At 44.5% G+C, this 72,089-nt stretch overlaps 1 protein-coding gene across 1 annotated transcript; it reads left to right on the forward strand.

Annotated features, from left to right (window-relative positions):
* Nucleotides 1-24,636: 24,636 nt before the first annotated feature.
* On the forward strand, nt 24,637-43,485 carry LOC125507071 (GDSL esterase/lipase At5g45910-like). Its single transcript, XM_048671760.1, has 6 exons — nt 24,637-25,197; nt 41,977-42,220; nt 42,334-42,546; nt 42,632-42,780; nt 42,894-43,170; nt 43,259-43,485. Exons 1-6 carry the CDS (start codon nt 24,637-24,639, stop codon nt 43,483-43,485), a joined length of 1,671 nt encoding a protein of 556 aa, XP_048527717.1.
* Nucleotides 43,486-72,089: the final 28,604 nt, after the last annotated feature.

The following is a 72,089-nucleotide window of genomic DNA, read 5'->3' on the forward strand; positions in this document are numbered from 1 at the left end:
TCTTGAATACCAAGCATATTATTATTAAGCAAATTACCATGCTATTAAGAGACACTCAAAATAATTTAAGTGAAGCATGAGAGATCAATAGTTTCTTTAAAACAAATCCACTACCGTGCTCTAAAAGATCTAAGTGAAGCACATAGAGCAAAACTACTTAGCTCAAAAGATATAAGTGAAGCACATAGAGCAAAACTACTTAGCTCAAAAGATATAAGTGAAGCACATAGAGCAAAATTACTTAGCTCAAAAGATATAAGTGAAGCACATAGAGTATTCTATCAAATTTTAATTCATGTATGGCTCTCTCAAAAGGTGTGTACAAAAAGGATGATTGTGGCATACTAAGACACAAAGACACAAATAATACAAGACGCTCCAAGCAAAACACATATCATGTTGGTGAATAAAAATATAGCTCCAAGTAAATTACCGATGGAAGTGGAAAAAAGAGGAGATGCCTTCCGGGGCATCCCCAAGCTTTGACTTTTTGGTGTCCTTGGATTATCTTGGGGGTGCCATGGGCATCCCCAAGCTTATGCTCTTGCTACGCCTTGTTCCATGATCCATCAAAAGAATTCACCGAAAACTTGAAAACTTCACAACACAAAACTCAAAATAGAAAACTCGTGAGCTCCGTTAGCGAAAGAAAACAAAAGACCACTTCAAGGTACTGTAATGAACTCATTATTTATTTATATTGGTGTTAAACCTACTGTATTCCAACTTCTCTATGGATTATAAACTATTTTACTAGCCATAGATTCATCAAAATAAGCAAACAACACACGAAAAACAGAATCTGTCAAAAACAGAACAGTCTGTAGTAATCTGTATCTAGCGCAAGATGTGGAACTCCAAAAATTCTAAAATAAATTGCTGGACGTGAGGAATTTATCTATTAATCATATGCAAAAATAATTAACTAAATAGCACTTTTCAAATAAAAATGACAGTAGTTCTCGTGAGCGCTAAAGTTTCTGTTTTTTACAGCAAGTTCAACAAGACTTTCCCCAAGTCTTCCCAACGGTTCTACTTGGCACAAACACTAATTAAACACAAAAAAACACAACCAAAACAGAGGCTAAATAATTTATTTATTACTAAAAAGGATCAAGAAGCAAGGAATAAAAATAAAATTGGGTTGCCTCCCAACAAGCGCTATCGTTTAACGCCCCTAGCTAGGCGTAAAAGCAAGGATAGATCTAGGTATTGCCATCTTTGGTAGGCAATCCATAAGTGGCTCTCATGGTAGTTTCATATGGTAATTTTATTTTCTTTCTATGAAAGTGTTCCATGCCCTTTTTTAATGGAAATTGAAATCTAATATTCCCTTTCTTCATATCAATAATCGCACCAACCGTTCTAAGGAAAGGTCTACCAAGAATAATAGGGCAAGAAGGATTGCAATCTATATCAAGAACAATGAAATATACGGGCACATAATTCCTATTTGCAACAATAAGAACATCATTAATCCTTCCCATAGGTTTCTTAATAGTGGAATCCGCAAGATGCAAGTTTAGAGAGCAATCATCAAAATTACGGAAATCTAGTAAATCACACAAAGTCTTGGGAATAGTAAAGACACTAGCACCCAAATCACACAAAGCATAAAACTCTTGATATTTAATTTTAATTTTAATAGTTGGTTCCCACTCATCATAGAGTTTTCTAGGGATAGAAACTTTCAACTCAAGTTTTTCTTCATAAGATTGCATTAAGGCATCAACAATATGTTTGGTGAAGGCTTTATTTTGACTATAAGCATGTGGAGAATTTAGCACGGACTGCAACAAGGAAATACAATCAATTAAAGAGCAACTTTCATAATTAAATTCCTTGAAATCCAATATAGTGGGTTTAGCAACATCTAGATTTTTATTTCTTTCAATCCCACTTTCATCAATTTCATCATTAAGATCTAAATACTCCGAATTTTTAGAACGCCTTCTAGGTAAAGGAAGATCATATTCAGTTTCATCAAGATTCATATTGAAAAATAAAGATTTAATAGGGGACACATCAATAACTTTTAGATCTTCATCTTGATTTTCATAGGTATTGGAAGAACACGCTTTAATAAAGGCATCTTTGGAGGCACGCATCCTAGCGGTTCTTTCCTTGCACTCATCAATGGAAATTCTCATGGCTTTGAGAGACTCATTGATATCATGCTTAGGAGGAATAGATCTAAGCTTTAAAGAATCAACCTCAAGACAAATTCTATCAACGTTTCTAGACAAATCATCAACTTTAAGCAATTTATCCTCAAGCAAAGCATTAAAATTCTTTTGTGAATTCATAAACTCTTTAACACTATTCTCAAATTCAGAGGGCATCTTATTATAATTTCCATAAGAGTTGTTGTAGGAATTCCCATAATTATTAGAAGGATTACTATGATATGGCCTAGGATTAAAATTCCCTCTATAAGCGTTGTTACCAAAATTATTCCTACCAACAAAATTCACATCCATAGATTCATTGTTATTCTCAATCAAAGTAGACAAAGGCATATCATTAGGATCAGAAGAAATACTCTTAGTGCAAATAATTTCATAAGTTCATCCATCTTTCCACTCAACACATTAATTTCTTCTATCGCATGCACTTTTTTATTAGAAGATCTTTCAGTATGCCATTGAGAATAATTAACCATAATATTATCTAGGAGTTTAGTAGCATCTCCTAAAGTGATTTCCATAAAAGTGCCTCCCGCGGCCGAATCTAAAAGATTTCTAGAAGCAAAATTCAATCCGGCATAAAATTTTTGTATAATCATCCACAAATTCAAACCATGAGTAGGGCAATTACATATCATTAATTTCATTCTCTCCCAAGCTTGTGCAACATGTTCATGATCAAGTTGTTTAAAGTTCATAATATCGTTTCTAAGAGAGATGATCTTAGCAGGAGGAAAATACTTAGAGATAAAAGCATCTTTGCACTTGTTCCATGAATCAATACTATTCTTAGGCAAAGACGAAAACCAAGCTTTAGCACGATCTCTAAGCGAAAAAGGAAATAGCTTCAATTTAATGACATCATTATTGACATCTTTTTTCTTTTGCATATCACATAAATCAACAAAGCTATTCAAATGACTAGCGGCATCTTCACTAGGAAGGCCGGTGAATTGATCTTTCATAACAAGATTCAACAAAGCAGTATTAATTTCACAAGATTCAGCATCAGTAAGAGGAGCAATCGGAGTGCTAAGGAAATCATTATTGTTGGTATTGGTGAAGTCACACAATTTAGTAGTATCTTGAGCCATCGCGACAAGCAAGCAATCTAACACACGAGCAAACAAAAGCAAACGGGCAAAAAGAGGCAAATAGAGAGGGAGGATAGGGAGAGAGCGAATAAAACGGCAAGGGTGAATTGGGGGGAGAGGAAAACGAGAGGCAAATGGCAAATAATGTAATGCGAGAGATAGGGATTGTGATGGGTACTTGCTATGTTGACTTTTTGCGTAGACTCCCCGGCAACGGCGCCAGAAATCCTTCTTGCTACGTGTTGAGCTTGCGTTGGTTTTCCCCAAAGAGGAAGGGATGATGCAGCAGAGTAGCGTAAGTATTTCCCTCAGTTTTTGAGAACCAAGGTATCAATCCAGTAGGAGCCCACGCTCAAGTCCCTCGTACCTGCACAAAGCGATAGCTACTCGCAACCAACGCGATTAGGGGTTGTCAAGCCCTTCACGGTCACTTACGAGAGTGAGATCTGATAGATATAATATTTTTGGTATTTTTGGTATAAAGATGCAAAGTAAAAAGTAAAGGCAAAGTAAAAAAGCAAAGCAAGATTAAAGTGATGGAGATTGATATGATGAGAATAGACCCTAAGGCCATAGGTTTCACTAGTGGCTTCTCTCAAGAGCATAAGTATTCTACGGTGGGTGAACAAATTACTGTTGAGCAATTGACAGAATTGAGCATAGTTATGAGAATATCTAGGCATCACGTCCGTGACAACCCCTTTATCGCGTTGGTTGCAAGGTTCTTGATTGTTTGTGTAGGTACTAGGTGACTTGTGTGTTGTCTCCTACTGGATTGATACCTTGGTTCTCAAAAACTGAGGGAAATACTTATGCTACTTTGCTGCATCACCCTTTCCTCTTCAAGGAAAAACCAACGCATTCTCAAGAGGTAGCAAGAAGGATTTCTGGCACCGTTGCCGGGGAGATCTACGCCAAGTCAAGACATACCAAGTACCCATCATAAACTCTTCTCCCTCGCATTACATTATTTTCCATTCGCCTCTCGTTTTCCTCTCCCCCATTTCTAAAATGATTTTTGAAAACTTTTGCCTTTTCTTTGTCCTTCTTCCGTTCGTCTCTTTTCGCTTGCCTCTTGTGTGCTTGTGTGTTGGACTGATTATTTGTCACGATGGCTCAAGATAACACTAAATTGTGTGACTTTTCCAATACCAACAACAATGATATTATTAGCACTCCGATTGCTCCTACTACCAATGCTGAATCTTGTGAAATTAATACCGCCTTGTTGAATCTTGTTACGAAAGATCAATTTTCTGGCCTTCCTAGTGAAGATGCCGCTACCCATCTAAACAACTTTGTTTATTTGTGTGATATGCAAAAGAAGAAAGATGTGGATAATGATATTGTTAAATTGAAGCTATTTCCGTTTTCGCTTCGAGGTCGTGCTAAAACTTGGTTCTCTTCTTTGCCTAAAAATAGTATTGATTAATAAGTGCAAAGATGCTTTTATCTCTAAGTATTTTCCTCCCGCTAAGATCATCTCTCTTAGGAACGATATTATGAATTTTAAGCAACTTGATCATGAGCATGTTGCACAAGCTTGGGAGATCATGAAATTAATGATTTGTAATTGCCCTACGCATGGTTTGAATTTGTGGATGATTATACATTTTTTTATGCCGGATTGAATTTTGCTTTTAGAAATCTTTTAGATTTGGCCGCGGGAGGCACTTTTATGGAAATCACTTTAGGAGAAGCTACTAAACTCCTAGACAATATTATGGTTAATTATTCTCAATGGCACACCGAAAGATCTACTAGTAAAAAAGGTCATGCGATTGAAGAGATTAATGTTTTGAGTGGAAAGATGGATGAACTTATGAAATTGTTTGCTAATAAAAGTGTTTCTTCCAATCCTAATGATATGCCTTTGTCTACTTTGATTGAGAATAATAATGAATCTATGGATGTGAATTTTTTTGGTAGGAACAATTTTGATAACAACGCGTATACAGGAAATTTTAATTCTAGGTCGTTTCCTAGTAATTCCTCTAATAATTATGATAATTCCTACAACAACTCTTATGGAAATTTTAATAAGATGCCCTCTGATTTTTAGATTAGTGTTAAAGAATTTATGAGTTCGCAAAAGGATTTCAATGCTTTGGTTGAAGAAAAATTGCTTAAGATTGATGAGTTGGCTAGGAACGTGGATACAATTTCTCTTGATGTTGATTCTTTGAAACTTAGATCAATTACACCTAAGCATGACATCAATGAGTCTCTCAAAGCCATGAGAATTTCCATTAATGAATGCAAAGAAAGAACCGCTAGGATGCGTGCTAAAAAAGATTGCTTTGTGAAAGCGTGCTCTTCTAGATAATAATGATGAAGATATAAAAGTGATTGATGTGACTCCTATTAAATCTTTGTTTTCCAATAGGAATCTTGATAAAGATGGGACTATATATGAGTCAACTTCAGTTAAAAGGCGTCCCAATGATTTGGACTTTTTAGATCTTGATGCAAAAATTAATAAAAGTGGGATTGAAGAGGTCAAAACTTTACATAGCAATGAACCCACTATTTTGCATTTCAAGGAATTTAATTATGATAATTGCTCTTTCATAGATTTTATTTCCTTGTTCCAATCCGTGTTAAATTCTCCTCATGCTTATAATCAAAATAAAGCTTTTACTAAACATATTGTTGATGCTTTAATGCAATCCCATGAAGAAAAACTTGAACTAGAAGTTTCTATCCCTAGAAAACTTTATGATGAGTGGGAACCTACTATTAAAATTAAGATTAAAGATTATGAATGTTATGCTTTATGTGATTTGGGTGCTAGTGTTTCCACGATTTCAAAAACTTTGTGTGATGTGTTAGGTTTCCGTGAATTTGATGGTTGTTCTTTAAATTTGCATCTTGCGGATTCCACCATTCAGAAACCTATGGGAAGGGTTAATGATGTTCTTATTGTTGCAAATAGGAATTATGTGCCCGTAGATTTCATTGTTCTTGATATAGATTGCAATCCTACATGTCCTATTATTCTTGGTAGACCTTTCCTTAGAACAATTGGTGCAATTATTGACATGAAAGAAGGAAATATTAGATTCCAATTTCCTTAAGGAAAGGCATGGAACACTTTCCTAGGAAGAAAATTAAATTGCCTTATGAATCTATTATGAGGGCCACCTTATGGATTGCATACCAAAGATGACAATACATAGATCTATTCTTGTTTTTATGCGTAGCTAGGGGCGTTAAACGATAGCGCTTGTTGGGAGGCAACCCAATTTTATTTTTGTTCTTTACTGTTTGTTCCTATTTAGTAATAAATAATTCATCTAGCCTTTGTTATTATTGTGTTTTTATGTTTTAATTAGTGTTTGTGCCAAGTAAAGCCTTTAGGATCTTCTTGGGTGATTGTTGTTTGATCTTGCTGATAAAAACAGAAAGTATGCACTCATAAAAATAATTTTAGCTTTTTACCAGAGAGCGATAAAATTCCAATTCCAACAGCAGTTAGATCAATATAAAAATTATCCTGTTCTTCCTAATTTTTCAGAATTTTTGGAGTTACAAAAGTATTCAAAACCTCCAGATTTCTACAGACTGTTCTGTTTTTGACATATTCTGTTTGTCGCGTGTTGTTTTCTTATTTTGATGCATCTATGGCTAGTATCGGGGGGTATGAACCATAGAGAAGTTGGAATATAGTAGGTTTAACACCAATATAAATAAATAATCAGTTCATTATAGTACCTTAAAGTGGTGGTCTATTTTCTTATACTAACGGAGCTCATGAGATTTTCTGTTGAAGTTTTGTGTTGTGAAGTTTTCAAGTTTTTGGGTAAAGATTTAATGGATTTTGGAATAAGGAGTGGCAAGAGCCTAAGCTTGGGGACGCCCAAGGCACCCCAAGGTAAAATTCAAGGACAACGAAAATCCTAAGCTTGGGGATGCCCCGGAAGGCATCCCCTCTTTCGTCTTCGTCTATCGGTAACTTTACTTGAGGCTATATTTTTATTCACCACAGGATATGTGTTTTGCTTGGAGCATCTTGTATGATTTGAGTCTTTGCTTTTTAGTTGACCAAAATCATCCTTGATGTACACACCTTTCGGGAGAGACACACATGAATCAGAATTTATTAGAATACTCTATGTGCTTCACTTATATCTTTTGAGCTAGATAATTTTGCTCTAGTTTCACTTATATCTTTTTAGAGCACGGTGGTGGTTTTATTTTATAGAAATTATTGATCTCTCATGCTTCTTATATTATTTTGAGAGTCTTTTAGAACAGCATGGTAATTTTGCTTTGGCTATAAACTATTAGTCCTAATATGATACGGCATCCATAGATGGGTATAATAAAAGCTTTCATTATAATGTGCATTGAATACTATGAGAAGTTTGATTCCTTATGATTGTTTTGAGATATGAAGATGGTGATATTAGTAGTCATGCTAGTTGAGTAGTTGTGAATTTGAGAGATAATGTTAAAGTTTGTGATTCCCGTAGCATGCACGTATGGTGAACCGTTATGTGATGAAGTCGGAGCATGATTCTATTTTTTGATTGTCTTCCTTATGAGTGGCGGTCGGGGATGGAGCGATGGTATTTTCCAACCAACTATATCCCCCTAGGAGCATGCGCGTGTAATACTTCGTTTCGATAACTAATTGATTTTTGCAATAAGTATGTGAGTTCTTTATGACTAATGTTGAGTCCATGGATTATATGCACTCTCACCCTTCCACCGTTTCTAGCCTCTCTAGTACCGCGCAACTTTCACCGATACCATAAACCCACCATTTACCTTCCTCAAAACAGCCACCATAGCTACCTATTATGGAATTTCGATAACCATTCCGAGATATATTGCCATGCAACTTTCCACCGTTCCGTTTATTATGAGACGCTCCATCATTGTCATATTGCTTTGCATGATCATGTATCTGACATCGTATTTGTGGAAAAGCCACCATTCATAATTTTTCATACATGTCACTCTTGATTCATTGCACATACCAGTACACCGCCGGAGGCATTCACATAGAGTCATATTTTCTTCTAAGTATCGAATTGTAATTCTTGAGTTGTAAGTAAATAAAAGTGTGATGATCATCATTATTAGAGCATTGTCCCATGTGAGGAAAGGATGATGGAGACTATGATTCCCCCATAAGTCGGGATGAGACTCCAGATGAAACAAAAAGAGAAGAGAAAAAAAGAGGCCATAAAAAAGAGAAAGGCCCAAATAAAAAATGAGAGAAAAAGAGAGAAGGGGCAATGCTATTATCCTTTTCCCATACTTGTGCTTCAAAGTAGCAACATGATCTTCATGATAGAGAGTCTCCTCTTTTGTCACTTTCATATAATAGTGGGAACTTTTCATTATAGAACTTGGCTTGTATATTCCAATGATGGGCTACCTCAAAATGCCCTAGGTCTTCGTGAGCAAGCGAGTTGGATGCACACCCACTTAGTTTGTTTTTGAGCTTTCATGCACTTATAGCTCCGTTCCACGAGAATTTGTCGCGCCAAAGTATCTATGAGCACGAGGATATATCATAGTGTTTTTTCATAGAATCAAAGGAAGAATGACTTTGGTAGTATTTGATATGCCACGTACAAAGAAAAGCTTTCTCCACGTTCGGTGACCATAGTTCATGCATGTGAACTTGAGACTGATGCATCCATGCGTTACATGCTAATTAGCTTTCTCAATCACGAATATATTATTTAAATATTCCGGCCAGCCCTCTAACCTGCCTGACACGGTGTTTAAAGTGTGTTGACAACTCGGTTGCTTATATTTTGAAGCCACATGCATGCGTCTTGCTTGGGCCCGTCTAATAGCCAGAAAAATACATGATAAATCGAGTACATCTGGTTGGTAGCAATTGGATAAGCATGCACCTTAAGCTCACGGTTTGGATGGATTATCATCACCTCTACGTATCTTGAGAGCGACGCATTCATCTAATAGAAAACTGGCGGCGGCCTACGCTGCACCACCGCATCATCCAACCCTAGCTCCTTGCCTATATAAAGGTAGAACTCCACACACATGAGGACGAGGCACGGAAGCACACACGTGTAGAGGCCGCCGCCCTTCACATCCAAGCATGATCAGAGAGAGGAAGGACTCACGCACGCACACATCAATCTCGCAGAAACACAGTACCTGACGCCAGGCGAGACGACGCGGTGTGCACGGAGAGGAGGCTGGCGTTCATAAATCTACACCGACATGTACAGAGAGGAGGTCGGTGTTCATCCATCAACACACAAGGGACCTCAGCGGCATCGACATGAACACCAAGTTCACTTTTCTGGATGGTGAGATGATCGTCTAACTTTTCTCTTATCTCTCTCCTTCAGGTCCAGGATGCATGCACCATACCGAGGGTACTGCCGATCACCGGAGATGACGCTCGTGTGATCCCATCGCCGCCGCCGGAGACGACTTCACCGGAACAGAAAACTGCAACGGCACCGTTGGAGTTTGTCTACGTGAAGTCTTTCTCTTTTAGGTGTTATATATTCTTGGCTGGAGATGAGTTGGGAGCAGCTGGAGCTCGCTAAAGACGCAGCCCAATCGCCAACCCTGGTGCTCTATGCTACGTCTTGAGCTTGCGTTGGTTTTCCCCGAAGAGGAAGGGATGATGCAGCAGAGTAGCGTAAGTATTTCCCTCAGTTTTTGAGAACCAATGTATCAATACAGTAGGAGCCCACGCTCAAGTCCCTCGTACCTGCACAAAGCGATAGCTACTCGCAACCAACGCGATTAGGGGTTGTCAAGCCCTTTGCGGTCACTTACGAGAGTGAGATCTGATAGATATAATATTTTTGGTATAAAGATGCAAAGTAAAAAGTAAAAGCAAAGTAAAAAAGAAAAGCAAGATTAAAGTGATGGAGATTGATATGATGAGAATAGACCCGGGGGGGCATAGGTTTCACCAGTGGCTTCTCTCAAGAGCATAAGTATTCTACGGTGGGTGAACAAATTACTGTTGAGCAATTGACAGAATTGAGCATAGTTATGAGAATATCTAGGCATGATCATGTATATAGGCATCACGTCCGTGACAAGTAGATCGAAACGATTCTGCATCTACTACTATTACTCCACTCATCGACCGCTATCCAGCATGCATCTAGAGTATTAAGTTAAAAACAGAGTAACGCCTTAAGCAAGACGACATGATGTAGAGAGATAAATTCATGCAATATGAAATAAACCCCATCTTCTTATCCTCGATGGCAACGATACAATACGTGCCTTGCTGCCCCTTCTTTCACTGGGTAAGGACATCACAAGATCGAACCCAAAGCTAAGCACTTCTCCCATGGCAAGAACTACCAATCTAGTTGGCCAAACCAAATGGATAATTCGAAGAGACTTGCAAAGATAACCAATCATACATAAAAGAATTCAGAGAGGATTCAAATATTATTCATAGATAGACTTGATCATAAACCCACAATTCACCGGTCTCAACAAACACACCGCAAAAAGGAGATTACATCGAATAGATCTCCACAAGAGAGGGGGGAACTTTGTATTGAGATTCAAAGAGAGAGAAGAAGCCATTTAGCTACTAACTATGGACCCGAAGGTCTGAGGTAAACTACTCACACTTCATCGGAGGGGCTATGATGATGTAGAAGCCCTCCGTGATGACGGCCCTCTTCCGACGGAGCTCCGGAACAGGCCCCAAGATGGGATCTCGTGGATACAGAAAGTTGCGGCGGTGGAATTAGGTTTTTGGCTCCTTTTCTGATTGTTTGGGGGTATGTGTGTATATATAGGAGGAAGAAGTACGCCGGAGGAGCAACGAGGGGGCCATGAGGCAGGGGGCGCGCCCTAGGGGGGCTCCCCCCACCCTTGTGACCGCCTTTTTTGTTCCTTGGAGCAGGGTCCAAGTCTCCTAGATCACGTTCGGTGAGAAAATCACGTTCCCGAAGATTTTATTCCGTTTGGACTCCGTTTGATATTCCGTTTCTTCGAAACACTGAAATAGGCAAAAAAACAGCAATTCTGGGCTGGGCCTCCAGTTAATAGGTTAGTCCCAAAAATAATATAAAAGTGGAAAATAAAGCCCAATATAGTCCAAAACAGTAGATGATATAGCATGGAGCAATAAAAAATTATAGATACATTGGAGACGTATCACTCTACCATGGCAGTCTACATGTCATCGGTGAACAGGTCACGGCGCACAGGTCACAACGAACAAGCCACCGGCGCACAGGTCCATGGCATTCCAATCGTAGTGCACAGGTTTGGTGTCTTGCTTCCCGGATGAGACGGCAGGGCGGAGCCGGAGCTCGTTCATGACGCGGCCCGGGACTCGCTTCCCCCTTCATGGGGTACAGATCTTTGGTCAAACCAAAGTTTGCAGCGACATAGTACAAGACCGGTCCCTCCTTCGAGAGGTGCACCTACCGTGCCGAACAGGTCCTTGGCGTATAGGTCCACGACGTCGCTGACTTACGGGTCACCCTTTGGCGTAGCACCAGTCCAAGGCAATGCGGCCTCTACAACGCCACCTTTCCACGGCCTCGTGAGGCGGCCCCCTTTGCCTTGGCGGACCGTCGAATACTCGGCGTCTAGCCGAGACGTGGTGCCAACCACCTCGGCCACGCCCATGTGAGCGTGCATTAGTTTTTACACTGACGCCGATCTCTCCAAACCATTACTCCCGCAAGGTGTAGCCCCTTGCACGCCCCGATGAAGTAACCGACCGTCGAGAAATCTAAGCCGAGCGCGACCTATGCTACCCGAACACCAACTACTCCAACACCGTCAAGACCGATGAGGCACGACGGCGAGGGTGGGAGCGGCCATCGCTAAGGACATGCTACATGCGGCGCGTGTACCGACGAGGACACGGGCTCTGTCGCTGCCCACACGCACATCACCAGCTTCATGCATGGAGGACGCGAAGCGAAGATGATGAAGATGACCACATAGCTCAATCGGCGGTATCCCGCAGAGCAACCTGCGGGAGTAATTAACCGGGAGCCTTTCGAGGCCCCGGGAACCAGGAGACCGCAATCGCCACAGTCAGGCTGGCCGCGCTAGTAGGCCACGGAGTGCATTTGTTTTCTTTACAGGATCTGGTAATTTTGTTTCTCCAATGAGATTAATGAAATACGTGTTTCCGTATCTTTTTCTTTGTGTACTACGGTACACTGGCACGCCCGCATATTTACATTTCCCTTTCCCGGTGTAAGAGAGAAATACGCTCCACTTCCCTTCTCGCAGAGTCCTTAGAGATTTTTCTCATGTCAAACAAATTGGCATGCCTAGTGGGACCTGGTTCTCCTCCCATCTTTGCTTCATTGTGGTCGTCGGAATCGTCTTTGCCCGTCTCCCAATCCTCATAGCATCCTACATGACAAGGCATCGGCGAGGACTTCCGTTGATCGAGATCCCTTTTCCTATATGTGGACTCTCGCATGGAGGCAACTCGGAGCCATTGGTGCTTGAGTTTGGATCAATGCCATCCATGAGCGTCATCGAGCTCGTTGACAAGGTCTACATGCACGAAGCTCAAGATCGTGCGAACTTCCAAACTATGCAATCAAAGAAGGCGCAAAGGTGGGAGGCCGCCAAGGCAAAGAAGGAGCATCGCAAGCTAATTCTCGAGGCACGTGTCATGTTGAAGGAGTCAACAAGGGCGGATATAAAAGGAGATGTGGAGGCGGCTCAACGCCTTCGCACTAAGGCCGCCAACAGGCAGGCAAGAGCGGCGTCACATCACGCCCCTACACCATTTCCGCACTCGGAGCCTTCACGAACAGCACCCCGACGCACCGAGGTCGAGCTGCTTGAAGGTTTGGAGGCCATCGCCCAGAACTTGCGGAAACTCATGGCGAACGCACATTTGTCGGAAAGCCCGCACCCTCTTCGAAACTACAGTAGCAAGTATCGCAAGGTATAGTGACTCCACCAGCAGATTACCTCACGCCTTTCTCAGAGCATGGTGCCGAAGGAGGATTGGTCCCTCGGAGCAAGGGACTTGGCGGACAAGGTGTTCACTTACCAGAGCACCCAGGCCCCTCCGTACGACTTGTTCCTTGATGACTGGGCGTACGAGCCAACCAAGATCAAGCGGCTGGTGAGTTAGGCCATTATGAAGGAGTTCTGGAAGTGGCGTTCACACAAGGAGCCTATTCTATCGGGCCGTACAGTCTCCATCAACCTTGAAGATACTCGACGGGGGGCATGGGCGCCATGCCTCCACACTTCAGCGGTCGACGGACGATCTCTCACCAACGACAATAGGTTTTCTGTCCTTCGCCATGAAGCACCAGCGCCACGTGACGAAGACCTGTAGCGAGAATTTCGCCAACTCCAAGAGCAGATGAACAAAATCCAGAGGCGGCTACTTGATCCAACGGCACCAAGCACATCACCAACACAAGGTGTAGGTGGGACCGGGCGTCAAGCCCAGAGTCATCGCCCTCAACATGAGCGCCACACGTTGGCACCTCGACGACCACCGTCACCAACCCGACACTTTCAACAACGGAGGCATCCCAACATGCCCCCATGTTGGAACCGGTGGTCAAGACACCAAGAGGAAGAAAGGAACACACGACCCATTCAACAGCGACCACGGGACCCTCCGCGACCAACGCTTCCACCACGGCCATCTTCTCCTCCCAGGCGGGGAGATTGTCCACAACTACATGCACTGATGGACAGGACTTCCTCATATGTGCGACGACCTGCACAACCACTTCTCCCCACGCCACCAGTGCCACTAAGGGCTGGCGGCATTCCGACGGATAACCAACGCAAGCGCGAGAGGCGCTGGAGAAACCGCCAAGTTCTATATAATAAACTCGAGGACTTAGTCCTTCGACACACCCAAGTATGTCTACGACCCGATGGCGCGGTCATTCAAGAAAATGACAGAATCAGGTTCCGCATCTCCCTCGACTTAGAGCGACACGAGCGGTATAACTACCTGCTCAGTCGTTTGGCGCCGAAACCGCGCAAGTCCTCCACAAGCAACGCATAGCAAAGGAGCAAGGAGATGCCTTCTTCATCCCTTCCCCCCAAAAATGGAGAATAGGTGAATGCGGCCATGACACCACCCCCATTGGAGGACCCGAAGACACCGCTCCCGTCGGCCACGCCGATGAACGACATTGAAGTAACCAAGCCTACGACCTCCATGAACAATGAAGCGGTTCCTGAGGCTACATCCAAGGCCGCTCTCCAACCAGACGCAACAGTTCCCATGAATCCTCCTCTTGTCCCCTCTGATAGCAGGTTGGACCAAGATGGGGAGGCTAACAAGCTTCATCATGAGGCAGACAAAGCAAATGAACCAGGTGAGAAGAACCTTGCTCTGTGCGGCACGCTAGGAGTGCAACCTAGTCAAGAGTCAAGCAATGGATGGCAGTGACCAATAGGAGGTGCTACACACGATGAAGACTGAGCCCAAGATGGTTCGCTTGCTGGAGAAGGCCGGGATCACTCTTTGTCAAAACAATAGGATGCCTCCACCGCCGGCTTTATGTGAGGAATGGTGGAGACAAGCGGAAGCCCTCGTCAAGCAAAAAGGAAAGGCCCAACCAAAGTTTGGGCTTGGCTACACCGATCTCGACGCCCCTAGCGATGAAGGGAAGCTTGACCCCACGCCAACACCACAAGAACCAGAAGACGAAGGGCGGTCGATGCTAGAAGGAGACTTCTACAACACCAGCATGCCTTTCGGGTTGAAGAATGCTGGTGCAACATACCAGCATGCCATGACATGTGTCCTTGGCGATCTGACTCTCCCTGCAATGAAATGCTACACCTATGATGTCTCTACAGATGAAGGGGAGGAGCCCGACGGAGGAGCACGAGTCAACTGCCATGCCATGTCGGTCTCGTCGAGTGATGACTTCGACACTTCGCCCATCGTTCCTCATCAACAACACCCTGTCAACAGCGAGCCAAGTGCTGATGAGGAGTTCATCTCCACACCAGCACCCCAAGAACTCGAAGATGGGGGGCAGCCGACCATCGACGAGCTTGTCCAGGTCAACCTCGGGACTGAAGACGATCCACACCCCACTTTTTTTAGCGCCACACTAACGAAAGAGGAGCGGGAAGAGTACCGAAGCTTCTTGATGGAGTACCGAGATTGCTTCTCCTGGAACTACAAGGAGATGCCGGGGTTGGACCCTCATGTCACCACCCACAAGCTGGCGATTGACCCACAATTTCGTCCTGTCAAGTAGCAACCGTGACGCTTGTGTCCGGAACTCAAAGGTAATGTCATCACTGAGGTAGACAAACTAATCGCTGCAGGTTTCATCAAATAGGTCAAGTATCCACGATGGCTCGCCAACATCGTCCTGGTGGAGAAGAAGAATGGGTAGATATGAATTTGCCAGGACTTCCGTGACTTGAATCGAGCCTGCCCCAAAGATGACTTTCCCTTGCCGATCCCGGAGATAGTCGTCGACTCCACCACAGGACACGACGCACTATCCTTCATGGATGGTTCATCAGGCTACAACCGGATCCAGATGACGCCATCAACACCACTTTTAGGACCACGAAGGGCAACTTCTACTACATCGTCATGCTGTTCGGATTGAAGAATGCCGGCGCAATGTACCAGCGTGCCATGACATGCATTCTTGGTGATTTAATCCATCATCCGAGGGAGTGCTACATCGACGACATGGCGGTCAAGACCAAAGAACGCGAGCATCATCTAGATATCTTCGAGTGGTCTTTGAGCGGCTAAGACAACACCAACTCAAGATGAACCCGTTGAAGTGTGCCTTTGGTGTTCAGTCGGGCCTCTTCCTCGGCTTTGTCGTTCGTCATCGAGGCATAGAGATCGAGCCTAAGAAGATCAAGGCCATCATCTACATGCCACCACCCCAAGATCTCAAGGAGTTGAGGTCATTGCAGGGGAAGCTAGCGTACATCCGATGCTTCATCTCCAACCTCTCCGGACGCATCCAACCCTTCTCGAGCCTCATGAAGAAAGGAGCTCCGTTCGTGTGGGATGAGGGATACCAACGTGGCTTTGATGATATCAAAAGGTACCTCCTTAATCCACCTGTCTTGGCAGCTCCTGTAAAGGGGCGCCCACTCATTCTATACATTGCAGCACAGCCTACTTCGGTAGGTGCTTTGTTCGCCCAAAACTATGACGAAGGGAAGGAAGTGGCCTACTACTACTTGAGCCGCACCATGGTTGGGGCCGAGCGAAATTACTCTGCAATAGAGAAATTATGCCTGGCCCTAATCTTCACGTTGAAGAAGTTGAGGCACTACACAATGAAGCACCAAATCCAGCTCGTCGCAAGAGTGGACCCCGCAAGGTACGTGCTAAGTCAGCCCGCACTCATGGGGCGACTGGGAAAATGGGCGCTTCTCATGATGGAGTTCGATATCACCTTTGTCCCTCAGAAGGCGATCAAAGGGCAAGCCCTGGCGGAATTCCTCGTGGCACACCCAGTGCCAGATGATTCTCCTCTCATCACCAACCTTCCTGACAAGGAGGTCTTCACCGTCGACCTCAACACATCGTGGGAGCTCTACTTCGACGGCGCCTCCCGCATTGACGCTGATGCTGACGGAGCCCCAAGACGAAGGGCAGGTGCAGGTTTGGTGTTCAAGACGCCGCAAGGAGGGGTGATGTATCACTCATTTTCCCTCCTCAAAGAGGAATGCTCAAATCATGAAGTAGAGTATGAGGCGCTCATCTTTGGCCTTCTCTTGGCACTTTCCATGGAAGTCCGTTCCTTTCGGGCCTTTGGTGACTCCGAGCTCATTGTTCGTCAGGTCAACGACATCTATGAAGTCCGCAAGCCTGAACCGGTGTCGTACTACACTGTGGCCTGGAACCTCATGGAAAATTTTCAACATGTGGAAGTGCTCCATGTCCCGTGAAGCAAAAATGCACGTGCTGATGCCTTGGCAAAACTAGCGGCAGCATTGGTGCTCCCGGATAATAAAACCATGCAGGTAAATGTTGAAGAAAGGTGGCTCCTCCCAGTTGTTCTAGAGCTTATCCCGGCGGAGTACAAAGTCAACTCCATCATGACGAACGCCATGGAGGAAGACGAGTGGCTGCAACCCTTCCTCAACTACTTCAAGCATGGCAGTCTCCCCGACGACCCCGTCGCGAGACGCCAACTACAAGGACGACTTCCCTTTTATCTTTACGAAGCAAGTGTCCTTATATACAAGCGGTCTCATAGACAGGAGGTCCTACTTCGGTGCATCAGTCGAGGTGAAGCCGAGAAGATCCTCTAGGAGATGCACCATGGAGTCTGCGGCGGGCACCAAGGAGGAGCAAAGATGTATCATAGCATACGTCTTGCAGGATACTATTGGCCCGGCGTCATGGAGGACTGCCTTCGAGTCGCCAGGTCATGCCACAACTGTTAAGTACTTGGCGACTTCAAGCACCAGCCGCCGGTCCCGCTTCATCCTACAGTTCCCTCTTGGCCATTTGATGCTTGGGGAATCGACGTCATCGGCCTCATTGACCCTTCATCATCCAGGGGCATCGTTTCATCCTCGTCGTGATGGACTACTTCTCCAAATGGGTGGAAGCCGTTCCACTACGGGAGGTGAAAAGCGACAACGTCGTCAAGTTCCTAGAGCAAAATATCATATATCCCTTTGGGATTCCACACCGCATCACCTCTGACAATGCCAAGGCATTCAAGTCCAACAAGATGTACACGTTCATGGAGAAGTACAAGATCAAGTGGAACTACTCCACCGGCTACTACCCTCAAGCCAACGGGGCGATCGAAGCCTTCAACAAGACGCTCAGCAAGATACTCAAGAAGACGGTGACAAAAACACAAGAGAGACTGGCATGATCGTCTCTTCGAGTCCTTATGGGCGTACCGCATTACAGTCCGTACCCCGACACAGGCTACTCCATTCTCTCTCATTTATGGGAGTGAAGCCGTACTGTAACTGGAACTCCAACTACCCTCTTTACGGGTGTCTCTCCAGGAAGGACTCAACCAAGATGAACAGGTACAACTTCGTTTCCAGGAGCTCGACGCCCTTGAAGAGGAGCGACTTCATGCCCTGCAAAACCTGGAGCTCTACCGCCAGAACATGGTGAGAGCCTATGACAAGTTCGTCAAGCAGCGCGTATTCTGGAAGGGCGGGTTGGTCCTCGTGCTCCGTCGACCCATTGTCATCACGCACAAGACGAAGGGGAAGTTCGAGCCAAAATGGGAAGGACCATATGTCGTCGAGAAAGTCTATGACAGGGGTGCATACTAGCTGGTTGATTCCCAGGGAGCCCGGCCTATGCCTCCAATCAACAGAAGGTTCCTTAAAAAATATTTTCTTAAAATGTTGCCTTTTTTACGTTGGGGAGACCCTTTTCAGTGGGTTATCGGATCCATGATGCACTCTTCATTACATGTTGTGGATATTTTCTTGGTCTCCTTAGTTTTAATGGACTCAGTCCAACAACAACAAAAACTAGCTTTCACCTACCACGTCATTCTGTTGATTGAAGTTTTGGCTACCCTAGGACTTGTCAGAGGGTGGCACAATGTGTCAAGTTGCAGGCAGAGCGGCTCCTACACCCACAATGCACGACAAGTATCAGGCATATGCTTCCAGAGGCTGTGGAGATGATTACTTGGGCACTTCTGAGTGCTGAGACTCCGTGTCCTTCATGTTTCCTGTCATGCTTCGTGTTCATAGAGGCTCGCATCCTAGGGGAGGCTATAGGAAAAGATCATGGTGCTACCTGGCCCAATGCAGGTTGGTTCGGTGCATAGCCACATGACAACCTTGGGGTACGCCACCAAAAGCTCCAGATAAAATGCCAGAGGGTTTTCTTAGTCCACAGAGGTGAACACGTGCCTTCCAAGTTCTTAAGGTGGGTCTTCGAAAAGTCATGGAAGAAGAATCCTCAAGAAGTGCAAGCAAAATCCACAAAAGTGCAAGCAAGTTCACAAAGTCTATGGCCAATCAATCAATCCGCACACAAAAAAATCCTAAATCTCCAAGAAGCAATCAAAAAATCACCAAGAGTCCAAGAAGTAGTCAAGTTGTCCCAAGCAGTACGGGACTCACTAGAACGAAGGCGGAAGGTAGATGTTCACCACCCCTCAATAAGGCATGAAGAAAAATCGCCAAGCTGTTCTCCCAAAACCATCTACCCTGAACCTACCATACCCAAGTCTCTGGGTTCATGAGGCATGCGTAGTGGGCATGGTGGGCTGTGGGGCCCCTCCGCATGATGATGGGCTAGAATATGAATTTCTGTTGCCTCTCGGAAGCATCCCGAAACATGGCGTCTTCATACACATACACCGAGGCTTATGCAGTTGTTGAGTTGTAATCTTCATGGTATTTCGACGACTCTCGATGACAAGTCCTTTGGTAGCCTTCTCGGATGTCACACCTATAGCTGGTGTATAACGGGAAAGCCAACATTAAAAAAAACAACCAAACCTCCCTTTTTCTCTTGGTTCGCTTTGTTTTGTTGGGTGTTTCTAGTTGTTGCACTCCCCCAACGTCTTTTGCAGCCAATGAAGAGGTACTTCTCGGTGTTGCCGATGACAACCTAACGTCGAGTACTCTACACCAACCAACATCGCAGGGCGTCCGGGGCAACCAACCCGTACGCCATGAACGTCGACGATATCCCGACTTCAAACCTCTACACCGACCTACACCATGTTCGCATGGTGGCAGAAATACCCATGCGTGCATGGCGGCGCCGATGACATCCCGACGACCAATCACCTACACCAACATGAACGGTGAGCACCGGAAGGCGACACTTGCATGCTCCTAAGGGTGGTGCCGATGTCACTCCGGTACCCCGTCTCCAACAACAATGAAGCTTGGGGGCAACATCACCCCTTGATCATCCATAAGGCCGATGGCGTCCCGGCATACCATCAGAATTGCCCCGCCATGCCATGGCAACACACTATCCAAGGTGTAAGTGAGTTGTCGATGGCCTACCGACGCCTCACCTACATCATCACTGGAAGATCACGGGAGTAGTGCAATGCGCCAGTGCGGCTAGCATGAATCTGTGAAACCCTTCGATCTAGTCGGCTGACACCGCAACAGCTAGGCGGTCGCGACTAGGTCGATAAAACTTCTCCAAAATGTGGCATGGTGTTGCACTGTAGAATGGAGGTAAGCTGAGATCGCTTCGTTGATAGGCGCCATAGCAGCTACATGGCCCAACAAGTTGTCTCAGAAAACGGAAGGATCTACCCGCGTTATCTTTAAATAAAAAAACACCAAGGCTGCAAGTAAATTGCGCCCAGCGGTCGAACATTTTTAGCAAGTCAAGTTTGATCGCTTCGCGCTCGAACTCAACTTGGCGAGGGGGCATTTGTTCGACGAGAATTTGTGGCGCCAAAGTATCTATGAGCACGAGTATATATCATAGTGTTTTTTCATAGAATCAAAGGAAGAATGACTTTGGTAGTATTTGATATGCACACGTACAAATAAAAACTTTCTCCACGTTCGGTGGCCATAGTTCATGCATGTGAACTTGAGCCTGATGCATGCATGCGTTGCATGCTAATTAGCTTTCTCAATCACAAATATATTATTTAAATATTCCATCCAGCCCTCTAATCTGCCTGACACGTTGTTTAAAGTGTGTTGACAACTCGGTTGCTTATCTTTTGAAGCCACATGCATGCGTCTTGCTTGGGCCTGTCTAACAGCCAGCAAAATACATGATAAATCGAGTACGTCTGGTTGGTAGCAATTGGATAAGAATGCACCTTAAGCTCACGGTTTGAATGGATTATCATCACCTCCGTGTATCTTGCGAGCGATGCGTTCATCTAACAGAAAACTGGCGGCGGCCTACGCTGCACCACCGCATCATCCAGCCCTAGCTCCTTGCCTATATAAAGGCAGAACTCCACGACATGAGGACGAGGCACGGAGGCACGCACGCGTAGACGCCACCGCCCTTCACATCCATGCACGATCAGAGAGGAAGGACTCACGCATGCACACATCAATCACACAGAAAACACAGTACCTGACACCACGTGAGACGATGCCGGTGTGCACGGAGAGGAGGCCGGCGTTCATAAATCTACACCGGCGTGCACGGAGAGGAGGCCGGCGTTCATCCATCTACACACAAGGGACCTCCGCGTCATCGACATGAACATCAAGTTCACTTTTCCGGATGGTGAGATGATCGTCTAACTTTTCTCTTGTCTCTCTCCTTCACATGCAGCATGCATGCACCACGCCGAGGATACGTGTCGGTCACCTGAGATGATGCTCGTGTGATCCCATCGCCGCCTCCGGAGACGACTTCACCGGAACAGAAAACTACATTGGTACCGTCGGATTTAGTCTACACGAAGTCTTTCTCTTTTAGGTGTTATATTCTTGGCTGAAGATGACTTGGGAGCAGCCGGAGCTCCAAAGACGCAGCCCAACCGCTAGCCCCAGTGCTCTATCATGGCAGTCTACATGTCACCAGGGAACAGGTCACGACGCACAGGTCACAACGAACGGGCCCACCGGTGCACAGGTCCATGGCGTTCCGATCACGATGCACAGGTTTGGTGTCTTGCTTCCCGGATGAGACGGCGGGGCGGAGCCGGAGCTCGGTGATGACGTGGCCCGGGACTCGCTTCCCCCTTCATTGCGTACAGATCTTTTGTCAAACCAAAGTTTGCAGCGACACAGTACAAGATCGGTCCCTCCTTCGAGAGGTGCACCTATCGTGGCGAACAGGTCCTTGGCGTACAGGTCCATGGTGTCGCCGGCGTACAGGTCACCATCTGGCATAGCAGCAGTCCAAGGCGACGCGGACTCTACAATGGCACCTTTCCACGGCCTTGTAAGGCGTCCCCCTTTGTCTTGGTAGACCGCCGAATACTCGGCGTCTAGCCGAGACGAGGTGCCAACCACCTCGGCCACGCCCATCTAAGCGCGTGTTCGTTTTTACACTAACAGCAATCTCCCCAAACCATTACTCCCGCAAGGTGTAGGCCCTTGCGCACCCCGATGAAGTAACCGGCCGTCGAGAAATCTAAGCCAAGTGTGACCCATGCTACCCCAACACCAACTACTCCAACACCATCAAGACCGACGAGGCACGACAGCGAGGGCGGGTGCGGCCATCGCTAAGGCCACGCTACATGCAGCGCGTGTATCGACAAGGACACGGGCTGTGCCGCCGCCCACACACACATCACCATCATCATGCATGGAGGACGCGAAGCAAAGACGACGAAGACGACCACATAGCTCAATCGGAGGTATGCCGCGGAGCAACCGCAGGAGTAATTAATCGGGAACCTTCCGAGGCCCCGGGAACCAGGAGACCGCACTCGCCACAGTCAGGCTGGCCGTGCTAGTAGGCCACAGAGCGCATTTGTTTTCTTTACGGGATCTCATAATTTTGTTTCTCCAATGAGATTAATGAAATACTCGTTTGCCGTATTGTTTTCTTTGTGTACTACGGTACACTGGCATGCCTGCATATTTACATTTCCCTTTCCCGGCGCAAGAGAGAAATACACTCCCCTTCCCTTCTCGCGGAGTCCTTAGAGATTTTTCTCGTGTCAAACAAGCTCTAGTGCATCCGTTGCATAGCAACCCTACTCACTCACATTGATATCTATTGATGGGCATCACCATAGCCCGTTGATGCGCCTAGTTGATGTGAGACTATCTTCTCCTTTTTGTCATATCCACAACCACCATTCTATTCCACCTTTACTGCTATGTCCATGGCTCACGCTCATGTATTGTGTGAAGATTAAAAAAGTTTGAGAACATCAAAAGTATGAAAATTTTGCTTGGCTTGTCATCAGGGTTGTGCATGATTTAAATATTTTCAGTGATGGAGATAAGCATAGCCAGACTATATGATTTTATAGGGATAGCTTTCTTTGGCCATGTTATTTTGAGAAGACATGATTGCTTTATTAGTATGCTTGAGGTATTATTATTTTTATGTCAATATAAACTTTTATTTTGAACCTTTCGGATCTGAACATTCATGCCACAATAAAGAAAAATTACATCGATAATTATGTAGATAGCATTCCACATCAAAAATTATGTTTTTATTATTTACCTACTCGAGGACGAGGAGGAATTAAGCTTGGGATGCTTGATACGTCTTCAACATATCTATAATTTTTTATTGTTCCATGCTATTATATTATCTGTTTTGTATGTTTAATGGGCTTTAATATACTCTTTTATATTATTTTGGGACTAACCTTTTAACCGAAGGCCCAGTGCCAGTTTCTGTTTTTTTGCCTATTTTAGAGTTTCGGAGAAAAGGAATACCAAACGGAATCCAAACGGAATGAAACCTTCGCGTGATCTTTTTTGGACCGAAAGCAAACCAGAAGACTTGGAGTTGATGTCTCGAACACCACGAGGCGGCCACGAGGCAGGAGGGCACACCCCCCACCCTCGTGGGCCCCTTGTTGCTCCACCAACGTACTTCTTCCACCTATATATACTCTTATACCCTAGATCGATCGCAGAGAGCCACAAAACCACTTTTCCACTACCGCAACCTTCTGTACCCGTGAGATCCCATCTTGGGGCCTTTCCGGTGATCTGCCGGAGGGGCAATCGATCATGGAGGGCTTCTACATCAACACCATAGCCTCTCTAATGAAGCGTGAGTAGTTTACCACAGACCTCTAGGTCCATAGTTATTAGCTAGATGGCTTCTTCTCTCTCTTTGATTCTCAATACAAAGTTCTCCTTAATGTTCTTGGAGATCTATTCAATGTAATACTCTTTTGCGGTGTGTTTGCCGAGATCCAATGAATTGTGAGTTTATGAACAATATTATCTATGAATATTATTTGGTTCTTCTCTGAATTCTTATATGCATGATTTGATGTCTTTGCAAATCTCTTCGAATTATCGCTTTAGTTTGGCCTACTAGATTGATCTTTCTTGCAATGGGAGAAGTGCTTAGCTTTGGGTTCAATTTTGCGGTGTCCTTTCCCAGTGACAGTAGGGGCAGCAAGGCACGTATTGTATTGTTGCCATCGAGGATAAAAAGATGGGGTTTATATCATATTGCTTGAGTTTATCCCTCTACATCATGTCATCTTGTTTAAAGCGTTACTCTGTTCTTATGAACTTAATACTCCCTCCATTTTTGTGTACAAGGCCACTATCAAAAATACATATTGCATCTATACAAGGCCACCAACACAAAACGAGGCAAGAATTAATGATCCTTCCTCATATAAGCAAACCAGTTTAATGCGTGCATGCATGCTGTGATAATGACACTAGCTACTTTCTGCTAGACGTTCGCTCATCTCCTATTCATTGCTTGCATCCGCTCTTCTCCTTCTTCCTTCCTCGTCCATTCCATCTTCTTCTCTTCTCCTATGGCTAGTGGAGGCAGTGGCAGCGGAGGCTGGGCTACAAGTGGCGATGGCAGCAAGTCACACGCAGGCTGCCGCTCGGTTTCAAGCAGCAGCGGGCACTGGGCTGCAGGCCACGGCGGCTCTGTTTCAAGCGGCGGAGGACAGGAAGCTGCAGGCGACGGCGGCTACATTTCAAGCGGGGTCGACGGCTGGGCTGCAAGCGGCAGTCGCAGCTTTGTTTCAAGCGTCGGAGACGGCCGGGCTGTAGGCAATGACATGGCAGCCATAGCCGCCGTCCACCACGACGAGTTTGACTTCATCACCGGCCTTATCGACTCTGACGCAGAGACAGAAGACCAGCAGCTAGGCGCCGTCGATGTACAGTTGTCGGAGAAGATGCCACCATGGAGCATGCGATCTCTGAGTGCATTAGGAAGGTGGCTTGACGTAGAGAAGGGGACCGAACATGCACAGGTTCTGCTGACCGGAGACCTCGTTGGCATGGAAGACGACCTTGATAACTATGAGGAGGAAGAAGGTGTCTTCGTTGACGACGTAACAGAGATGTATCCACCCCAAGTGGTACATATTCCGGACTCCGAAAACTAAGACCGGCGAGGTGAGTATGCACCTGATACATTTGACCCGGATACGGTAGTGCCGGATTCCATTGATATTGAGCTCCTAGATGAGAAGTAGTCTCCTCTTTCATGTCTTCGATCATTGTGTTGTCAAGTTTGAAGTATGATTCCATTGTTGGATTATGAACTGTGCTACTCTTCCTTTAATCTTGCGTTGTTCAAGTTATGAGTCATGTTTTAGTCTTGTGGATTTATGAACATTGCTACTCTTGTTTAAGTGTGACGACTAAGTGTGATAATGGAGTACAAAAAAGTTGAATCTGAATGGTAAAACAGGTCAGTGTTTGGCGCCCGCGAACCTTTGGAAAAGATGGCGCGGACGAGAAAAAGATGGCGCGGGCGAGAATATGCAAAAAAAATGGCGCGGACGAGCAAAAGATGGCGCGGGCAAGTATTTGCAGCCCGTTTTTCGGACGTCCAATGCATGCTCTGCATGGCTGCATGCAACGAGTGAAAGCGGCGGGAGAGAGAGAGAGAGAGAGAGAGAGTTGTGCGCGGGATTAAAAATTGTTGTTCGCCACCTGAAGGATTGCATGCGGGGTGTTAATGTTCACGGTAAACGAAAAGAAGAGTTGGATGGCAAAGCACACATTAAATTCTACCTAGGTACATGTAATCTGAGATAGTGGCCTTGTATACAAAAATGGAGGGAGTACTCTAGATGCATGCTGGATAGCGGTCAATGTGTGGAGTAACAGTAGTAGATGCAGAATCATTTCGATCTACTTGACATGGACATGATGCCTATATTCATGATCATTCCCTAGATATTCTCATAACTATGCGCTTTTCTATCAATTGCTCGGCAATAATTTGTTCACCCACCGTAATACATGCTATCTTGAGAGAAGCCACTAGTGAAACCTATGGCCCCCGGGTCTCTTTCTTATTATATTGCATCTCTTTTATTTACATCGCATCTCGTTTACTATTTTGCAATCTTTACTTTCCAATCTATACAACAAAAATACCAAAAATATTTACTTTACTATCTTTATCAGATCTCACTTTTGCGAGTGACCATGAAAGGATTGACAACCCCTTTATCGCGTTGGTTGCAAGGTTCCTGATTGTTTGTGCAGGTACTAGGTTGTAACGCCCTGGACACATCCGCCGGTGGTCGTTACTCCTGGCGGGATCTAGACTGGCCTCACAGATCAATACTAGTCTTTTCTGCGCACTTTGTCCTCACTCATGCGCACCCGGGAGCAACTTCCCGGTCGGTCACCCATCCCGACACTACTCCAAGCTGAGCACGCTTAACTTTGGAGTTCTGTCCGAATGGGCTCCCGGAAAAGAAGGAATTCCTTATTGATATGAGTAGTCTATCATCCCTAATAAGCCAGGCTATCACATACATCCCCACTCAGAGGAATCGATGTCCTCGTTGGGCCACAGGAACGTTCCCTCTTGGCACATACGTCTGTGCTTCCAGTCCAGTACATGTGCCATGCCGTGTGCCACGACGGGTCACAAACATCATGAACAACATGACCACACACCTGTCCGCAACCATCCGTGTAACCATGAGGGTCAGCACTGATACCAACTTGTAACGCCCCGGACACACCCGCCGGTGGTCGTTACTCCTGGTGGGATCTAGACTGGCCCCACAGATCAATACTAGTCTTTTCTGCGCACTTTGTCCTCACTCATGCGCACCCGGGAGCAACTTCCCGGTCGGTGACCCATCCCGACACTACTCCAGGCTGAGCACGCTTAAATTTGGAGTTCTGTCCAAATGGGCTCCCGGAAAAGAAGGAATTCCTTATTGATATGAGTAGTCTATCATCCCTAATAAGCCAGGCTATCACATAGGTGACTTGTGCGTTGTCTCCTACTGGATAGATACCTTGGTTCTAAAAAACTGAGGGAAATACTTACGCTACTTTGTTGCATCAACCTTTCCTCTTCAATGGAAAACCAACGCATGCTCAAGAGGTAGCAGCTATGTACTCCGCTTCACACGTAGATCCCGCCATGACGCTGTGCTTACAACTGCACCAACTGACAGCTCCACCATTCAATAAAAATACATATCCGGTTTGTGACTTAGAGTCATCCGGATCAGTGTCAAAGCTTGCATCGACGTAACCATTTACGACGAGCTCTTTATCACCTCCATAAATGATAAAAATATCCTTAGTCTTTTTCAGGTATTTCAGGAATTTCTTGACCACTGTCCAATGATCCACTCCTGGATTACTTTGGTACCCCCCTGCTAAACTAATAGCAAGGCACACATTAGGTCTGGTACACAGCATTGCATACATGATAGAACCTATGGCTGAGGCATAGGGAATGACTTTCATTTCCTCTCTATCTTCTGCAGCGGTCGGGCATTGAGTTTGACTCAACTTCACACCTTGCAACACAAGCAAGAACCCTTTCTTTGACTAATCCATTTTGAACTTCTTCAAAACTTTATCAAGGTATGTGATTTGTGAAAGTCCAATTAAGCATCTTGATCTATCTCTAAAGATCTTGATGCCCAATATATAAGCAACTTCACCGAGGTCTTTCGTTGCAAAATTCTTATTCAAGTATCCTTTTATGCTATTCAGAAATTCAGTGTCATTTCCGATCAACAATATGTCATCCATTTGCCAAATTTCATAATATCAGAAATGCTACAGAGCTCCCACTCACTTTCTTGTAAATACAGGCTTCTCCAAAAGTCTGTATAAAACCATATGCTTTGATCACACTATCAAAGCGTATATCCCAACTCCGAGAGGCTTGCACCAGTCCATAAATGGGTCGCTGGAGCTTGCACACTTTGTTAGCACCTTTTGGATCGACAATACCTTTTGGTTGCATCATATACAACTCTTCTTTAAGATATCCATTAAGGAATGAAGTTTTTACATCCATTTGCCAAATTTCATAATCATAAAATGCGGCAATTGCTAACATGATTTAGACAGACTTACGCATCGCTACGGGTGAGAAGGTCTCATCGTAGTCAACTCCTTGAACTTGTCGAAAACCTTTCGCAACAAGTCGAGCTATGTAGACAGTAACATTACCGTCAGGGTCAGTCTTCTTCTTGAAGATCCATTTATTCTTTATGGCTTGCCGATCATCGGGCAAGTCAACCAAAGTCCACACTTTGTTCTCATACATGGATCCCATCTCAGATTTCATGGCCTCAAGCCATTTTGTGGAATCTGGGCTCATCATCGCTTCCTCATAGTTCGTAGGTTCGTCATGGTCAAATAACATGACCTCTAGAACAGGATTACCGTACCACTCTGGTGCGGATCTTGCTCTAGTTGACCTACGTTGTTTGGTAGTAACTTGATCAGAAGTTTCATGATCATCATCATTAGCTTCCTCACTATTGGTGTAGGAATCACTGGAACTGATTTCTATGATGAACTACTTTCCAGTAAGGGACAAGGTACAATTACCTCATCAAGTTCTACTTTCCTCCCACTCACTTCTTTCGAGAGAAACTCCTTCTCTAGAAAGGATCCATTCTTAGCAACGAATATCTTGCCTTCGGATATGTGATAGAAGGTGTACCCAGCAGTCTCCTTTGGGTATCCTATGAAGACACATTTCTCCGATTTGGGTTCGAGCTTATCAGGTTAAATCTTTTTCACATAAACATCACAGCCCCAAACTTTAAGAAACGACAACTTGGCTTTCTTGCCAAACCACAGTTCATATGGTGTCGTCTCAACGGATTTCGATGGTGCCCTATTTAACGTGAATGCAGCCGTCTCTAAAGCATAACCCCAAAATGATAGCGGTAAATCAGTAAGAGACATCATAGATCATACCATATCTAATAAAGTACGATTACGACGTTCAGACACGCCATTACGCTGTGGTGTTCCAGGTGGCATAAGCTGTGAAACTATTCCACATTGTTTCAAATGAAGACCAAACTCATAACTCAAATATTCACCTCCACGATCAGATCATACAAACTTAATTTTCTTGTTACAATGATTTTCCACTTCACTCTGAAATTCTTTGAACTTTTCAAATGTTTCAGACTTATGTTTCATCAAGTAGATATACCCATATCTGCTCAAATCATCTGTGAAGGTTAGAAAATAATGATACCCGCCGCAAGCATCAACACTCATCGAACCGCATACATTAGTATGTATTATTTCAAATAAGTCTATTGCTCGCTCCATTGTTCCGAGAACAGAGTCTTAGTCATCTTGCCCATGAGGCATGGTTCACAAGCATCAAGTGATTCATAATCAAGTGATTCCAAAAGCCCATCAGCATGGAGTTTCTTCATGCGCTTTACACCAATATGACCTAAACAGCAGTGCCACAAATAAGTTGCACTATCATTATTAAACTTATATCTTTTGGCTTCAATACTATGAATATGTGTATCACTACTATCGAGATTCAATAAAAATAGACCACTCATAAAGGGTGCATGACCATAAAAGATATTACTCATATAAATAGAACAACAATTATTCTCTGATTTAAATGAATAACCGTCTCGCATCAAACAAGATCCAGATATAATGTTCATGCTTAACGCTAACACCAAATAACAATTATTCAGGTCTAAAACTAATCCCGAAGGTAGATGTAGAGGTAGCGTGCCGACCGCGATCACATCGACTTTGGAACCATTTCCCATGCGCATCCAATCTTCGCTTAATCCATAGCCCTTGTTTAAAGTTGCAAATATGAGCAACATAACTAGTATCAAATACCAAGGCGCTACTGCGAGCATTAGTAAGGTACACATTAATAACATGTATATCAAATATATCTTTCACTTTGCCATCCTTCTTATCTGCCAAATACTTCAGGCAGTTCCGCTTCCAGTGACCAGTCCCTTTGCAGTAGAAGCACTTAGTCTCAGGCTTAGGTCCAGACTTGGGCTTCTTCACTTGAGCAGCAACTTGCTTGCCATTCTTCTTGAAGTTCCCCTTCTTCCCTTTGCCATTCTTCTTGAAACTAATGGTCTTGTTAACCATCAACACTTGATGCTCCTTCTTGATTTCTACCTCTGCAGCCTTTAGCATTGCCAAGAGCTCAGGAATTGCCTTATCCATCCCTTGCATATTATAGTTCATCACGAAGCTCTTATAGCTTGGTGGCAGTGATTGAAGAACTCTTTCAGTGACACTATCATCAGGAATATTAACTCCTAGTTGAGTCAAGTGGTCGTGGTACCTAGACATTCTGAGTATATGTTCACTGACAGAACTATTCTCCTCCATTTTGCAGCTGTAGAACTTATTGGAGACTTCATATCTCTCAATCCGGGCATTTGTTTGAAATATTAACTTCAACTCCTGGAACATCTCATATGATCCATGACATTCAAAACGTCCTTGAAGTCCCAATTCTAAGCCATAAAGCATGGCACACTGAACTATCGAGTAGTCATCAGCAGCAGGCCTAGCACCTAGCGGTGCTTCCAGGATGTAATTTTGTTGTGCAGTAATGAGGATAATCCTCAAGTTATGGACCCAGTCCGTGTAGTTTCTACCATCATCTTTCAACTTAGCTTTCTCTAGGAACACATTAAAATTCAATGGAACAGTAACACAGGCCATTTATCTACAACAGCATAGATATGCATAATACTATCAGGTACTAAGTTCATGATAAATTAAAGTTCAATTAATCATATTACTTAATAACTCCCACTTATATAGACATCCCTGTAATCATCTAAGTGATCACGTCATCCATATCAACTAAACCATGTCCGATCATCATGTGAGATGGAGTAGTTTTCAATGGTGAACATCACTATGTTGATCATATCTACTATATGATTCACGCTCGACCTTTCGGTCTCAGTGTTCCGAGGCCATATCTGCATATGCTAGGCTCGTCAAGTTTAACCCGAGTATTCTGCGTGTGCAAAACTGGTTTGCACCCGTTGTATGTGAACGTAGAGCTTATCACACCCGATGATCACGTGGTGTCTCGGCAGGACGAACTATAGCAACGGTGCATACTTAGGGAGAACACTTATATCTTGAAATTCAGTGAGAGATCATCTTATAATGCTACCGCCGTACTAAGCAAAATAAGGTGCATAAAGGATAAACCTCACATGCAATCAAAATAAGTGATATGATATGGCCATCATCATCTTGTGCCTTTGATCTCCATCTCCAAAGCACTGCCATGATCACCATCGTCACCGGCTTGACACCTTGATCTCCATCGTAGCATCGTTTGCCGTCTCGCCAACTATTGCTTCTACGACTATCGCTACCGCTTAGTGATAAAGTAAAGAAATTACATGGCGATTGCATTTCAAACAGTAAAGCGACAACCATATGGCTCCTGCCAGTTGCCGATAACTGTTACAAAACATGATCATCTCATATAACAATTTATATCATCACGTCTTGACCATATCACATCACAACATGCCCTGCAAAAACAAGTTAGACGTCATCTACTTTGTTGTTGCAAGTTTTACGTGGCTACTACGGGCTTCTAGCAAGAACCGTTCTTACATACGCATCAAAACCACAACGATTTGTCGTCAAGTGTGCTATTTTAACCTTCAACAAAGACCAGGTGTAGTCAAACTCAATTCAACTAAAGCTGGAGAAACAGACACCCACTAGCCACCTGTGTGCGAAGCACGTCGGTAGAACCAGTCTCATGAACACGGTCATGTAATGTCGGTCTGGGCCGCTTCATCCAATAATACCGCTGAATCAAAGTAAGACATGCTGGTAAGCAGTATGACTATTATCGCCCACAACTCATTGTGTTCTACTCGTGCATATAACATCTACGCATAGACCTGGCTCGGATGCTACTGTTGGGGAACGCAGTATTACAAAAAATTTACCTACGATCACACAAGATCTATCTAGGAGATGCATAGCAACGAGAGGGGAGAGTGTGTCTACGTACCCTCGTAGACCGAAAGCGGAAGCGTTTAGTAACACGGTTGATGTAGTCGAACGTCTTCGCGATCCAACCGATCCAAGTACCGAAGGTACGGCAAAGTTATCGACACAGGGCTTTGCCTACGCACTACAACGATATGATCGAGGTGTGTAACTGTGGAGGGCGGCACCGCACATGGCTAAAAGATCAACTTGTGTGTTCTAGGGTGCCCCCTGCCCGGGTATATAAAGGAGGGAGGGGGAGCCCGGCCGGCCAGGCTAGGGCGCGCCGAGAGAAGGGGAATCCTACTAGGACTCCAAGTCCTAGTAGGTTTCCACGTAAAGGAGAAGAGGGAAGCAAGGGAGAGGGTGGCCGTGCCCCCAACCCCTTGTCCAATTCCGACTGGGCTTGGGGGTGGAGGGCGCACGCCACCTCCTGGCTGCCGCCTCTCCTTCCCACTAAGGCCCACTAAGGTCCATCAACTCCCCGGGGGGTTCCGGTAACCTCTTGGTACTCCGGAAAATACCTGAACTTCTTCAGAACCATTCCGATGTCCGAATATAGCATTCCAATATATATCTCTTTATGTCTTGACCATTTCGAGACTCCTCGTCATGTCCGTGATCTCATCCGGGACTCCGAACAACCTTCGGTCATCAAATCACATAAACTCATAATACAAATCGTCATCGAACATTAAGTGTGCGGACCCTACGGGTTCGAGAACTGTGTAGAGATGACTGAGACATATCTCCGGTCAATTAGCAGAACCTGGATGCTCATATTGGCTCCTACATATTCTACGATGATCTTTATCGGTCAAACCACATAACAACATACATTGTTCCCTTTGTCATAGATATGTTACTTGCCTGAGATTCGATCATCGGTATCATCATACCTAGTTCAATCTCGTTATCGGCAAGTCTCTTTACTCGTTCCATAATGCATCATCCCGTAACTAACTCATTAGGCACATTGCTTGCATGTCTTATAGTGATGAGCCTTACCGAGAGGGCCCAGAGATACCTCTCCGACATTCGGAGTGACAAATCCTAATCTCGATCTATGCCAACTCAACAAACACCATCAGAGACACCTGTGGAGCATCTTTATAATCACCCAGTTACGTTGTGACGTTTGATAGCACACAAGGTGTTTCTCCGGTATTTGGGAGTCGCATAATCTCATAGTCTGAGGAACATGTTGTCACACCCATGATGCGGCTATATCTCCCACGTGTCGAAGCATGACTTAGAGGCATAACCGCATTGTAAGCAATGTCGCAAGTGAGGTAATATTCACACAACCCATGTAATGAATACGAAAGGAGATACATAGTTGGCTTACAATCGCCACTTCACACAATACATGAATATAACATTACAACATCCAGAAAACAAACAAGATCCGACTACGGAACCAAAATAAAATAAGACTACCCCAAATGCTACACAGATCCCCGATCGTCCCAACTGGGCTCCACTACTGATCAACTGAAACAAAACAACACAATGAACGAGATCTTCATCGAGCTTCTCCTTGAGCTCGGCTGCGTCACCTGCACGGTATCATCGGCACCTGCAAGCTAGTTTTGGAAGTAATCTGCGAGTCACGGGGACTCAGCAATCTTACACCCTCGTGATCAAGACTATTTAAGCTTATAGGTAGGGTAAAAGGTATGAGGGGGAGCTGCAGCAAGCGAGTAGCATATTAGGTGACTAACATACGCAAATGAGAGCGAGAAGAGAAGGCAAAGCACGGTCGAGAAAGTATGATCAAGAAGTGATCCTAGAACAACCTACGTTCAAGCATTACTCCAACACCGTGTTCACCTCCCGGACCCCGCCGAGAAGAGACCATCATGGTTACACACGCGATTGATGCATTTTAATTAAGATAAGTTTCAGGTTTTCTACAACCGGACATTAACAAATTTCCATCTGCCCATAACCGCGGGCATGGCTTTCGAAAGTTCAAATCCCTGCAGGGGTGTCCCAACTTAGCCCATCACAAGCTCTCACGGTCAACGAAGGATATTCCTTCTCCCAAGACAATCCAATCAGACTCGGCATCCCGGTTACAAGACATCCTCGACAATGGTAAAACAAGTCCAGCAACACTGCCCGAATATGCCGACAAATCCCGATAGGAGCTGCACATATCTCGTTCTCAAGGCACACTTAGATGAGCGCTCCATACAACTAAAACCAAACCTCGAGTTTCCCCGAGGGGGCGCTGCACAGGGCTCTAGTTTGGACCAACACTCAGAGGAGCACTGGCCCGGGGGGTTTAAATAAAAATGACCCTTGAATCCGCGGAACCCAAGGGAAAAAGAGGCTAGGTGGAAAATGGTAAAACCAATGTTGGGCATTGCTGGAGGAGTTTTATTCAAGGAGAACTATCAAGGGGTTCCCATTATAACCCAACCGTGTAAGGAACGCAAAATCAAGGAACATAACACCGGTATGATGGAAACTAGGGCGGCAAGAGTGGAACAAAACACCAGGCATAAGGCCCAGCCTTCCACCCTTTACCAAGTATATAGATGCATTAGTTAAATAAGAGATATTGTGATATCCCAACAAAATATCCATGTTCCAACATGGAACAAACTCCAATCTTCACATGCAACTAACAACGCTATAAGAGGGCCTGAGCAAAGCGGTAATATAGCCAAACAACTGTTTGCTAGGACAAGGTGGGTTAGAGGCTTGACATGGCAATATGGGAGGCATGATAAGCAAGTGGTAGGTATCGTAGCATAGGCATAGCAAAAGAGCGAGCATCTAGCAAGCAAAGATAGAAGTGATTTCGAGGGTATGGTCATCTTGCCTGAAATCCCGCAAGGAAGAAGAACGAGTCCATGAAGAAGACAAACGGACGAAGTCAAACGAATCCTCACAAACGCGACGTTATCGAAACTAACCCGAAGAAGCACAAGAGGAAAGGAGCAAACAACATAGTAAACAACCACCACATAGACATGGCATGATGCACAACCAAGTATGATGCATGACCGGTTTAATGATACATGGCATGGCAAAGTGCACAAGCAATCCTACAAATCAAGTGGAGCTCAATATGCAACGAGTTGCATATTGACGAAACACCACATTCAAGTTATTTAGTTTGATCTCGCTTATGTACCCAACAATATTAAATGTTGATTAACATGGCAAGGGTGAAGCACAACAAAACTACCTATCTAGGCAAGTTCAAATGAGGCCGGAAACAACGAACAACAACTCCGGCAAAACCCCATATGCAAATATTAGGTTTGGTACTGTTCTGACCTAAACACAATTTTAGAGTTGTTAAACATGCAAAGCAAGTACACCATGTTAAACTAGGCATTTTTCTACCCCATTTACATATAAAGTTTATTAAAAACCGAGCTACGGTTATTAAGTTATGAATTAAATCATTTTAATAAGTTATTTAAGCAAATTTAAACAAACATCATTTTAAACATTTTAGACATGGATGAAAAAGACATATTATGAAACTACACAAAATTCTAAGCAACTTTCATATTAAGTTTGTTTAATTTGGATGCACGTTTTGAGAGTTATTAAATGCATGAAGTTTAGGGGGTTTCCTGTAAAACTGGGTTCTCTGGAAAAAAAAGGAAAATCGTTCAGGGAAAAAAATACAGCATGGGCCGAAACTGGCTGGACCCAACAGGAGGAAAAAAAAACAAAGGGTGCTGCTCACTTTGGGCTGAGGCCCAGTCGGGAGAGAGGCCGGTTGCTGGGCCGGTCAACGTGCAGCCGAACCGAGCCAGGAGAGGAAGACGCGTTCTCCTCCCTGTTCGAGCGAAGCAGTGGCAGGTTCAGCGGCGATGCAGGAGAGCTACGACGGCGAACTTGGCGGTGGCTTGAAGGACTTGGCGGGGCGCCAGCGACGCGGACGAGACGAAGGGGACTACGGGCGGAGAAACTCTAGGCGACGGCGCTGGCCCCGAAGCTGCATGAGTTCGAGCGCCACGGTGGTTGCAGCGGAGATGCAGTAGTGTCAGCGGCGCTAGAACTTGGAGCTCGGGGAGGATCTGGGCGACGGTGGCTTGCAGCCAGGACAGGAGGTGAGGCGGATGAGCAGCTCCGGCCGGATCCAATCAATGGTGGCAGCGCGGGCGAAGACGACAGCCTCAGGTCACGGGGAGCTCGGCTGTAGGGAAAGCACTGCTTGTCGTCCTCCCGCTCGATGCAGAGGAGGCGACGGCGCAGGACTGCGGGGCTCCGGCGGGAGAGGCTTGAGGCGCAGTGGTGGCGGGCTCGAGCAAATCCGACGGGAATGGGGCACCGGAGAAAGAACGGCGACGGCTTGGCGTGGACGGAAGAGCTCGGGCGCGGCGACGCAGCTCCGGTTGGCCATGGAGATTCCTCCTCGCAGCAAGAAACGAGAACATGTGAGAGAGGAACAAAGAGAGAAGGGGATTAGAGGGGCATCGGCGGGGTACTGGCCTGGCCGTTTTGGTCCGACGACGACGCTCACCAGCGACGAGGTAAGGAGGAGGACGGGAAGGCTGGGGATCGAACCCCTCTCGATCTGGATTGGCTGGGCACGAAAGCCAAGTGAAGTTTGGTGGGGTTGCGGCGGTGCGATGGGATGGATCGGGGTGGATCCCGATGGGGATTTGGGAGATGAGTGCGGCGGCGGCAGCAGGACAAACTTCCTAGATTTTAGGGTTTGGATAGAGTTTGATCTATATATAGCAAAAAGGCTAAGTTTAAGGGCATTTGGTCCCTCCGATCTTAATCGGATGGTCCCGGATAAATAGGCTAGGGAGATCAAATAATAAAACGGAGATGTTTTGTAGATGTTTGGGGATGATCCGGATCCAACGGTGACGACTGCCCGGGTCGGTTCCGGGACAGCTTTCGGGTGCGCGCGCGAGGAGGGTCGCGGGCTGATGAGAGATGTTAGGTAGGGCCTGGCGGTGAGAGGTAGTGCAGAAGGCAATGGGCTGAGAAGAGAGAAGAGGAGAGGCCCGGCGACTGTTTTCGGAGACCGAAAACATCCGACGTTAGACCGACTATAATGTCGCCATATTTATCCGTTGGGCTATCAAACTAACTCCGAATGCGATGAAACTTGGAAGGCGACCTACCTACAACATAACAACACCACATGCCAACTTTCAACCCATTCCGAGAACATTTCCTGGCCACTTATAAAATACTATTTCGGACGTGCCGCGGGCGCGTGCGAGTGTGTCTGGGCTCAGAACGGACAACGGACGGAATTGGGGAACCCGGACGGATGCAAGTTTTGAAAACATGATGATGCAATGCAGATGACATGACAAGGATGCAACACGCAAACGAATGACAAGGCAACAACAGCGAATAACTGGAAGACACCTGGCGCAACGGTCTCGGGGCGTTACACATGTATAAGTCATGAAGAAAGCAATAGCAGAAAAACTAAACGATCATTATGCTAAGCTAACGGATGGGTCTTGTCCATCACATCATTCTCTAATGTCTCATAGTCTGAGGAACATGTATAAGTCATGAAGAAAGCAATAGCAGAAAAACTAAACGATCATTATGCTAAGCTAAAGGATGGGTCTTGTCCATCACATCATTCTCTAATGATGTGATTCCGTTCATCAAATGACAACACATGTCCATGGCTATGAAACTTAACCATCTTTGATTAACGAGCTAGCCAAGTAGATGCATACTAGGAACACTATATTTGTCTATGTATCCACACATGTACTAAGTTTTCAGTTAATACAATTCTAGCATGAATAATAAACATTTATCATGATATAAGGAAATATAAATAACAACTTTATTATTGCTTCTAGGGCATATTTCCTTCAGTTTTCGTAGGGGGTCGCTCTTTCTCTGAGATCTTGGTAAAGCAGAAAGAGGAGAGAAAGAGCGACCATCATGAAAGTCGGTGAGATTTGTTCTTGGAGGAAAGAAATCAAGTTTTGATGATGACGGTCAATCTGGGCGAGTTTGTCCTATGAAATACCTATGCAATGCACGATGGACTCACCCAACTTGACCATCACTGAAGTCAAAATACACAGGAGAGTGTCCACCATATATACAACCACAAGAGAGATGAGATTTGTAACAGTTCTTCTTGGAGAAAAAAGTTGACTTTTGACATTGACGGTCGATCTGGGCCAGTTCATCACGTGATACCTTGAGAGAGTGTCCACCATATATACAACAACCTTGGTAAATTTGCTTAGAATTAATCTTTGTTGTTAATTCTTATCTTATTTTTCATTGTGTGATGAAAGGTGTTAGCACCGATCGATTTCGTGGTTATGCCTTCCTCCGATGATGCAACTTCCGTTAAGGTCGACTCCACGGTCAAGGAGAAGCACGCCAGTGAAGACCGCTTGGCGGTGCTCATTGACGAGAACTAGTAGCTGATCCTAATAAAGTATTTTGCGAATCTAACTAAGAAGAATCTGCTAACTAAGGAGAGCAAATCCCCCTTTGTTTGAACTCCTGCTCAGCGATAAGGACCTCGGTCCATTTGTCATTTAGTCTATCCTGCTCACCTTGAAGCTATTCGGACTTCTGTTTCATTCTTCTGGCGGTACTAATAAACCGCCGGTGGAAAGCCTGTAGCCGAAGGTCGGTGAACGGCTCCTCGGGGACATCGAAGTCATCGGATCTGAGGGTTAAATCATCCTTGGTCTCCGGATAATAATCATAATCATTGGGTTCCTCCTCATCACTTGTATTGTCCAAGATACAAACGTCTTGGGTGGAGGGAACTGCTCGACTTTGAGTCTCCTCGGCGGTGATCGGGAGCACGTCCTGTGATGGATTGCTGGCAACTTCGTTTGAATTGGTGTGTTTTCATAGGCGTGGTCCGATATGTCAGTTCTATATTTGACAGTAACGACTTCGTGGGTGGCGGGTGCGATGAATTTTCTCGTGTCTTTGGACTCTCCTTTGATCTTGTCGTAGACCGAAGTCTGGTCGTCCGAGAGTCTAACAACGCGTTTGGTTCAACGGAAATGTCACGACTTCCGATTACAGCGCTTTCTGAAACAGAATCCGGCGTTTGGTAGGCCCACGATGTATTAGGTAGCGGCGTCTTCCGATACATGCGCTCGCGAAGCGGAAAACGGCGGGACCGAAGGTGATTAGAAAATCAGGAGCCGAACGCTCGAAACAAACATATCTCGTATTCGGTAAAAATAGTCTGAAGACGAAGCTTCCCGATACCCAAGTCGAATACGTTACCTGAGCGCAAACCAAACGCGTCGTAAGGTTCTGGATTCTGCTTAACATCTTGTTTACAACAGAGAGTTTGGCCTCGCCCATCTCTTAACGGTAGGGGGAGCTTACCTGTAGATCAGCTGGGGTGCGGTGTAACGCTGCCTCAGAAGCCTTACCGGAGGGGCTTGATGTCTAAGCTGGCGAGGTAATGTTCAGATCCTTGAGGCCAAGTCCGGGGAGTGGATCTCGTCATGGGCCTGCTCCAAGATCGAATCTGGTTCGTGGGCAATGACATGCGAAGAATCCTCGAGCTGATCAGAAACCCAACCCGAGAAGACGAGCTTGCCACGGGCATCCGCGGCATATTCCAGATTGCCAAATCGAAGGGCTTGGCTTGGGCGAGACTCTCCACCTGGCCGAGGTGCCAACGGGGTCAGCGCATAGTACGCCGCTTCCTAAAGCGAAGAGTGGGTCGGGGACAAAAGATATCCCCACAGCCGATGTTGTCATCGATCCGAAGACCTACCACCGAGCTCTCGTGATCACCTGACGGGACCTGTATGGGCCACCAATGTCAGTGCTAAAACCGGCAGATCTTGGGTAGGGGGTCTGAAGCTTGATGATCAGAGATAGATGGTAACAAGGAAAGTAGGGACACGATGTTTTACCCAGATTCGGGCCCTGCATCCTTCTTCTTATATATTGATTGTGATGGGGTATATAGTACAAATTGATCTACCTCGAGATTGTATGAGTGTCTAAGCTTTGTACACCTTGCGAATGAGAATGCGTGCCTCTATGGACTAAACCCCGCGTCTTATATAGACGTCGGGGGTACCTAGGATTTACACATGGTTGGTTACAATGTAGGGATAAACATGCAAACTATTCAAAATATGCTTTAAGTGTAGGCGAGGGCTAGCATGGTCCACTTGTCTATCTTCGGTTAGTCTTCGGCCTGACCCATCTCCATAGGGCCAACGTGACAAGCACCCACTAATTCAGGACACCAACAGGGGGTAAAAACAGTTTGTATAGGACCAAACAGTTTGTATAGGACCTGCCTGCACTAGTGGTGGCTAGTTGTCCAGACTCCCGCAAAGTCCCTTGGGTTGCTTCCGGTTTGCCAAAAAACCGACTTCCGGATTGGTCCGCGGACTAATATGGGACGTCGTTGAATGGTTGTCCGGACACTTGCGGGAGGTTTGAGAGTCTGCTTTAAAGATGCCCTAAAACAACATTCCTTAAAAGATTCTGGCAATCGTGCCATGAAGTGGGGTTTTCTTTGGCCAAAACATACTACAAAATCGGACCGAGCATGAAGATATCAATGAGAGTTCTTTCTCTTTCGGAATTTTTCTGGCGAAAGATCTTTGGTCTTTCCCTAAAGCCGATTAAAAAAAATGGACAACTATTATGTACTCGCTCAGAATGATTCTTTTATTTATCTATAATTCATGACCTATTAGAAGTAAAATGTGCCCTGGTGCAATACTTACAAACAGAAAAGGTTGCTATTAGGTTGATAGTAACCTAGAGTGTCCAACCCACACTATGTATGTCCTCTCTGTTTTAACTTTTTTTCTCCCGCCTTTGGTTTTCTTTCACCGGTTTTCATTGAAAACCACACACGTCTTGCTGGTTTAGCAAATGAAATCATCTATACCAATATAAAAAGACATAAAGAGGCAGATCCAATTAATCTCGCCCATTAAATCATGGCAATCCAACGACCTAGACTGCTTCAATGTCGAGCACTCAATACGTTTAGCGTGCAGTTAATTTCATACCAATTATAGTGCTAATTACATAATAACACACAAATAATATTCTACTTAATATCCGCATGCACTTAATATATTTTCAAATTAACGTGCATTGCACGTACACATTGACTAGTGTCATCTTTGGTAAATCAATAATTTTTGTTTTATTAAGTAAGTACTCCCTTCGTTTTTATTTAGTCCGCGTATTAGCTTTAGTCAAAGTCAAGCTTTGTAAACTTTGACCAAATTTATAAACAAAAATATTAACATATACAATAACAAACATATACCATTAGATTTATTATTGAATGTACTTTCACATCATATAGATTTTTTATAGAAAATGTTTGTACTTTTTTCTAAAAATTTGGTCAAATTTTACAAAGTTTGACTTCAGTCAACTCTAATATGCAGAGTAAATAAAAACGGAAGAAGTATTGATTCATTTGGCAGCTAAATTCCATATTTGTCATGTAATCACGGCAATTGCGTACAAAATATTGTGCCAGCAATTATATTGTGTTTGTAGTAGTGCAAAAAAAAGAGAGTAAGTGCTGATTCATTTGGCAGCTAAAATCCATATTTGTCATGTAATCACGGTGATTGCGTACAAAATATTGTGCCAGCAATTATACTGTCTTTGTATAGTATAAGTGCAAAATCGTTGCTCAATCTTATTCAATTAGTACCTCCTGGCCCGTATCAGTTTAGGAGCTCCCACCTTAATTAACATGGTAACTCCATTGGTTTCCCAAAAGAAAAACATGGTAACTCCATTGACTGTTTCCTAAAATAACGCATGGTAACTCCATATCAGCAGAGGGCAGCGTCTACTATAATTAGCCCTCGGGCGCCTCTGATTTTCTTCAGCAATCCACGTTTTTGCAGCCATGGAGCTTACCCTCGTATTTCTCACTTCTCGCCCTCTTCTGTCTCCAAGGCGTGAGCGCCGACAGGGTTAAGTTCACCTCCTTGTTTGCCCTCGGCGACTCCAACATCGACACCGGCAACCTGCTTATCTTGGCTACTCCGGATGTGCCTGTGTTCAATAACAAGCCTCCTTACGGCAAGACCTTCTTTGGCCACCCCAATGGCCGCTTCAGCGACGGGAGAGTCACCATCGATTTCATCGGTAAGTTGAACTATCAGATAATTCGTTGAGTCAAGTGAACACTTTGCTCAAAATTTGATTAGATGGAATTTGAATAACTGATCATGTACCTTGTTCTTTTGGTTTGGTACCAGCCGAGGAGTTTGGTCTCCCTCTTCTTCGACCCTCCCTGCAAAAGAGCCCTGACGTCTCCAAGGGCGTCAACTTCGCTGTCGGCGGCGCGACGTCGCTCAACGCCGACTTCTTCGAGAGGAACAAATATGTTAATTTCAAGCTTCTAAACAGTTCTCTGAACGTGCAGCTGGACTGGTTCGAGAAACTCAAGCCATCGTTTTGCAAGACGGCAGGTCTGCGACACGCTCCCTTGTCTAGCCGTTACAGTGCTTAATTCTTGGCTGTTACACACATACCGAGAAACTGCTTGATACGTAGGACCAAGTGAATGCTTCAAGAAAACCCTCTTCGTCGTCGGGGAGTTTGGAGTGAACGACTACAACCTGGCATGGGCTGCGGGGAAGTCTGAAGGCGAAGTGAGGGCTTATGTACCTCAAGTTGTGCAAAATATTGCCAATGCCGTCGATGTATGTAATACATTTTGCAATTTCTTTAGTTATGCTTCAGTTTTTTGGTACACAACACACCATTTTTGTGACACGGCGCTAAACTAGTCAACTTAATTACCTTGGTGCAACAGGTGCTCATCAAAGGAGGTGCAACTTACGTGGTCCTGCCGGGGATCCCGCCGATCGGGTGCTCGCCGTCCCTGCTGGCGACCCGCGTGAAGCTCAACAAGGCGAAGGAGTTCGACCAGCTCGGCTGCCTAAGCGACGTCGACCGCGTGACCAAGTACCACAACACCCAGCTCCGTGATGCGATCGACGGTCTGAGGCGCAAGTACACGCATGCCAAGGTCATCAAGGCTGACTTCTACAACCCGATCATCGACATCCTCCGAAACCCTGGCCGGTTCGGTACGTAAGAAAAAGAAGTTCTGCGTGCATGGGTTGCATGTGCATGGCCACTGAGTTATCTGAGATTTTGTGACCGATCTGCATGCAGGAGTGGCCGGCGGCGACGTTCTGCGGGCTTGCTGCGGAGGTGGCGGGAAGTACAACTGGAACATCAGCGCCGTGTGCAGCCAACCGGGGGTGGCCGCCTGCAAGAATCCCTCGGCGTTTGTGAGCTGGGACGGGACTCACTTCACGGAGGCCACGTACCGCCACGTCGCCAAAGGGTGGCTCTCCGGTCCTTACGCCGATCCGCCCATACTGAATGCTAATAACTAGTATTAGAGAGGAGCCCGGAATAAAACCGTTACAGGTGTCGTAAAGAGTTCCACGGTTCACGAACATGTTAATACCATGTTTTAGAAGGAATCAATAAAAGTTAGCTTTAGACAATTGATTTGAGACGATTTTTTTTTTTTTGAAACCAAGACGAGTTGTTTTTAGAGGGGGGAGAGAACTGAAACGACCCGAGGCAAATTGACAGTAATTTTCAGCAGCGACTAACTACAGAGACTAGCTATTGTTGCATGCTGTACTTCTGAAACTCATGGTATAACTCAATGGCTTTATACTCGGCGGGCTAGCGTCCAGTTATTATAACAAATCCAAGAAAGTGCAACCTTTTATTATCCTCAGTCTCTGCATTAGCAGTGCCAATGCATACAAGAGTCTAAAGTATATTTGGGGCCATAACATTACCACTATTGAGTTACCCGTGACATTCTGCGGACTAAAAAAATTGAGTTACCCGTGATATTCAAAAAGAAGGGAAAAAACACAAAGTTGAGCAACAAATTAATATGTATATCCAAGAAAAAAGTTCACAGCTCGCGGCCATGATGCTCTAGACCAAATCATGGCAAATGTGTGTATCGAAACAATAAAATTTTCCTTCCACTGCAAAAAACTAAAAATGCTACGCTCTTAATAATTACCATGCTCTATATTTTTTGCTATCATAACATAAAAATCACACACTGAATATTTCTAGTTTAAAATATATTAAAATTGCCATGCAGAAAAATTACCAAAATCTAGAATGTAATTTGCCATGATCTTTTTTTAGATTTAATTTGTCATGATCTTAATATAAATAAATTTCCATGCTCTATGTTTTCTTTGTCATAACATAAAAAAAGCGCACATAGAAAAGTGCCATGGTTGGACATAAATAAAAAGGGTGTAGTGAGACTTACCGAAGAGTCAAGTGATATAACATGTAAGAAAGAAAGAAAAGAACTAAAAAGAAAGTTTGACATAGTTCTCAATGTAAGATCTCATGAGTATAGCGCCGACTGAAACTTAACCAAGTCTTAGTCGACTGAGATTTAGCAGACTGAAATAAAAATTGCCATGCCATTAAAAACAAAATTCACATGATCTAGATAATATAAAAGACCTTGCTCTTAAAAATGCACAAAATATAATTAATAAACTTGCTATCGTCTAAAAACGGAATAAAAATCTGGTTTTCGACGAAAATGTATCAAATAAAAAATTGGCATGGTCGAGAAAATAAAAATTGCTATGCTAATTCAAAGAAAGAGTCGTGCTCTAAATAACAGAATGGTCATCCTCTATTTTTCTGTTGTCATAACATAACAATCACACAAACAAATTGTCGTGATTGAAAATAAATAAAAATGCCATGACACTAAAACTATATTTACCAAGATAATAAATTTGCCATGTTTTATACTTTATTTGTCATAGCATAAAATATCGTGCATACAAACTTATCATTGTCGAACTAATAAAATTGCCATGCGACTAAAACAAAAATTGCCATGATCTAGATAATAAAATTTGCATGCTTCTAAAAATTGAAAATAAATGCCATGGTAAGTTCAACAATTTTTCCATGGCATGCATGTTCAGTAAAAATTGCCATGGAATGTGCCCAAGAAGAAACAAAGAAAGGTCCTAATTTATGTAGATTTGTGCATGATGCATTTAAAATACTCGCCATGATGCTCTATATGAATGTGGCCATATATGATAAGGTGCCATGTCAGTATATTTTTTCTTCAAGAATTGCCATGATTTAGAAATCAAAAATTGTTTAAAAGAACTTCCCATGAGACAAATATACTTTTATTTCAAGAATTTGAAAGTATAGTTCATAGAATTGTCGTGGAAACATAAAGTTCTGAATTCCCATGTGACCATTACCCAAAAAATCAAACTTCCATGTTATGGAGAAACCCAATTTGTTCATGAATGCCATTGATCACTAGATAAGCATATTAGACAAATTGCCATGTGTTAGATAACATTTTGGAAGAAAAAGATCAGTGCAAAAATTACCATTAGAACCAAATTAGTATTCCAATTTGAATGGTGATGGTCATTAAATGGCATTGACAATTATTAACAAAAAGCATGGCAGTTTTCAAAAAGAAGAGCATATTGTTTCTACCTAATGATTTTCTATGCTCTAAATAAGGAAATGCCATTAAGAAAAAAAAACATCGTTTAAAGAACAAAAATGTCATCCCCTAAAAAATAAAAATGACATGCTACCTACACTAAAACTACCATGGTCTAATTAATAAAATTGCCATTGTTTAAATAATAAAATGCCATAGTCAATGCATTGATTTTTCCATGGTCAATACAATAATTTTGCCATGAGAATATGTAGTATGAAACTTAAAGTGGCCAAATCAGAAACATCAAATTTTTTGCCATCGCTACTTTGTAGCTAAAAAAGCAAAGTAAAGTTGCCATGTAATTGTGAAGGAAATATGCCCTAGAGGCAATAATAAAGTTGTTATTTTATATTTCCTTATATCATGATAAATGTTTATTATTCATGCTAGAATTGTATTAAACGGAAACTTGATGCAAGTGTGGATACATAGACAAAACATCGTGTCCCTAGTAAGCCTCTACTAGACTAGCTCACTAATCAAAGATGGCTAAGTTTCCCAACCATGGACATGTGTTGTCATTCGATGAACATGATCACATCATTAGGAGAATGATTTGATGGACAAGACCCATCTGTTAGCTAAGCATTATGATCGTTAAGTTTTGTTGCTATTCCTTTCTTCATGTCATACACATATTCCTTTGACTATGAGATTATGCAACTCCCGGATACCGGAGGAATACCTTGTGTGCTATCAAATGTCACAACGTAACTGGGTGATTATAAAGATGCCATACAGGTATCTCCGAAGGTGTTTGTTGGGTTGGATAGATCGAGATTAGGATTTTTCACTCCGAGTATCGGAGAGGTATCTCTGGGCCCTCTCGATAATGCACATCATGATAAGCCTTGCAAGCAAAGTGACTAATGAGTTAGTTGTCGGATGATGCATTATGGAACGAGTAAAGGGACTTGCCGGTAATGATATTGAACTAGGTATGAAGATACCGACGATCGAATCTCGGGCAAGTAACATACCGATGACAAAGGGAATAACGTATGTTGTCATTACGGTACGACCGATAAAGATCTTCATAGAATATGTGGGAACCAATATGAGCAACCAGGTTCCGCTATTGGTTATGGACCGGAGAGGTGCCTCGGTCATGTCTACATAGTTCTCAAACCCGTAGGGTCCGCACGCTTAACGTTTGATGACGATTTTGTATTATATGAGTTATGTGATTTGGTGACCGAATGTTGTTCGGAGTCCCGGAAGAGATCACGGACATGACGAAGAGTCTCGAAATGGTCGAGAGGTAAATATTCATATATAGGATGATGGTATTTGGACACCGGAAGTGTTCTGGGGGAACTAGGTACGTATCGGGTCACCGGAAGGGGTTCCGGGCACCCCCTGACAAGCTATATGGGCCTAATGGGACAAGAGAGGGACAGAACAGCCCCAAAAGGGGCTGGTGCTCCCCCCTATAGGCTGAATAGGAGGAGAAGGAAAGGAAGGGAAGGGAGAAGGAAGGGGGAGGATTCGGCCTCCCCCTTTCCTTCCCCTCCGCCCTCTCTTTCCTCCCCCCTCCGATGGATATGGAAGGGGGGAGGCCGACTTGGAGGAGGCGCCCAAGTAGGATTACTCCTACTTGGGGCGCCCTTGAAGCCCCTCTCCCTCTCCCACCAATATATATGTGGGGGGCACCATTAGAACACACAACATTGATTCCTAGCCGTGTGCGGCGCCCCCCTCCACAGTTTACGCCTCCGGTCATATTGTCGTAGTGCTAAGCCGAAGCCCTGTGCGAATCACTTCACCATCACCGTCACCACACCGCAGTGCTGACGAAACTCTCCCTCAACACTTTGCTGGATCAAGAGTTCGAGGGACGTCATCGAGCTGAACGTGTGCAGAACTCGGAGGTGTCGTACGTTCGGTGGTTGATCGGTCGAAACTAGAAGAAGTTCAACTACATCAACCGCATTGTCAAACGCTTCCGCTTTCGGTCCACGAGGGTACGTGGACACACTTTCCCCCTCTCTTTGCTATGCATATCCTAGATAGATCTTGCGTGAGCGTAGGAATTTTTTTGAAATTGCATGCTACGTTCCCAAACAGTGGCATCCAAGCCAGGTCTATGCGTAGATGATATGCACGAGTAGAATACAAAGTGTTATGGGAGGTGATCATCATACTGCTTACCACCAATGTCTTATTTTGATTCGGCGGTATTGTTGGATGAAGCGGCCCAGACCAACCTTACATGACCACGTTCATAAGACCGGTTCCACCGACAGACATGCAACTAGTTTTGCATAAAGGTGGCTGGCGGGTGTCTGTTTCTCCAACTTTAGTTGAATCGAATTTGACCGCGGACGGTCCTTGTTGAAGGCTAAAACAGCAAACTTGATAAATCACCGTTGTGGTTTTGATGTGTAGGTAAGAACGGTTCTTGCTAGAAGCCCGTAGTAGCCACGTATATCTTACAACAACAAAGTAGAGGACGTCTAACTTGTTTTTGCAGGGCATGTTGTGATGTGATATGGTCAATACATGATGTGATATACGTTATTGTATGAGCTGATCATGTTTTGTAAAAGTTATCGGCGACTGGCAGGAGCCTTATGGTTGTCACTTTATTGTATGAAATGCAAACGCCATGTAATTGCTTTACTTTATCACTATCCCTTAGCGATAGTTGTAGAAGCAACAGTTGGCGAGACGACCACGATGCTACGATGGAGATCACGGTGTCAAGCTGGTGACGATGGAGATCATAACGGTGCTTTGGAGATGGAGATCAAAGGCACAAGATAATGATGGCCATATCATGTCACATATTTTGATTGCATGTGATGTTTATCTTTTATGCTTCTTATTATGCTTAGTACGGTGGTAGCATTATAAGATGATCCCTTACTAAAATTTCAAGGTATAAGTGTTCTCCCTGAGTATGCACCGTTGCGACAGTTCGTCGTGCTGAGACACCACGTGATGATCGGGTGTGATTGGGTCTACATTCACATACAACAGGTGCAAGACAGTTTTGCACATGCGGAATACTCGGGTTAAACTTGACGAGCCTAGCATGTACAAACATGGCCTCAGAACACTAGAGACCGAAAGGTCGAATATGAATCATATAGTAGATAACATAGAGATGTTCACCATTGATGACTACTCCATCTCACGTGATGGTCGGACATGGTTTAGTTGATTTGGATCACGTGTCACTTAGATGACTTGAGGGATGTCTATTTAAGTGGGAGTTCTTAAGTAATTTGATTAATTGAACTTAATTTATCATGAACTTAGTCTTGATAATATTTGCAAATTATGTTGTAGATCAATAGCTCACGCTGTAGCTCCCCTATGTTTTTGATATGTTCCTAGAGAAAACTAAGTTGAAAGATGATAGTTGCAATGATGCAGACTGGGTCCGTGATCTGAGGATTATCCTCATTGTTGCACAAAAGAATTATGTCCTTGATGCACCGCTAGGTGACAAACCTATTGCAGGAGCGGATGCAGACGTTACGAACGTTTGGCAAGCTCAGTATGATGACTGCTTGATAGTTTAGTGCGCCATGATACGTCTCCAACGTATCATTAATTTTTGATTGTTCCATGTTGTTATATTATCAATCTTGGATATTTATAATCATTTTATAGTCATTTTATATCATTTTTTGTACTAACCTATTGTGACGCCCCCGATTTAATCGTACACTCATCATACACGCAAACGTGTACGATCAAGATCAGGGACTCACGGGAAGATATCACAACACAACTCTACAAATAAAATAAGTCATACGAGCATCATATTACAAGCCAGGGGCCTCGAGGGCTCGAATACAAGAGCTCGATCATAGACGAGTCAGCGGAAGCAACAATATCTGAGTACAGACATAAGTTAAACAAGTTTGCCTTAAGAAGGCTAGCACAAACTGGGATACAGATCGAAAGAGGCGCAGGCCTCCTGCCTGGGATCCTCCTAACAACTCCTGGTCGTCGTCAGCGGGCATCACGTAGTAGTAGGCACCTCCGGTGTAGTAGGAGTCGTCGTCGAAGGTGGCGTCTGGCTCCTGGGCTCCAACATCTGGTTGCAACAACCAGGTAGAAGGGATAGGGGAAAAAGAGGGAGAAAGCAACCGTGAGTACTCATCCAAAGTACTCGCAAGCAAGGAGCTACACTACATATGTATGCATTGGTATCAACTGGAATAAGGCTATCATATGTGGACTAAACTGCAGAATGCCGGAATAAGAGGGGGATAGCTAGTCCTTTCGAAGAATACGCTTCTGGCAGCCTCCGTCTTGCAGCATGTAGAAGAGAGTAGACTGAAGTCCTCCAAGTATCATCACGTAGCATAATCCTAACCGATGATCCTCCCCTCGTCGCCCTGTGAGAGAGCGATCACCGGTTGTATCTGGCACTTGGAAGGGTGTGTTTTATTAAGTATCCGGTTCTAGTTGTCATAAGGTCAAGGTACAACTCCAAGTCGTCCTGTTACCGAAGATCACGGCTATTCGAATAGATTAACTTCCCTGCAGGGGTGCACCACATAACCCAACACGCTCGATCCCATTTGGCCGGACACACTTTCCTGGGTCATGCCCGGCCTCGGAAGATCAACACGTCGCAGCCCTACCTAGGCACAACAGAGAGGTCAGCACGCCAGTCTAAATCCTATGGCGCAGGGGTCTGGGCCCATCGCCCATTGCACACCTGCACGTTGCGTACGCGGCCGGAAGCAGAACTAGCCCCCTTAATACAAGAGCAGGCTTACGGTCCAACCCGGCGCGCGCCACTCAGTCGCTGACGTCACGAAGGCTTCGGCTGATACCACGACGTCGGGTGCCCATAACTGTCCCCGCGTAGATGGTTAGTGCGTATAGGCCAGTAGCCAGACTCAGATCAAATACCAAGATCTCGTTAAACGTGTTAAGTATTCGCGAACGCCGACTAGGGCCAGGCCCACCTCTCTCCTAGGTGGTCTCAACCTGCCCTGTCGCTCCGCCACAAAGTAACAGCCGGGGGCCGTCGGGAACCCAGGCCCACCTCTACCGGGATGGAACCACCTGCCCCTTCAGCCCCCATCTCCAAACAGTTTCTCCGGTAATGTAACAATGTAAAGTATATAGTATATGCCCGTGATCACCTCCCGTAGTGATCACGGCCCAGTAGTATAGCATGGCAGACGGACAAGAGTGTAGGGCCACTGATGATAATCTAGCATCCTATACTAAGCAGTAGGATAGCAGGTAAAGGTAACAAAAGTAGTAGCAAGGACAGGCTATGCAGTAGTATAGGATTAACTGAAAGGAGTAACATGCTACACTACTCTAATGCAAGCAGTATAGAGGAGAGTAGGCGATATCTGGTGATCAAGGGGGGGCTTGCCTGGTTGCTTTGGCAAGAGAGAGTGGTCGTCAACACCGTAGTCGTACTGGGTAGCAGCGGCGTCGGTCTCGGTGTCTAGCGAGAGAAGAGGGGGAAGAAACAATAAATATAATGCAAACAAATGCATGATGATGCATGACATGACAAAGCGTGATGCTAGGTGTGCCCTAACGCGGTACGAGGTGGTACCGGTGAAGGGGGGAAACATCCGGGAAATTATCCCCGGTGTTTCGCGTTTTCGGACACACGAACCGGAGGGGGAAAGTTGCGTGTTCGCTATGCTAGGGTGAGGCCACAGTGGCGATAGGGCGCGCGCACCCCGACTGGTCCCTGGCGCTGGCTAGGGCGGAGGAGGGCGCCGGCCAGGGCAAGGGGCAGGGGCGGAGCGGGACAGCGGACGACACGAGCATGGCGTGGACGGCGACTGCGGGGCCGGTGAGCAGAGGCGCGCGAGAGAGGAGCGCGGAGACGAGCGCAGCAGCAAGCTCACATTGGGGCGTAGGGAACGGGGCAATGGGGGTTGGGGAGGACGACGACGACGACGTGTGTGGCGGAGACGAGGTGTAGGCCGGCGAGGAGGCGCGGGCTCCGGGCGCGGCGTCCTGGCACGGGATGGCGAGGTCGTCGCGGTGACGGGCGACGGGATCGGGTGTGCAGGGCGGCGCGGGATCGGGCCCCTCCCCGATCTAGAGTGTGGGGGCACCGGGAAGGAAGGTTGAGGAGGCGGGCGCTGGGCGGTGGCGGCGATGGTGAACGGCGGCGCCGCCAACGGGGACGGCCCGATCCGATCTGGATCAGGTGAGAGGGAGAGACGAGGGAGTGTGGGGGGAGTGGCTGCGGTCGTGGGGAGTGGGGGGGAAGTGGGGCGACGGCTAGGGTTTCGGTCGGGTGGGGGGTTAAGGGAGTGTGTGGGGGGGCCGGCTGGGCCGGCCCGTTCGGGCAGCTGAGGCCAGCTGGGCCACTTGGCCCAGTGAGAGGGGGGGTTGCTTTGCCTTTTTTGTTTTGTTTTTATCTATTTGCATTTCTACTTTTAAACCTTTTAAATTATTCAGACATTTTATAAAAATGTGTTTGCTGCACCATAATTACCTTTGTAATATTTGGCAACCACCAAACATTTTTGTTTCAATTTTTGAAAACTTTTATTGCCGACATTAATTTTAATTTCAAATTTGAATTTGACGCGGTTTGAACTAACGGACGTTTAGCAACAGTAATCGGGATGACATGGCATGATTAGTGTGGGATTACTGTAGCAAGATTATCCGGGCGTTACACCTATTGACATAGTGCCAAGTGCCAGTTAATGTTTTTTCCATGTTTTTTACATCGCAGATAATCAATACCAAACGGAGTCCAAATGCCACGAAACTTTACGGAGATTTTTTATGGACCAGAAGACACGTAATGGGCCCTGGATGCACCTGGGGGTGCTCCAAGGAGAGCATAACCCAGCAGGGCGGACCAGGAGGCCCTGGCGCGCCTTGGTGGTTGTGCCCACCTCGGGTGCCGCCCGGACCGCCTCTTTGCTCTATAAATACCCCAATATTCCCAAAACCCTAGGGGATTTGGAGAAATATTCATCCAGCTGCTGCAAAGTCCAAAACCACCAGATCCAATCTAGACACCATCTCGGATGGGGTTCACCACCTCCATTGGTGCCTCTCCGATGATGCGTGAATAGTTCTTTGTAGACCTTCGGGTCCGTAGTTAGTAGCAAGATGGCTTCCTCTCTCTCTGAATTATCAATACAATGGTCTCTTGGAGATCCATATGATGTAACTCTTTGGCGGTGTGCTTGTTGGGATCGATGAACTTTGAGTTTATGATCAGATCTATCTTTTTATATCCATGAAAGTATTTGAGTTTCTTTGATCTCTTTTATGCATGATCTCTTATAGCCTCGTATTTCTTCTTGATATTTGGGTTTTGTTTGGCTAACTTGATCTATTTATCCTGCAATGGGAAGAGGTGCTTTATAGTGGGTTCGATCTTACGGTGCTTGATGAAGGAAATATGCCCTAGAGGCAATAATAAAGTTGTTATTTGTATTTCCTTATATCATGATAAATGTTTATTATTCATGCTAGAATTGTATTAACAGTAAACTTAGTACATGTGTGAACACATAGACAAACAAAGTGTCACTACTATGCCTCTACTTGACTAGCTCGTTGAATCAAAGATGGTTAAGTTTCCTAACCATAGACATGAGTTGTCATTTGATTAACAGGATCACATCATTCTCTAATGATGTGATTGACTTGAGCCATTCCGTTAGCTTAGCATTTGATCGTTTAGTATATTGCTATTGCTTTCTTCATGACTTATACATGTTCCTATGACTATGAGATTATGCAACTCCTGAATACTGGAGGAACACTTTGTGTGCTACCAAACGTCACAACATAACTGGGTGATTATAAAGGTGCTCTACAGGTGTCTCGATGGTACTTGTTGGGTTGGCATATATCGAGATTAGGATTTGTCACTCCGATTGTCGGAGAGGTATCTCTGGGCCCTCTCAGTAATGCACATCACTATAAGCCTTGCAAGAAATGCAACTAATGAGTTAGTTACGGGATGATGTATTATAGAACGAGTAAAGAGACTTGCCGGTAACGAGATTGAAATAGGTATTGAGATACCGACGAATCTTGGGCAAGTAACATACCGATGACAAAGGGAACAACATATGTTGTTATGCGGTTTGACCGATAGAGATCTTCGTAGAATATGTAGGAACCAATATGAGCATCCAGGTTCCACTATTGGTTATTGACCGGAGATGAGTATCGGTCATGTCTACATAGTTCTCAAACCCGTAGGGTCCGCATGCTTAACGTTCGGTGACGATCGGTATTATGAGTTTATGTGTTTTGATGTAAAGAAGGTAGTTCGGAGTCCCGGATGTGATCACGGACATGACGAGGAGTCTCGAAATGGTCGAGACATAAAGATTGATATATTGAACGACTATATTCGGACACCAGAAGGGTTTCGGGTGATCTCGGAGAAAACCAGAGTGCCGGAGGGGTTACCGGAACCCCCCCCCCCCCCCGGGGGGGGAGGCTAATGGGCCTTGATGGGCCCTAGTGGAGAGAGAGAGAGAGGGGCCAGCTAGGGCAGGCTGCGCCCCCCTCCCCTTGAGTCTGAATAGGACAAGAAAGGGGGCGGCGCCCCCCTTGCCTTTCCCCTCTCCCACTCCTTCCTCCTCCCTTCTATTGGGACTAGGAAAGGGGAGTCCTACCCCCACTAGGAGGAGGACTCCTCCTATTGGCGCGCCCTCCTAGGGCCGGCTGGCCGCCCCTCCTTGCTCCTTTATATACGGGGGCAGGGGGCACCCCATGGACACACAAGTTGATCATTGATCTTTTAGCCGTGTGCGGTGCCCCCCTCCACCATAATCCACCTCGGTCATATCATAGCGGTGCTTAGGCGAAGCCCGGCGTCGGTAGCTTCATCAACACTGTCATCACGCCGTCGTGCTGACGGAACTCTCCCTCGAAGCTCTACTGGATCGTGAGTTCATGGGACATCATCGAGCTGAACATGTGCAGATCGCGGAGGTGCCGTACGTTCGGTACTAGGATCGGTCGATCGTGAAGACGTACGACTACATCAACCGCGTTGTCATAATGCTTCCGCTTATGGTCTATGAGGGTACGTGTACGACACTCTCCCCTCTCGTTGCTATGCATCACCATGATCTTGCGTGTGCGTAGGAATTTTTTTGAAATTACTACGTTCCCCAACACTTGATCCCAATGACAGAAAGGGAACCGCCACGTATTTATCGTTGCTACTAAGGATAAAAATGATGGGTTCTATCTCTACATAGATAGATGTTGTCTACATCATGTCATCGTTCTTATTGCATTACTCTGATTCTCCATGAACTTAATACATTAGATGCATGTTGGATAGCGGTCAATGTCTGGAGTAATAGTAGTAGATGCAGGCAGGAGTCGGTCTACTAATCTTGGACGTGATGCCTATGTAATGATCATTGCCTAGATATCTGTGACGCCCGGATAATTAAGCTACAGTGATCCCCCGCTAATGATGCCACGTCACCTCGGTTACTGTTGATAAACCCTAGATAATTCAAAACCGAAACAAGTTCAAAATTTAATTACAAGAAAACAATAAAAGTTTTCAAACATTAAAATAAAAATGTTCGGTTTGTACTAAATATTACATAGATAATTATGGTGTAGAAGATACAGTTTTATAAAATGCATAAATATTTTAAATTGAATTAAAATAGAAAGGAAAAGAAATAAAAGAAAAAGAAAATACAAAAGAGAAAACAAAACAAAACAAAAAAAAGAATACAAGTCCCCCTTGGCCCACCTGGGCCTCGGCCCAACTAGCCGGCCCACTCGGACCGAGCCACCCCACTACCTAACCCCCCTCCCCCCGCACGCTGGGCCTCAGCCCAGCTGGCCACTCCAGTCGGCCTGGTTGGACCGGCCCACCCCCACCTCACCTACTAACCCCTGGGGACACCGAAACCCTAGCCCACTACCCCACTCCTCCCCCCACGTTCCCCTCTCTCCCTCGTCTCCTCCCGATCCCGATCTGGATCGGGCGCCGGCTCCTCTTCGCCAACCGTCGCCGTTCGGAATTCCCCTCCTTGCCGGACGCCACCGCCGCCTCGAGCCCCGTCATCGGCCGCCGTCCCAGACGCCGCGCTCCTCCGCCCTCCTCTGCCCGATTCCGCTGGATCGGGAGGGGGCCGCCCCAACGACGCCGCCCCGTGCTCGGCTTCCACCTCGGGCCGTCGCACGCCGCCACCGACTCCGGCCACCACGAGCCTCCCCGCACCCACTGCCAGTGCCCTACCCCACCCGATGTGAGCCGCGCCCCTCCTCTCTTCCCCTCGCCCCATGCTCGTTCCCTCCGCTGCTCGCCGCTCCCGACTGCCCCGACGAGCTCCGTCGCGTCGCGCCCCCGCAGTCGACGTCCTTGCCGCGCTCGGCGCCCGCCCGTGTTGTTCGCGCCCACGGCCGCGCCAGCAGCGCTCCCCTGCAACCTGCGTCGGTGCTGCCCGCGGCGGCCACCGCAGCTCCCGTACGCACCCGCACGACGCAACCTCGCCCCGCCTGCGTTCGCGCTGCTGCTGCCTCCCTCCTATGCCGGCGCTCTGCTCCTGCGCCGCGCCGGACGACCGCGCTCAGCCGCTCCAGCCGATGCTGCTCACCCCAGGCGCCGTCCCGCCTCCGCCCTGCCGCCCTGTTCCGGCCAGCGCCATCGCGGTCCTTGGCCGCCGGAGCCCGTTCCCGGCTCCACCCCCCATCGCTCGGGAAGGCTACGGCCTCGGGCACGGGCACCACACCCGCTGCCGCTAGCGCCGGCGCCCGCTAAGGCCCCCTGACCCAATGACATGTGGGGCCTAGCCCCTGGAACGTTTATAAAAAAAGATTAAAATAAAATAATAAAAATATTAATTAATTAATTGGTTAATTAAATTAATTAACTTAACTAATCCTGATTAGATTAACCTAATTACTAATTAAACTAATTAATCTGTTTTAGTTAATCTCAGACAATGACGAACGGGACCCACACGTCAGTTGACCAGTCAACTCCCTGTTGACTGCTGATGTCATGATGACGTCAGCATGCACTATTCTGGATAAGGTTAGAATTAAATAATTAAATAAATTCTAAAAATGATTAAAACTTTAGAAAATCATATAAAATAAACCGTAGCTCAGATGAAAATACTTTCTACATGAAAGTTGCTCAGAACGACGAGACGAACCCGGATACGCAGCCCATTCGTCCGCCACGCATCCCTAGCATAGCAAACTCGCAACTTTCCCCCTCCAGCTCCTCTGCCCGAAAACGCAAAACACCGGGATACTTTCCCGGATGTTTCCCCCCTTCACCGGTATCACCTCATACCGCGTTAGAGCACCTCTAGCACCGATACTTGTCATGTCATGCATCGCTATGCATCTGCTTGCTTAAATATTTATTGTTTCTTCCCCCTCTTCTCTCGCTACACACTGAGACCGACGCCGCTGCTACCCAGTATGACTACGGTGTTGACGACCCCTCTCTCTTGCCAGAGCAACCAGGCAAGCTCCCCCCTTGATCACCAGATATCGCCTACTCTTCTCTATACTGCTTGCATTAGAGTAGTGTAGCATGTTATTGCTTTCCGTTAATCCTATCCTGATGCATATCCTGTCCTTGCTACTACTGTTGTTACCATTACCTGCTATCCTACTGCTTAGTATAGGATGCTAGTGTTACATCAGTGGCCCTACACTCTTGTCCGTCTGCCATGCTATACTACTGGGCCGTGATCACTTCGGGAGGTGATCACGGGCATATACAATATACTTTACACAGTTACCTTACCTGTGATACTGTTCGGAGATGGGGGCTGAAGGGGCAGGTGGCTCCATCCAGGTAGTGGTGGGCCTGGGTTCCCGACGGCCCCCGACTGTTACTTTGAGGCGGAGCGACAGGGCAGGTTGAGACCACCTAGGAGAGAGGTGGGCCCGGCCCTGGTCGGCGTTCACAGATACTTAACACGTTTAACGAGATCTTGGTATTTGATCTGAGTCTGGCTACTGGTCTATACGCACTAACCATCTACGCGGGAGTAGTTATGGGTATCCCGACGTCGTGGTATCAGCCGAAGCCTTTGTGACGTTAGTGACTGAGCGGCGCGCGCCGAATTGGAACGTAAGCCTGCTCTTGTATTAAGGGGACTAGTTCTGCTTCCGGCCGCGTTCGCAACGTGCAGGTGTGCTATGGGCCATGGGCCCAGACCCCTGTGCGCTTAGGTTTAGACCGGCGTGCTGACCTCTTTGTTGTGCCTAGGTGGGGCTGCGACGTGTTGATCTTCCGCAGCCGGGCATGACCCAGGAAAGTGTGTCCGGCCAAATGGGATCAAGCGTGTTGGGGAATGTGGTGCACCCCTGCAGGGAAGTTAATCTATTCGAATAGCCGTGATCTTCGGTAATAGGACGACTTGGAGTTGTACCTTGACCTTATGACAACTAGCACCGGATACTTAATAAAACACACCCTTCCAAGTGCCAGATACAACCGGTGATCGCTCTCTCACAGGGCGACGAGGGGAGGATCATCGGTTTGGTTTATGCTATGCGATGCTACTTGGAGGACTTCAGTCTACTCTCTTCTACATGCTGCAAGATGGAGGTGGCCAGAACCGTAGTCTTCGACAGGATTAGCTATCCCCCTCTTATTCTGGCTTTCTGCAGTTCAGTCCATCGATATGGCCCTTTACACTTTTACCCATGCATATGTAGTGTAGCTCCTTGCTTGCGAGTACTTTGGATGAGTACTCATGGTTGCTTTCTCCCTCTTTTTCCCCCTATCCCTTCTACCTGGTTGTCGCAACCAGATGTTGGAGCCCAGGATCCAGACGCCACCGTCGACGACGACTCCTACTACACCGGAGGTGCCTACTACTACGTGTTGCCCGTTGACGACGACCAGGAGTAGTTTAGGAGGATCCCAGGCAGGAGGCCTGCGCCTCTTTCGATCTGTATCCCAGTTTGTGCTAGCCTTCTTAAGGCAAACTTGTTTAACTTATGTCTGTACTCAAATATTGTTGCTTCCGCTGACTCGTCTATGATCGAGCTCTTGTATTCGAGCCCTCGAGGCCCCTGGCTTGTAATATGATGCTTGTATGGCTTACTTTATTTGTAGAGTTGTGTTCTGATATCTTCCCGTGAGTCCCTGATCTTGATCATACACGTTTGCGTGTATGATTAGTGTACGGTCAAATCGGAGGCGTCACAAGTTGGTATCAGAGCCGACTGCCTGTAGGAATCCCCCTTCCAAACTCCATGGCCGAAGTCGAGTTTAGTCATTGAAAATCATTTACTAACATGGCTGTGTGGCTTACAGGCCCATGTCGCCATTGGGTGGTATTAGGATCTTTTACTCCTTGTCTATACTCTGGGACTCTGATCTCTCTTCTATTCGGGTTAAATGGATTTTGCTAAATCTAACATTAGGATCTCGTTATCACTTTCACCCGGAGAGCCCCTTATTACTGATGATCGTCTGCTGCACGAGAAGATCCTGAGGATACACTCCCCTGTTAACCCAAGAACTTGTGTTCATCGCGTTTGCAATTGCCCTTCCACCGTCAACCCTTATGGATAACTACTTGCAGTTGTTATTCTTACATTCATCCCCAGTTGGTCTTGTTATTACAAGATACCCTGAAATACTCGTCGTTGTTTCGATAATCCCTTGAGCTTACTGCCTTGTTGTTCTTTGTCACCTGAATACCCCTACGGATAATTCTCGCACTTATTGAGTATCCGCTCATCCCCCAGTTGTTCATGTGTTTCACAATGGTCATCGACATACTATTCGATCCTCCAAAAATCCTTAGTAGCTTATTGCTCTGCAATACTTGGCTGCTTGCATTATGGATGCTTTCCATATGTCTGGCAATATTCATCAGTATCCTTAGGCATCGTCTTTTTGGTCCTATTGATTCAACATGAGTGCGAATGCACGCAATCATCAGTTGATCCTTTTAAATTATCTTTCCGGCTCAGACGTCATTTTAAACACGAGCTGGTTCTCGACAAATCCAATTGCCGTCGATTGTGCCCCTAGGGATATTCAACTTATCCATCCTTAATCAGAGCGTTTGCTTTTGATCCCTTGATCAGAAATCATAATTCTTTTGCATTTGAGCTTTGAGTTAGTCAGTTGTTTCTATAATCTGATCCCCTTGCATCCTTTCTTCAACTGATTGTGTGCCGATGCTCACATCAGCTCCGCTATGGACCGTCAGATCCTTTATTGGATTATTATTCGACAGTGTCCTCCTTATTCAATAACCTCGTGATCCTTTCCTCTAATACATAATGCTTTCGGTAAATTGTATCCTCTGTTTTCTCAACCATGCTCTGTTTTCGAGCTGGTGATATTTACGATTGAAGCTTGTGGTATATGTTTCCACGATACCCTGACGGGTTGAACCTATGCCTTTCTTAATCTGTGTGAACCCAAAAGTTTTCACGGGTCATACTCCTCTGATAATTCACCAGGTAGGTTTTGACACTGAAATCAGTTTTATCTAGAGCAGTGAATGAAAGGTTATGCATTGAAGAAGTGGGAGTCGACCTTGAACTTGTGTTCATGCCCATGGACACGATGTATATCCTATCATGGAAGCTTCTTGCAATAATAACTATCCTCCTTGGTATAATATCATTTGGTATCTGTGAATTGATCCTTGCAATCGTGGTTCCGACCATATGTTCTTCTTTGACCCCATTTCTCGGGCAAGTTTAAGCACTTGTCTTGTGTGGGCCAATACACCAGTCCAACCTTTACTTTGATCTACCGTCGAGTATTACACCCTGGTATCTCGGGAATATCATGGGACATCATAACTTCTTATGGGTTCTTCATAAACTATTATCACTCGCCGAATCCAATTGTTCCTAGGTTCTGGGTTGTCGTCAACCGAGAACATCGAATAGTGAATCGAGTCCGCACTCTGATTCAATAACTCTTAAGTAAATGTTGTTGCTTACGAGTTAATATTCATTTAAGTCATTCCTAGCCTGATTGGCTATATCATCATTGTGCTAAATTTTAACTGTGCTACCTGGTCCTTCATGGAGCACAATTCTCGACGATGAGCTAAGCTTACGTCGATTTTCCTCATCATATCATTTCTCCCTCTGAACAGCAAACTTGATTTCGAGTTTGTGTCATACCCATGGTTCCAATAACCATTCGCTTCATCATTCCTTTCACTTGATGTCATCGCCGATCGATTACATCTTCGTGGAGCCTCTCGACTAAATTTGTCGTGGTCATCAAACAACATTTTGATTCCTTCTAGAATATCAACCAAATGTATGATGACATGTAACCATCCTTGTCCCTCGATGATTTGTGTTATCACCGACAACATTATTGCTTCCCTCCAACACAAACTTGTTCGTGTTTTGTGTTATACCTGGAGACCCGTGCTATCCAGCAATTATTCTTCGATACCTTGGAGTATTACCATCTTTTATGTCAAGAATGTCGTGAGAATTTCACCACCTCCTAAGAATTCTTGATACAGGTAATACTTATCACCATCACCATTCTTTCTTGGTCCCCGTGTTGGATCTAACCGGGATACCAACAGGTGAACGGTGCTGTTTGGATTCTGCCCTTCTAGCAACCCTATTGCTTTGAAGTTAATGGTCGGCCGTTCGTTCTTAGACTATTGATTATTGAATCACCATTCTGACATTGGTCGTGCAACCCAACCCATATTTTGGGCGCACCTTTCAACCAATGTTTAATTGTGTATGTTTTCCGTGAACATACTTCCTTATATCATTTCGAAACTATATTTTTATTTGTCACATACTATGTGTTTTGCTTGGAGCGTCTTGTATGATATGAGTCTTTGATTGTTTTATTTTGTGTTTTAAATCTTGATCCCTTGCTGGACAAACCTATTTGAGAGAGCCAAAATTATGTCATGACTTGTTAGAATCGCTCTCTATGCTTCACTTAAATTTTTATGAGCTATGGACTTGCTCTAGTGCTTCACTTATATCTTTTTGAGCACGGCATGATTTAGTATTTTTGAAGAAATGCTCTCTTGCTTCACTTAGATTTATTTGAGAGTTAGTAATTTTTTTGAAGAAATTCTCTCTTGCTTCACTTAGATTTATTTGAGAGTTAGTAAAAAATTTAAAGAAATTCTCTCTTGCTTCACTTAAATTACTTTGAGAGAAAGAAAAATTATGCTGATGATCTTCTCTTATATTTGTTTGAGGTTGTCAAAAGCAACACATGAAAATTAGTTCCAAAGTGATAGATATCCAAGAAGGATATAATAAAAACTTTCATGAAGATCATTGGACAAAATAAACTTGATTCTTAGTAATAGTTTTGAGATATGATGATGTGATATGTGAGTTATGTTGATGAGTAATTATGCTTTAGTAAGAATATTGGTGTTAAGGTTTGTGATTCCCTATGCAAGCAAGAAAGTCAATAATTATGCAATGAAGTTATATCCTACTTGTGGTGAATTATTCGGTGTTAATTATGCTTAATGCTCGCTTATGAGATTATTTGTTTCTTGGTTGGTCGCTTCTCAATCTTTTGCTAGCCTTCATTTTGCACTAAGTATGATCACTACTTGTGCATCCAAAAACCTTTAAAGCAGTTTTGCCACAGGAGTCCACTATATCTACCTAAATGCGGTATTCTTTTGCCGTTCTAAGCAAATTTGCGTGTGCCATCTCTAATTTTTTTAAATAAACTTCTCTTTTGTGTGTTTGTTTCACTCGCGGAGAGGTGAGGGGTGGCTAATATTTTACATGCTAGATGTGTTATTCTCAAGATGAGTGTTTATTCACTTGTCATTGCACGAGAGTAAGGCAAAGGTATTAGGGATGCCCAGTCCTGAAATGAAAATTGAATTTACTTTATGTTCTCAAATAATAAATTCTTGGAAAGTGTTGGTATGGAGGGCAACCATGGATACGGCTAGCCATGGAAAGTGAAAGTATGGTTGAAAAAGGAATAAACTTTATTTTCTATTTGGGAACCGCCTATGATATATCTAGCATGGAAAGTGTTGGGAACTCTAAGTCGTTTTCGTTGGTGGGAAAGATACACCTCCCAAAATGTTTTTATCTCTAATTTTTTGCTTTGAATTCTGGCACCTCTACAAATCCCTACTTCCCTCTACGAAGGGTCTTTCTTTTACTTTATGCAATTTTTATTTTGAATTTGAGTCTCCATCTTCTCTTATAAAAGCACCAACTAGGAGGCGATATGATCGTATTTGAGTATTGGGTGTAGTTAATATGCAAGTGTGTTTCACTAATGGATCAATGATTGAGCACAATGGGCTAGGGATAACTTATTTTAGCATTGATATTTTGAAAGACATGGTTGCTTGTTGATATGCTTGAGTATTTAAATTATCATGTCAAAACTAGACTGTTGCTTTGAACAATATAAAAGTCCAAATGTCCATGCTACAAAGAAAAGAATATGATATGACATGTTAGGCAGCATTCCACATCAAAAATTCTGTTTTTATCACTTACCTACTCGAGGACGACTAGGAGTTAAGCTTGGGGATGATGATACGTCTCCAACGTATCTATAATTTTTTATTGTTCCATGTTGTTATATTATCAATCTTGGATGTTTTATAATCATTTTATAGTCATTTTATATCATTTTTGGTACTAACCTATTGACATAGTGCCAAGTGCCAGTTGTTGTTTTTTCCACATTTTTTACATCACAGAAAATCAATACCAAACGGAGTCCAAATGCCACAAAACTTTACGGAGATTTTTTATGGATTAGAAGACACGTAATGGGCCCTGGCTGCGCCTGGGGGTGCTCCAAGGAGAGCACAACCCACTAGGACGCGCTAGGAGGCCCAAGCGTCCCCTGGTGGGTTGTGCCCACCTCGGGTGCCCCCGGACCGCCTCTTTGCTCTATAAATACCCCAATATTCCCAAAACCGTAGGGGAGTCGACGAAATATTCATCCAGCTGCCGTAGAGTCCAGAACCATCAGATCCAATCTAGACACCATTTCGGATGGGGTTCACCACCTCCATTGGTGCCTCTCCGATAATGCGTGAGTAGTTCTTTGCAGACCTTCGGTTTCGTAGTTAGTAGGTAGATGGCTTCCTCTCTCTCTATGAATTCTCAATACAATGGTCTCTTGGGGATACATATGATGTAACTCTTTTGCGGTGTGTTTGTTCGGATCGATGAACTTTGAGTTTATGATCAGATCTATGTTTTTATATCCATGAAAGTATTTGAGTTTCTTTGATCTCTTTTATGCATGATCTCTTATAGCCTTGTATTTCTTCTCCGATATTTGGGTTTTGTTTGGCCAACTTGATCTATTTATCTTGCAATGGGAAGAGGTTCTTTGTAGTGGGTTCGATCTTACGGTGCTTGATCCCGGTGATAGAAAGGGAACCGACACGTATGTATTGTTGCTACTAAGGATAAAACGACAGGGTCTATCTCTACATAGATATATCTTGTCTACATCATGTCATCGTTCTTATTGCAATACTCTGTTTCTCCATGAACTTAATACACTAGATGCATGCTGGATAGCGGTCGATGTGTGGAGTAATAGTAGGAGATGCAGGCAGGAGTCGGTCTACTAATCTTGGACGTGATGCCTATGTAATGATCATTGCGTGGATATCGTCATGATTATTTGAAGTTCTATCAATTGCCCAATAGTAATTTGTTCACCCACCGTTTGCTATTTTTCTCGAGAGAAGCCACTAGTGAAACCTACGACCCGGGTCTCTTTCTCATACTATTTACCTTTGCGATCTCTTTTCCTTTGCTTTTATTTCCAGATCTATTAAACTAAAAACACAAAAATACCTTGCTGCAATTTATTCTTATTCATTTTATTTGGCGTTCGATCTATCAATCTAGTACAATTTATCTCACGTCCGTTTGCCTATCTTGAGGCGTCGTACCCAGAAGGGATTGACAACCCCTTTAACATGTCGGGTTGCGAGGATTTGTTATCTGTGTGCAGGTGCTATTTACGTTGTGTTGCTTGATACGTCTCAAAGGTATCTATAATTTTTGATTGCTGCACGGTATATTATCTACTGTTTTGGACATTATTGGGCTTTATTATCCACTTCTATATTATTTTTGGGACTAACCTACTAACAGGAGGCCCAGCCCAGAATTGTTGTTTTTTGCCTATTTTAGGGTTTCGAAGAAAAGGAATATCAAACGGAGTCCAAACGGAATGAAACCTTCGGGAACGTGATTTTCTCAACGAACAAGACCCGGGAGACTTGGAGCCTACGCCAAGAAACAAAAGAGGAGGCCACGAGGTAGGGGGCGCGCCTACCCCCCCCCCTCCCAGGCGCGCCCTCCACCCTCGTGGTCCCCCTGTTGCTCCACCGACGTACTCCTTCCTCCTATATATACCTACGTACCCCCAAACGATCAGATACGGAGCCAAAACACTAATTCCACCGCCGCAACTTTCTATATCCACGAGATCCCATCTTGGGGCCTGTTCCGGAGCTCCGCCGGAGGGGGCATCGATCACGGAGGGCTTCTACATCATCACCATAGCCCCTCCGATGAAGTGTGAGTAGTTTACCTCAGACCTACGGGTCCATAGTTATTAGCTAGATGGCTTCTTCTCTCTTTTTGGATCTCAATACAATGTTCTCCCCCTCTCTTGTGGAGAACTATTAGATGTAATCTTCTTTTTGCGGTGTGTTTGTTGAGACCGATGAATTGGGGGTTTATGATCAAGTCTATCTATGAACAATATTTGAATCTTCTCTGGATTCTTTTATGTATGATTGGTTATCTTTGCAAGTCTCTTCGAATTATCAGTTTGGTTTGGCCTACTAGATTGATCTTTCTTGCAATGGGAGAAGTGCTTAGCTTTGGGTTCAATCTTGCGGTGTCCTTTCCCAGTGACAGTAGGGGCAGCAAGGCACGTATTGTATTGTTGCCATCGAGGATAACAAGATGGGGTTTTCATCATATTGCATGAGTTTATCCCTCTACATCATGTCATCTTACTTAAGGCGTTACTCTCTTTTCATTAACTTAATACTCTAGATGCATGTTGGATAGCGGTCGATGAGTGGAGTAATAGTAGTAGATGCAGGAAGGAGTCGGTCTACTTGTCTCGTATGTGATGCCTATATACATGATCATACCTAGATATTCTCATAACTATGCTCAACAGTAATTTGTTCACCCACCGTAGAATACTTATGCTCTTGAGAGAAGCCACTAGTGAAACCTATGGCCCCCGGGTCTATCTTCATCATATTAATCTTCCAATACTTAGTTATTTCTTTTGCTTTCTACTTTGCTTTTCTTTTACTTTGCATCTTTATCACAAAAATACCAAAAATATTATCTTATCATATCTATCATATCTCACTCTCGTAAGTGGCCGTGTAGGGATTGACAACCCCTTATCGCATTGGTTGCGAGGATTTATTTGTTTTGTGCAGGTACGAGGGACTCGCGCGTAGCCTCGTACTGGATTAATACTTGGTTCTCAAAAACTGAGAGAAATACTTACGCTACTTGTTGCATCATCCCTTCCTCTTCGGGGAAAACCAACGCAGTGCTCAAGAGGTAGCAAGAAGGATTTCTGGCGCCGTTGCCGGGGAGTCTACGCAAAAGTCAATATACCAAGTACCCATCACAATCCCTATCTCCCGCATTACATTATTTGCCATTTGCCTCTCATTTTACTCTCCCCCACTTCACCCTTGCCATTTTATTCGCCCTCTCTCTCTCTCTATCCTCCCTCTCTTTTTCCGTTCGCCTCTTTCCCGTTTGCCTGTCGTTATGGCTAGTCCCTTATCTGCTCCTTTGTCTCCTGAATTTGAGGTTCTTCACTTCAAACAAAGGCAAGGAGAAAATTTAAAAGATTCTTGGTTTAGAATGATGGAATCTTATCATAATTGTACCCTAGAGGTGAATTTTAGAATTTTGCTTCGCAACTTCTATGTTGGATTAAATATGTCTCATAGACAACTTTTGGATTGCGTTGCCAAAGGCGATTTTATTGAACTTGATCCCAGTATTGCGCATGAAATTATAGAAGGTATAGTAGGAACTCTACCTCAACAAAAGGGGACTCATCATACCCAAGAGGAAACGCAAGTTTTTAAGAAAATTTGCGAAGTAACCAAGATTTTACAAAAGTCTCTTGAACCTCTTAAAAGCGTTAGCGGGAATCTCCACCGCATGAATATGTTGATTACCCTGTGCAATAAGTGGTTGGATTCGTTAGATCTAAAAAATTCAGAATATGAAGGGAAACGTAAAGAACCTCCCGGATTCGAGCTTGATTCCGCTAAAAAGTTGAAAACCAAAGATGGCAATACCTAGATCTATCCTTGCTTGTTACGCCTAGCTAGGGGCGTTAAAGATAGCGCTTGTTGGGAGGCAACCCAATTTTATTTTTATTCCTTGATTTTTGCTCCTGTTTAGTAATAAATAATTTATTTAGCGTCTGTTTAGATTGTGTTTTTTGTGTTTAATTAGTGTTTGTGCCAAGTAGAACCGTTGGGAAGACTTGGGGAAAGTCCTGTTAATCTTGCTGTAAAAAACAGAAACTTTAGCTCTCACGAGAACTGCTGCCATTTTTATTTGGAAAGTGCTATTTAGTTAATTATTTTTTCAGATGATTAATAGATAAATTACTCACGTCCAGAAATTTATTTTAGAATTTTTTGGGTTCCAGATCTTGCGCTAGCTACATATTACTACAGACTGTTCTGTTTTTGACAGATTCTGTTTTTCGTGTGTTGTTTGCTTATTTTGATGAATCTATGGCTAGTAAAATAGTTTATTAACCATAGATAAGTTGGAATACAGTAGGTTTAACACCAATATAAATAAAGAATGAGTTCATTACAGTACCTTGAAGTGCTCTTTTGTTTTCTTTCGCTAACGGAGCTCACGAGATTTTCTACTTTGAGTTTTGTGTTGTGAAGTTTTCAAGTTTTGGGTAAAGATTTGATGGATTATGGAACAAGGAGTGGCAAGATCCTAAGCTTGGGGATTCCCATGGCACCCCCAAGATAATCTAAGGACACCTAAAAGCCAAAGCTTGGGGATGCCCCGGAAGGCATCCCCTCTTTTCGTCTACTTATATCGGTAACTTTACTTGGAGCTATATTTTTATTCACCACATGATATGTGTTTTGCTTGGAGCGTCTTGTATTATTTGAGTCTTTATTTGTTAGTTTACCACAATCATCCTTGCTGTACACATCTTTTGAGGGAGCCATACATGATTTGAAATTTGTTAGAATACTCTATGTGCTTCGCCTATATCTTTTGAGTTATATAGTTTTGCTCTAGTACTTCACTTATATCTTTTAGAGCACGGTGGTGGATTTGTTTTATAGAAACTATTGATCTCTCATGCTTCACTTAGATTATTTTGAGAGTCTTAAATGGCATGGTAATTTTCTTAAATAATCCTAATATGCTAGGTGTTCAAGATGAATAATTTTTTTTTCTTATGAGTGTTTTGAATACTAAGAGAAGTTTGATGCTTGATGATTGTTTTGAGATATGGAGGTAATAATATCAAAGTCATGCTAGTTGAGTAGTTTTGAATTTGATAAATGCTTGTGTTGAAGTTTGCAAGTCCCGTAGCATGCACGTATGGTAAACATTGTGTAACAAATTTGAAACATGAGGTGTTATTTGATTGTCTTCCTTATGAGTGGCGTCGGGGACGAGCGATGGTGTTTTCCTACCAATCTATCCCATAGGAGCATGCGCGTAGTGCCGAGGTTTTTGATGACTTGTAGATTTTTGCAATAAGTATGTGAGTTCTTTATGAGTAATGTTGAGTCCATGGATTATACACACTCTCACCATTCCATCATTGCTAGCCTCTTCGGTACCGTGCATTGCCCTTTCTCACATTGAGAGTTGGTGCAAACTTCTCCGATGCATCCAAACCCCATGATATGATACGTTCTTTCACACATAAACCGCCTTATATCTTCCTCAAAACAGCCACCATACCTACCTATTATGGCATTTCCATAGCCATTCCGAGATATATTGCCATGCAACTTTCCACCATTCCGTTCATCATGACACATTCATCATTGTCATATTGCTTAGCATGATCATGTAGTTGACATAGTATTTGTGGCAAAGCCACCATTCATAATTCTTTCATACATGCCACTCTTGGTTCATTGCATATCCCGGTACACCGCCGGAGGCATTCATATAGAGTCATATCTTGTTCTAAGTATCGAGTTGTAATCATTGAGTTGTAAATAAATAAAAGTGTGATGATCATCATTCATAGAGCATTGTCCCAAATAAAAAAAGGGGAAAGGCCAAAAAAAGAAAGGCCAAATAAAAAAATAAAAAATAATATAAAAAGAAGGGACAATGCTACTATCCTTTTTCCACACTTTTGCTTCAAAGTAGCACCATAATCTTCATGATAGAGAGTCTTTTGTCTTGTCACTTTCATATACTAGTGGGAATTTTTCATTATAGAACTTGGCTTGTATATTCCAACAATGGGCCTCCTCAAGTGCCCTAGGTCTTTGTGAGCAAGCAAGTTGGATGCACACCCACTTAGTTTCTTTTGTTGAGCTTTCATACATTTATAGCTCTAGTGCATCTGTTGCATGGCAATCCCTACTCCTTGCATTAACATCAATCGATGGGCATCTCCATAGCCCATTGATTAGCCTCATTGATGCGAGACTTTCTCCCGTTTTGTCTTCTCTACATAACCCCCTCATCATATTCTATTCCACCCATAGTGCTATATCCATGGCTCCCGCTCATGTATTGCGTGAAAGTTTATAGGTTTGAGATTACTAAAGTATGAAACAATTGCTTGGCTTGTCATCGGGGTTGTGCATGATGAGAGCATTCTTGTGTGACGAAAATGGAGCATGACTAAACTATATGATTTTGTAGGAATGAACTTTCTTTGGCCATGTTATTTTGAGAAGACATAATTGCTTAGTTAGTATGCTCGAAGTATTATTATTTTTATGTCAATATGAACTTTTGTCTTGAATCTTTCAGATCTGAATATTCATACCACAATTAAGAAGAATTACATTAAAATTATGCCAAGTAGCACTCCGCATCAAAAATTCTATTTGTATCATTTACCTACTCGAGGACGAGCAGGAATTAAGCTTGGGGATGCTTGATACGTCTCCAACGTATCTATAATTTTTGATTGCTCCATGCTATATTATCTACTGTTTTGGGCATTATTGGGCTTTATTATCCACTTTTATATTATTTTTGGGACTAACCTACTAACCAGAGGCCCAGCCCAGAATTACTGTCTTTTGCCTATTTTAGGGTTTCGAAGAAAAGGAATATCAAACGGAGTCCAAACGGAATGAAACCTTCGGGAACGTGATTTTCTTAACGAACAAGACCCGGGAGACTTGGAACCTACGTCAAAAAACAAAAGAGAAGGCCACAAGGTAGGGGGCGCGCCTACCCCCCCAAGGCGCGCCCTCCACCCTCGTGGCCCCCCTGTTGCTCCACCGACATACTCCTTCCTCCTATATATACCTACATACCCCCAAACGATCAGATACGGAGCCAAAACCCTAATTCCACCGCCGCAACTTTCTGTATCCACGAGATCCCATCTTGGGGCCTGTTTCGGAGCTCCGCAGGAGGGGGCATCGATCATGGAGGGCTTCTACATCATCACCATAGCCCCTCCGATGAAGTGTGAGTAGTTTACCTCAGACCTATGGGTCCATAGTTATTAGGTAGATGGCTTCTTCTCTCTTTTTGGATCTCAATACAATGTTCTCCCCCTCTCTTGTGGAGAACTATTCGATGTAATCTTCTTGTTGCGGTGTGTTTGTTGAGACCGATGAATTGTGGGTTTATGATCAAGTCTATCTATGAACAGTATTTGAATCTTCTCTAAATTCTTTTATGTATGATTGGTTATCTTTGCAAGTCTCTTTGAATTATCAGTTTGGTTTGGCCTACTAGATTGATCTTTCTTGCAATGGGAGAAGTGCTTAGCTTTGGGTTCAATCTTGCGGTGTCCTTTCCCAGTGACAGTAGGGGCACCAAGGCACGTATTGTATTGTTGCCATCGAGGATAACAAGATGGGGTTTTCATCATATTGCATGAGTTTATCCCTCTACATCATGTCATCTTGCTTAAGGTGTTACTCTGTTTTCATTAACTTAATACTCTAGATGCATGCTGGATAGCGGTCGATGAGTGGAGTAATAGTAGTAGATGCAGGCAGGAGTCGCTCTACTTGTCTCGGACGTGATGCCTATATACATGATCATACCTAGATATTCTCATAACTATGCTCAATTCTGTCAATTGCTCAACAGTAATTTGTTCACCCACCGTAGAATACTTATGCTCTTGAGAGAAGCCACTAGTGAAACCTATGGCCCCCGGGTCTATCTTCATCATATTAATCTTCCAATACTTAGTTATTTCTTTTGCTTTCTACTTTGCTTTTATTTTACTTTGAATCTTTATCATAAAAATACCAAAAATATTATCTTCTCATATCTATCAGATCTCACTCTCGTAAGTGGCCGTGTAGGGATTGACAACCCCTTATTGTGTTGGTTGCGAGGATTTATTTGTTTTGTGCAGGTACGAGGGATTCGCGCGTAGCCTCCTACTGGATTGATACCTTGGTTCTCAAAAACTGAGGGAAATACTTACACTACTTGCTACATCATCCATTCCTCTTCAGGGAAAACCAACGCAGTGCTCAAGAGGTAGCATTGCTTGGTTCTCCTACTTTTTTGATAACCTCGATTTCACATCTGAGGGAAATACCTACCATTGTTGTGTTGCATCATCCCTTCCTCTTTTGGGAAATACCGACGTAGCTTCAAGCCGCATCACGCCATGCTTTACGACTTAGAATCGGGGCTACAAAACGTTTTTGAAATGCCACAGAACATATGAGATGTTCCAAGAGCTAAAATTGGTATTTCAGACTCATGCCCGTGTCGGGAGGTATGAAAGCTCTGAAAATTACTTTGCCTACAAGATGGAGGAGAATAGCTCAACTAGTGAGCATGTGCTCAGAATGTTTGGGTACTACAATCACTTGAATCAAGTGGGAGTTAATCTTCCAGATAAGATAGTGATTGACTGAGTTCTCTAGTCACTATCACCAAGCTACTAGAACTTCGTGATGAACTATAATATGCAAGGGATGATTAAAATGATTCCCGAGCTCTTCGCGATGTTGAAATCGGTGAAGGTAGAAATCAAGAAAAAGCATCAAGTGTTGATGGTTAACAAAAACCACTAGTTTCAAGGTAAAGGGCAAAGGAAAAGAAAGGGAACTTCAAGAAGAATGACAAGCAAGTTGCCACTCCCGTGAAGAATCCCAAAGCTAGACCTAAGCCTGAAACTGGGTGCTTCTACTTCAAAGGAAATGATCACTGGAAGTGGAACTGCCCCAAACATTTGGCGGATAAGAAGGATGGCAAAGTGAACAAAGGTATATTTGATACACAGATTATTGATGTGTA

Source organism: Triticum urartu, chromosome 5, assembly GCF_003073215.2.
Source record: "Triticum urartu cultivar G1812 chromosome 5, Tu2.1, whole genome shotgun sequence".
NCBI classification, from domain to species: Eukaryota; Viridiplantae; Streptophyta; class Magnoliopsida; order Poales; family Poaceae; genus Triticum; species Triticum urartu.

Bases quoted from the DNA above. Each gene is read 5' to 3' on its own strand.
- LOC125507071 (XM_048671760.1), top strand. From the start codon at position 24,637: ATGGCTAGTGGAGGCAGTGGCAGCGGAGGCTGGGCTACAAGTGGCGAT. The intron at 25,198-41,976 runs GTACATATTCCG...ACGTTTTTGCAG, and splicing joins AGATGTATCCACCCCAAGTG to CCATGGAGCTTACCCTCGTA. The intron at 42,547-42,631 runs GTCTGCGACACG...CTTGATACGTAG, and splicing joins ATCGTTTTGCAAGACGGCAG to GACCAAGTGAATGCTTCAAG.